The 67,345-nt window shown below is 44.5% G+C and overlaps 1 protein-coding gene across 1 annotated transcript; it reads left to right on the top strand.

Moving 5' to 3' along the window:
- Positions 1–19,734: 19,734 nt before the first annotated feature.
- On the top strand, positions 19,735–49,100 carry LOC120844580 (23 kDa integral membrane protein-like). Its single transcript, XM_040216432.3, has 8 exons — positions 19,735–19,908; positions 34,766–34,960; positions 41,477–41,557; positions 45,083–45,196; positions 45,566–45,676; positions 46,200–46,283; positions 48,867–48,913; positions 48,950–49,100. Exons 1-8 carry the CDS (start codon positions 19,735–19,737, stop codon positions 48,984–48,986), a joined length of 843 nt encoding a protein of 280 aa, XP_040072366.2. The 3' UTR covers positions 48,987–49,100.
- The last annotated feature ends 18,245 nt before the right edge of the window (positions 49,101–67,345 follow it).

Below are 67,345 nucleotides of genomic sequence, written 5' to 3'. Positions count from 1 at the left end.
TCGGGAAGGTGCTTGATCGGGTGGGTGACTCTCAGTAGCTGGTGTGTCTATGGAGATCTCGGCTTCCGGAGGCGGAAGCTGGCGGCTCCGGAGGTCCAGCGTGGGTAGCGGAGAGGTAGGGGGATGGTGTCCACCTCCACCAAAATGTTACGTTGATAATGAAAATTATTTACTATGCAGTGAAGAGAATAAGAAATACAGATATGGATGGTTAGTCCTTCAGAGCGTGCACCGCCGGCATCGTCCTCTTTTTCCACAGTCGGCGTCGTCTTGCCGCATCTTCTTCTTCGTCAAAATATTAATGGAACTCCCTTTCTGATAATACTGTAATCATCCAAGAATCCTCTGGTTTCAGAGATTCTCTTACCTCTTACTTAAACGCATAGCAACCGTAACACCTGTTTTCTTGTTTTATTTCTTTTCTGTCTGTGTTCTGAATAATGTTGCACTTGCCCCCTTTATGTAAAGCCCCATGGGCGCCTTCAGGGTATATTAAATTAAATTAAATTAAATTAAATCAAGAAGCATTATCACAGCGGTCGTTTTATTGCTTTTATTTGTTAACCTTTGCTTCCTTGCTTCCTCCCAGGCGAGCATAGACATGCCATTTTATTTCACTAGCAGTAATGTGAGGTGGTATCTTGGTAGTTCCAATTTCAACACCAGTGTGAACGTTCACGACAGCAGCTGTGACCATTTCGACAAGCACTTGCCATAATTATGCAGTAAAAACATTCATAAAATTGTTTTTGCTGCACGACAGCCTTAATTAATGTTACATAACATTTTCCAAGCCTTTATTTTAGTAAGCTCATAAGAAAAGGACGTTGGTAGAAAACTAGCTCTGCCCTTAAAGCTATATGTGTTGTCTTGTTGTCGGCACGAAATTCGTCCAGCCAGTGATCAGAGCAGCATAGGTTGTCCAGCAAAGTTGCTTCTGTTTTTGTTGCCGAAAGCTATCGTACCAACGTAACTTTTTCGTTGTCAACCATACTGTGCTTCTGTTGCCGCGATGTGACAGGGTTGTCGGACAACATGTGAAGGGAGCAACAAGTTGCACGATTGTTGGACAGCATGTTGCGTTGCTGTGTCTGTCTTGTTGCCTCATTGTGACAGGGTCCTCAAAAATTTTGTTCGCACGCATTTTGTATAATCACTCCAATTACAGAGGCTTAGTATATTGGCAGCCATCTGCTAGTGGAAGGATAGTTTTCTCTCTTTCTTCGTGTGTGTTCATTAAAAATTTAAATGTTGTATTATTCATCTAATCTCATGAATCAGGAAAACACCCGTTATGAAAATATTCCCTGGAGAAGAAAAACGGGGGGTGGGGGACAAAGCACAAACACATATCTCCAAACACAGTTGATTTCTCCTAGCTGTGTTGAGATTTGTGTTTGTCTTTTGTCCCCTTGTTCTTTTTCTACAGCGATTATTTTCATCATGCTTTTCCAGCTCGCTTGCACCTTTGCATTATTTTCATTATGATAATAACCTTGATATGCAGGCCATTTACCCTTCCGTATTGAAAAATCTCAGTTGTATGAAAAATTTCTGCGTCCTATAAACACACATGAATCATACAAGATATATAAGAACAAATAAGAACTATATAAGAAGTATAAAAAAATTGTGAAAAGTTTCTCATATGTTCTTACATGTCTTATATAGTTTTTACGGTTCTTATATGGTTCGTATATGTTCTTATATTTCTTAAATGATTCATATGTGCGAATTGGACACAAGAAATTTCTCATACCAGTGGATTTTTCACGAGGGTTGTTGGTGTTCGACCGGCGAGAGTTGCTAAAACCCGTTTGCTCTACTCACGCCTGACTCCTTTTTAGCTCAGTAGGTAGAGAGCTCCACTGGAAATAGAGAGGTCCCTGATTCGATACCAGGACCAGGCCGATGTTTTCTGTCGCGCACCGGTCACCTAGCTGTGTTTGGAGATTGGTGTTTGTCCTTTGTCCCCGTTGTTCCTCTTCTCTAGGGAATATTTTCATCACTCTAGTGCAGCTCGCTTGCACCTTTGGATTAATTGCATTAACATAAAAGCCTCCGTATTTCTCCTATTGCACACACCCAAATTTCTATATATTATTATTTTAAAACATATAATGATCGATTCGTGTTTGTTTGCAGGGCACATGGAGAGCAATGCTGGAAAACACAGCCCGACTGTGACATTTTTACCGTCACCAAGGATGTTGCGGACCGTTCGTCCACAGCGGAGAGGTTTTGTCAGCACATATACCCGAAGGAATACACTTCGGCCGTGAGCATCACTCCCCTTCCCCTTTGTATACCTTTCCTCTCCCTGAAATCCGCTCCCCAACCTCTCGGCAATGCGCGCAGCATGCTGAAGGTCTGTCCAAACAGTACACCTTTTGTGCAGCCACAGCATTTGCTGTCGCTGCAAATGAACGGTTTTCTTCCGCTCCGGTCCACCCGCAAACAATTTTTTTTTTTTTTTTTTTTTTGCTGGGGGAAATGCTATTCACGACTTGGGTTCTTGGAGAGAGGTTGTAAGGGTGCTCATTACGTGGATTCGGAGTCACACGCTCGGCTGGCCGTCGTCGAGACCCCACTGTTGTTGGCAATCGCCAATCTTCCTAAAACAAGGAAGAGGAGGGGACTATAGAGGGGAGGCGAGGAGGAAAGGCACACTGTTTGTATGATTGATGCTTTCACTGAAAACGTAGGCGCGCGCAGCAAACTTCACGCCTTTTAGAAGGCTGCACAATTCTTTTTTTTCTTTGCCGTGCACAGCATTTTTTTTTTTTCTGTTTTGGGCAACCCTTGAGTCGTGCGCTAATAAACACGTTTCTAATAAGAAAAGCTGCCTTTCAAGTAATGCTGATTATGTCTGTGCTGTTTCATGAACATACGTCACAGCTCAGGCTCCCATAGAGCTATACTCTCTTCATGGTTGGAAAAGTACAATCTCGATTTTTGTCTTTGTACGAAAGAACAAAGACTTGTTTTAAATTTCTTTATTCACGTTACCTCAAACGCCTCTTAGGTATTGCATATACAGGGTGTTTTTTTTTTAGCTGCACCAAATTTTCAAAAAAGAAGAGCTGCGTTAGGGTACTTTTAGTTATGCCATTAGCATACCCGATCTGGCGCCCAGTAGGAACAAAGTATTTAGGCAACTAGGTGGCTAATTGACAGCGATCTCTTAATTAACGTTTTAATTATTGGTTTTAGAAGGCCTATTTTATTTACGAAATTGAAGCCCAACCTTAATATGCTCCAACCCCACACCGGAATAAAGGAACAAAAAATTTCTGCGCGCGCTTCTGGCTTAGTTATTTCATTCCCGCATGCTCTTTCAAACCGAAACTGACCAGAACAAGAGCGTCAATGGCGTCGATATCTTCCCCGTCGCTTGGCATCACAGCAGTGACGTCACCTGTGATGCACGCACTGCCGTCAGAGCTATCGCAATACGTTGCTCTCTCCTTAGTGTCTTGCTTACCGTGGAAGACGTAAATCACGCTGTCGCAGCGGGCATCGTGACGCTGCCTTTCCTTTCGTTGATATGATACAAGCTGCTCTGAAGACTTGTGCCAATGGTGCTAAAAAGCAACGAACGCTGCGTAACTTGCTCTTCTGCTGTAAATGACACAGGTTTGCACCAATATCTTTGGAAGGACGAAGGCTACAAATAACACAGGCACCATGCGATTTATAGTGCTGTGCCTTTCTTTCTTTGACCGGCAGGAAAGGCATCTGAATGGCGTCGTTCGTTGCGACAAGGCTTTCGGTTGAAGAAAAAACAGACATGGTGATCGCAAATTTAACTATGCAAAAGAATGCTCGTCATGCTGGGCAACTTTATGCTGCTCAGCACCCAGGTCGCTTTGTTCCTGCACACACTTCCTTCATACGCGTTTTCAAAAAGTTTGCGTCAAGTGGCACTGTGGTGAGTGGGCGAAACAGGAAAAATATGTCCTTAGCGCGAATTCGAGACTGACGTTCTCGCGTACGTAACAGCTAAGCCTGAAGCAGGCGTGCGCGAAATTGCGAGGTCTTCTGGGACAGCGGTCTCTACAGTGTGGAAAGTGCTTGTGAAGCATCGCAAGCATCCGTTTGACGTTAGCCTGCACCAGGAGCTACATGGCAGTGACTTCCAACGACGACTGGACTTTTGCAATTGGGCCCTTATTGAAATGAACCGGGATCCTGGATTTTTGAAAAAATTGATTTGGGGTGATGGGGCTCAATTCTGCAGAAATTCAATGGTGAACCTCCACAATGCCCATTACTGGGCAAGCGTAAATCCTCGTTGGCACCATCAGCACAAACATCAAGTGAGATGGTATATTAACGTATGGTGTGGAATATTTAATGATAAGATCATTGGCCTGTATTTCTTTGACGGCACACTGAACGGAAAACTATACACGGAGAGAATCCTTGAGGGAGTCGTGGAAGAGTTTATTGCCGGCCTGCCTCTCAGCGTGCTGAAGGAGACGTGGTTTCAACAGGACGGCGCTCCAGCGCATTCTCCGTCACGTGCGGTTCGATTTCTACACCGGACTTTTCCAGAGCAATGGATTGGACGCAGTGGTCCAGTTCCGTTGCCGGCACGATCACCAGATCTGAGCCCGTTAGATTTTTTTCTTTGGGGTTCAGTGAAGAGGAAGTCTACGCTACGGAGCCCACCAGAGTGGAGAACCTGAAACAAAGAATCGTCGCCACCTGTGCCGCAGTTCAGACTCAAATGCTCGAGCGCGTGTTGCGTTCCATGCGGAGCGGCCTGATGATGTGCGTTTCTGTAGATGGACAACAATTCGGGCACTTGCTTTGAACGCAACTGTTTCCAACTTCATAAAGTGGCCAGGCGGCGGCAAACGCTGGGTGGCTTATACATGCCCAAATCACTTTGGCTGCCAAGCTTTCTTTTTTTTTTTTTATGTACCAAGATACGCTAAGCCATATTCTTCCTGATTTTCTCGGCGAACTAAAAGGTTTCCGAAGAAAATGCTGGTGCTGTGAAAAGTGCTAATTTGAGGCTCTAAGTTAGACGTCAGCGTGTTGGTAAACTATATAATACTGAAATAATAAGCAGAGGGACGGACAGTGAAATAAACAAAGAGCTGGACGGACAGAGGCACGAAAGCACGAAAGATGTGTTGTTCTGTCTGTCACTCTGTTTATTCTTTAAGTATTATTCGGGGCTCTAAGTGAGTCAGTAAAACTTGGTTCTCAAGAGTGTCCGGTTTGAGCCACACTTGGAAAAGCGCCGATGCCGTGTTCACACTGAGCCGCGCACAGCAGATGACTACCGTAACCTGAGCCAGGACGCCGGTGCAAGGCTCCTTCCTAATTTTTTAAGAGCCCATAAAACATAGAACAAAGAAATATTATTTTGTTACACGCTGCAATAGTTTAACTGCCAGAGGTGCCAACAAGTGATATTGCACGAACATGATTACTTTGTTCTTAAAAAAAAAAAAAAAACTAGCCAGTTTATTGCATCAAAAAGCAAGAACTTAGAAATAAAGCAGCGGTGGCAAATAATAGGTAGCAGAGGTCTCCAACATTGAAATAATATTTTTCCCAAATAAAACGCAGGAAACTCGTCTAACGTTGCCGGCCGTCGGTAATGCATGCAACAGCATTTATCGTACCAACGAAAGTGTCGCGTCGCCCGCAGGTCAAGAGAGGGGTATGTCACAGCACAGTTGACGCCGTCCGCAGACGCCTAAATTGCACCTGCCGGGGTAAGCAAAACACTAAGGAGAGAGCAACGTACTTCAAAAGAGCTGACGGCAGTGCCTGCATCACAGATGACGTCACTGCTGTGACGCCAAGCGAGGGCGAAGATATCGACGTCATTGACGCTCTTGTTCTGGTCAGTTTCTGGTTGAAAGAGCCTGCGGGAATGAAATAATTTAGCCAAAAACGCGCGCAGAAATTGTTTCTGCCTTTACTTCGCTGTGGGGATGGAGCATATTAAGGCTGGGCCTTAATTTTGTAAATGCAATAGGTTCTCTAAAAAGAATAATTAAAAAGTTAATTAAGAGATCTCCGTTAATTAGTCGCCTAGTCGCACAAAATACTTGGTTCCTAGTGGGCGCCAGGTCGGATATGGTAATGGCATAACTAAAAGTGCCCTAACGCAGCTCCTCTTTTTTTTGAAAATTTGGTGCAGCTAAAAAAAGCACCCTGTATAAGGACTAGACCGTCGGGTATGAAACCTAGACAGAAACGGACGTGAAATCGCTAAATATGTACCGGAAACAGAACCTACTGCACAAATACTACATGCACGACTGAAGTTTAACGTTTTCACCCTGTTAGGGACCCCACAGGCCCATAGGCATAACATATGTCAACACCTCTTTATTCGTTGACCATCTATCTAAAATGAAAAAAGCCATCGCTTTCGGAGACCCTTAGACATTTGCTGTAGTGTCTCTGGTTATGTGCACATATGTTCTACACAATTTCATATCTAAATTAATTTTGAAAACGTAATCACACTTTTGTCCCACTGCAAGTATTTGATGTTAACTACCTTTCCTGCTACAAATATTTTCAGATTATGGAGAACTGCGTCATAACGTGCCGCATAAATATATTTAATATATACACAATCACGGAGAAACACTTTGCTCCATTTGGCTACCTATGCGGGGATAATGGAGAGGTAGGATATCCCAAAATACTTTTTTTTCTTTTTTAAGTTTTTAAGCAGCTTGGGGGCATGGGTGTTTCTGATGAGTGCGGAGAAGGGAACCTGTCAGGGGAGCTAGAGCACCATCACTTTAAGAAGCGCATTAAGTGTCGGATACTGAACATCTTACTATTGCTCGGTAGCCAATACGATCTCGGCATCAGTGGATAAGAACGTCGAAAAGCCGATCAACTCTCAGAATCGAGACCATAATGGTCAACACCCTGCGATCTTTCAACTGACAGCAACACTATATGTGCGTCAAGAGCATCTTAGCAGTGTATATTCTCCTAGCTAACACTAGGTAGACAATCATTGTTATATATATTTTTAGTTGGCTTCACTCTTTAGAGGTGCAAATAATATCTGGCTCCAATCAATCTTCAGTGATACACAGCCTGTTCTTTTAGGCTTTCTAGATTTGCTTTCAAAAAGGCCGTGATTGCTACACTAATACAGTCTGCCATTTTTAATGGTGCGAAAATATATTGTCGCCCCAGCGACCCCTGTTGGGACTAGATGCCAACTACCATGCTTGAAAAAATACATTTTTTTTAAAAATAAACCCGGTTTTGCTTGATGGTGCTTCTCAAATTGTCCCACCAAGTACACCTGAGTCACCCAGGGTGGATAGGTTCGACAAAAAAAGCTGAACTTCTCTTTGTTGCGCCATAAGAGGAAGATAAGCTCCTCTACTCTGGATGATAAGAGGTTTCCTTTTCCCCACTCTTCTCTTCTCTGGAGTTCCCTCTGGCATTGTGGAAAGATGCTATCGGGATACATGTGTACCGCGACACTGCCCAGTTCTGTGTATCTCCGATTTCGGATTGAACAGAGAGGATCGCCAGCAAGAGCAGTCTTTCGAAATGCGTAGAAGATAAAAAAGACAGCAGATTGACCAAGAGCCGCTTATCCATTTCAAGCATTCTTTGTCTGATGTTAATTACCAACCACTCTATGACGTGAAGCTCAAATGAATTCGAACTGTGCTATCTGATGGCTCGCTCAAAGGAACCAAGCCCATTCGGCATCCCACATGTAGCTTGCGCACTCATTATAACCGGAAGGAAAACAAATAAGGAGAGTTCGTCACAAATTGCAATCAGCTCAAACCTACGTAAACGTGATATTGACGCAGGAGGCGCTTTTTCCATGTCAGTATATAGTCCGTATACGTGTATGTTTGTTTTGTCTTAAGTTGTTCGCACCTGTATACACAGCTGTATTACAACTATATATTTTCAGACATATCTTCTTGCTAACCTTGTGGGATTTTTGTTGAATGCTTATTTTTAACGTATATTATGCTCCAAAAACCGAAACCAGGCCAGTAGCGTAATAAAGAGATCATACGTTAAAACTTCTGAGTGGTGCTTAGAATCGCATAGCAAGCATATATTGACGGCTGGTTAATATTCCTCGTTGTCTCGCCACGACAAATTTGAGAAATCTGAGATGAAAATTGTTCCCTCTTTTTCAGCGGTGCGGGTTCGGAAAGTGCAAAAATATTGATAGTGAGGTGTCTTGAACAGTTCCAAGGTGGAAAATTTCGATCCCAAATATCCATGCCTCTGAAGAAGTATAAATAAAAGCGTTTTTTTTCTTACTTTCGCATTGAGTGTTATATGAGAGAATAATCATAATAAATGTATCTATTTACAATATATTTTTACAATAAAATACCTACTAGAACATTTTATTAACTTCATTTAGCTTTAGCTGCAAAAATAACACAAAAAAGAAAATACAGAGACTTGACCTAACGGGTCGTTTTGCTTTAATTTGATTAGAATTTAAAATACTTCGCGGCAGTCATTAGTCCAGGTTTTGATATGTGCCTTGCTACATATTGATGAAGAGCGAGAGCACTGTAGCAACCTGTATCAAATCAATTGAAGCAAATCAATTTTATTTATGAATTGCCACACAATACACAACAGCATGCACATATAAAGCCTTTGTTTCAGTTGGGCAGTATAGCTTTCTGGTTATCGCGTATCTTCTCGCACATTTCAGCATATTTCGTCGCCATTGCAACCCAACATCTTCATTACATGACATAAATATATTGTGAGCAAGAAGTAAATCAAAGGAAATGCTCTCGCATTTCAAGGAGTCGTGGGTGAATTTAAAATACAAAGTTAGTTCTAGAAAATAAACCCGGTTTTACTTTCTGCACAATAAAACTACGTATCAGAAATTTTAGAACTTTGTGAATTAAGCGAATTCAAACACATTCAAACACTGCTGTGTGTAGGAACCTTCTTTTTCGTCGTCACCGTTTATTGCCAATCGCGTTGTGAGCGCCGCTGTCACATTACGAAGATCACTGATCGTTGCGTGTCGCTGTAGCGCCCCAAGTGAGACAGAACACTGTGATAGACTGAAAGCAGAGTTCAATCAGCTTTGCTAACCCAAGACATGACACAAGTGTGGTCCTGCTCGAGGAGGCTCGGCGTAAAAGAAACGCAGTCTTGGGCTCGCGCTGGGACGTGTACCGATGTTTCAGTACACCACAGGCGGAAAAAGGTCTCGGATGAAAAGCTGGATGGATGTGCAGGAAAGATCGCGGCGTGCTAGACGAGGTCTGACGAAAGCTTTTTGACATGAACACGGAGGAGTACCGGAAACTGCAGGGCATCAGCCTAGAACCATTTCTGCAGCTCCCCTCACGCCTGGAACCAAGAATTGCACGACAAACCGGACAAAACACAATGATTCCCCAGTTTGGTTTTTCTCAGCAGAAAACAAAAACAACAAGTACACGATCTTATGTTGACACCACACTAAACACTTTTCGAGTTACACGGCTCTCGGCTCGTCACTCTTTTCTCTTTGCGCGCCCGCGAACTGAAGTAATATTTTATTTTATAGCAGCAATTTGTTTTGTCAAAAAACATAAAATTTTCGTTGCTACTAAATAAAAAAGGCACAAATTTTTTTAAAGAACTTACAACCAAAAAAGAGGAGGAGCGGACTACGGCCATTTCGGCCAATCACCGGACGAGCCTCAATTGATGTCATGGGCCACCCATAAGCTGGATTTTGTCGCAGTCTAGTCAAATTTTGGGGGTTTTACGTGTCAAACCTACGACGGGCATCTGGCACGCCCCAGCGGAGGACTGAGGATTAATTTCGACCATCTGGGGATCTTTTGACGTGCAACCGAAAGCTCGGTTACACGGCGCCTTCTCCGCAATAAGCCTCCGTCATGTTGGGGGCACCTCGGTCGGGATTCGAACCCACCACCTGGGGATCCGTAGGCCGGCGCTCTCGCCTCGGAGCCACCGTGTCGCAGTCTAGGGCGCCAATCTTATGGGTCCCGGTGTGATTGCTGCTGGTTTGGTTAAATTAATTTGTGCGACGCGCAAAAGCGACATCGTGCTAAAATTTCGTTAAGTTATACACTCTAAGAAAAAGGGGAGCGCGACTTTGGGACCAACTGTTACACCACTTCAATTGAACCCCGAGGATCATTTGTTAGGCCCTTGCACTTCGACTCCTGGGTCTAAACGTTGCGCCCTTGGATTAAGACCGCTGGGACTAAAGGTTTATTCTTTACATTCGGCCTCGAGCCACAAATCTCCGAAACGAAATTGTGCAGTTTATGTCAAACGTAGCTCTATTGCCTCTAGATACACATCGTATTCAAGGTTGTCTGAAGTCGAAGTTCTTGAGCGGTTGAATCCATGATAAGGCCCCAAATTTTGAAGTGTGCACTTGCGTCGACGATGGCTTGAACACAGGGACGTCTGTTTAAACCGGTCGTGGTCCAAGCACCGTTTATTGGGGCACCGGCAGCTTCTTGCCTGTTTGCGAGGAATTTAGAGTATTAGCAACAGGGGCAGCGTGAAATACCCGATCGCTTAGCAAAACTATGAGATATACCATACACATAGACTACGAATGTGGTACAATGGTTTACATCTAACATGCGATCTGTTGACAGCAGACCAGCGCAATATGATACTTTGAGTACACTGTTCGCTGCGAGTTACAGACCCAGCGTGTGCGTGCTCAAACTATGCTTCAAAGCGACGAAACGAGCTCACGCCATCAACGCGAAAGACTGTACAATCGAATAAATGGCTCCATTAAGGCCGGTTCTCACACGCACCGAAGCGCTGAACTAGCGCTGCTCAGGTGTCGTGAGCTGCTTTTCGTCTGCCATGAGCAAGAGTTTTGATGGTGCGATACAAAGCTGGTGAAAGCTCCCGTCAGCACGCGCTTAGCGGTAGGTCCGTGCTATGCTTGTAGCTCTCTGCTGCATGTTTGAACAGGCCTTTATATTAAAGTGATCCTTCCAGGGTTTGCAAAATGCAAAAAATAAGCCATCGGTAGTACTGGCGTTTTGCTCGATACGATTGAATATCATGTATCTCTGCTGTATAACAAAATAAGCAACCATGGTGCCAAAAAGAATAGAGCTTGGCGCGATTTGGAAGCTGGAGAACGCGCTCAAAATAAAACACTTTCTGAAGTCACAGTTAATGAATATACCATAAACAGAATTACTTTGATATACCTTAATTGAGTTTCCTTGTCTCGTAACTTCAGAACAGTTCAAGTGCAGTGTTACAGCGCTGCTAATCCAAACCGGATCCCGCAATGATCGAAGACCACCAACTTCTAAGTTCTGACGAAGGCTATACTAAAAACAGGTTCGTTTCAAAGAAAGACCCCTTCCGATTTACCCTGCGCCCGCTGGTTTGTGATATTTTTGTTGTCATTCAGCGATCCGAGTCTTTCTGAACTCCGCGTTTCACTCTAAGTACGACCGCAGGCAACGCTATGCGGAGCGCAATGTTCGTCTGCTTCTTGCACAGGGGATAGGATGACGTCAGAACACCGAGCTCTTATTTGCTGACTGAAAACAAAAATAGTGGCTAGACCTCGAGGCAACTAGCATTGATGGCAACCCAGCATTTTTTCAATCAGAGCCGATCAGAGCGTTCAGTCGTCACCGCAACACCTGCGCAAGAAACAGACGAACTTGCCCTCCACATACGAATTCGTGGAGATAATCGAGTAGCGCCTAAAAGTGCATCATCACGGCGGTCGTTTTTTTTTTTTGTGGTTTTGCAGTGAGCGGCTAACCGAATCACGCACAAAAAATAGCGCAGGATGATTGCGCCTTCACTTGCACCGTTATTAATTTAGTTGGCGACTGCAACGACAGAAAGACGAGGAGTGCCGTGACCATGCCGTTTGACACTGATTGATCGGCTGCATTGTGTCGTCGGCTGCGGTTAATATGGTATCATTGGCTGCGGAATTAAAATAAAACTTAATGTGTATTGCAAAAAAAATTGTTTTTTGTAAAAAAATAACACGATTATACTTTTAAACAGTTTTCTTTGTAGTTAAGTCTGATTACTTGGAATGTGAAAATCTCTTAATGCATATTTCTCTATTTTGATACATTCTACTTTCTCGTGCGTCCTTTTCATTTTGTCGGAAAAAAAATCTACTTGGTTTCGCCGGATTCATATTTGTGAAACACAAGTTACCATTTCAAAAGCGAATAGTCGGGTAGTGTTTTGCAACAGCCCATGCAAGAACCGCTTTCATTAACAACCAATTTAGTAGTCACCGGGACCTGCTAATCTATAAAGGCGTTTTATAGTTTTTTTTTTCAGTAGTCCGCTTTAGAATTCGTTCGACCCCGTTTGATTAACGGGAGATAAAAAAAGCGAGATATTTTTGCTTTTTAGGTATTAATGAGATCATCTAGAAATGTTAATTCTACCCATTTTGCAATCCATTGAACATCACGCTCTATGGTTATGTAGCTATGTAGTGAAGGACAGGAACATTTTTATCGCGTCAGGTATGTTTTAAAAATCGATGTTCGTTTTAAAGCTTGCTTCGTGTGATAAGCGTAATAGTTAAAATCGGAGGGTGCTATGTCTTTACGCACCCGATAATTCATACTCGCGTGGGTTGTACCAGATAAGCACTTCTTTGTAGCTAATATTTCCTATGTTAATGCTCTTCGAAAATGGTTCCCTCAGTCGTTACTGTGGCAAGAACGCGGAGCTCACGGTTTTCTCGCAAGTTACCTGTAAACGTTTTTAAGCATTGGAGCGGTTTATTCACTACTACAGAATACGCTGTGATTAAATCACTGCTACCGAAGGAGCGCATTTAGCGAATAAGGAAGCCCAGTAGGCGGATGTGCTTCAAAACGAAATTTGCGGGGACACAATAAGCATTACTTTGCTTCTCGCTTACTTTTTGCTTTGCATATCGCGTTTTTCTGTTGAACTACATTTGCCCGACTCGTCACTTGCTTGATCCGTTTTTAGTTCAGCATGAAGTGAAAGGTCTTGATATTCCTTAAGTGCACAAGAGAAATATCCTCTCGCATTGTCGGCATATAATCCCGTTGTCGTATCTAAGCTGATTACACTAACTTCAGTGAAACGAGTAAATATTTACGATGCGGTGTAATATAAACATCAGGAACTATTACCAACCTATCCAAACCTTGTCGTAAAGTAAAAAAGGAAATCGCCTATCTTTTTGTACTTAAAGCGTAGAAACCTAATTAGTGTACCTTTCTATGTGTATTAAAATTTACGGCCCAGACCGTATTTCATAGCAATAAGTATAATACAGTCGCGAAGATATGCAGGATACGCGCATTGCATTACGTTACCATTACTCCAGCCGGCACATTGTTTACTCATGTTCACATTAAGTCCGACCACGACCAGCGCTACCATGCGATGAAGCCAATTAAGCTGTGTCAAAATTGCGTCGTCACAGTACAGGTCATCTTTGTGCGGTTCCTACCCCCGCCTAAACCAAGCACGCACAAAAAAAGAAAGTAATATTTTTTGCCCGCAATGCGTGCAGAAACGTAAGCCATAGCTGTAGCACGGTCGCGCAATGCGGGTGGAATGGTGGTGTTGCGGAACTGGTAACGGAGGTGTGACGTGGTCGGTTCTCATAGCCGTTGTTGTTGGCGTCGGGGATGCCACTGACGACTGCCACCAGTGATCCTTGAAGTAAGTGGATAAGCGCGATGAAAGTTTCTAAAACCATCCGACATTACGCATAGCAACTGGATACTGCCAAAGTGGGATTTCGCGTAACGCGAGTAATTCTTGAAAACGAGTCTTTCAAGCAGACGACACGATGATTCTCCCTTCGTCGTGCAATCTATGGCGGGACGCCAGGGCTGCTCTCTCCGCTCGCTTCGCGAGGCACAGTACACGGGACAGTCCCGACTTTCCTCTCCTCGCGGCAAGAAGGAAGAAAACAAAGAGTCGGGGCTTCAATCCACGCTGTGAATTCAGCGAAGCTGTAATATCACCTGCAGCGATTACCCCCTGTACTATACCAAATGATTGACGAAAAAGAAGTAAATTCACTGTACCAAAACGTTTCATATACGGAAGGTTAGTGACGTCACTTCCCACGTCAGCTTGCGCAACAAGAATCTGTACCGTGAAAGATGTTCGGTGAGCGCTACGTGCTTCGCACTGTTAACCAAAGTGCCTCAATATTAATTATCTGGTTTGGATGTTTGTTTTGTGCTTGTTCTTTATTGAAACGAATGCTGTGATTTACGTTTCATGCGTAATATGCACTCTTCGCTTCAATCACTGAAGGTTTTTTTTTTTTTTTTTTTTTTTCCCGTGGGGACGTTGACACAGATAAATTCGACAAATGAGTAATACGCAGCTTCACTGTAAAACGAGTTAATCCATTCTTCGCGCGCATGGCGACGACAACGGACGAGCACAAGTCACTGCAAATGTTGCCGAGAATAAAAAAAAAGAGCAGAATCACGACAAATTTTCTGCTTGTGATCAGTTTAGGCGGTGTTCAAAGAGCGCACGAAGATGACAAGCTCTATAACGATACACGTTTTTGGCGCTGGTTGAATATAGCTCCATCCGATCGCATCGTTGCCTGCGCTCGGACCTAATGTGAAATAGAATCACCAACATATCTAGACAGGTCTTCATGAGACCATTTCAGTTCAGTCGTTCCGCAGCCGCGCTTCTGCTTCATCCTTGCTGACATCGATAACGCCAGCGAGGAAGGACTGCATCGTCGGCTTTATTGAGATCTTTACGATAAACACATTTTGTACGAAGACCTCATTATGTTAGATCAGCCTTCCCGCTCAACCAGCTACGCCGAGCGGGCTCGATTGACCCATATTCTTCGGTTTACTATATTGTGCACCAATTGCCGTCTCTAACTACCTGCCTTTATTACCCGTATAAAAGCCTCAGCTGCGTCGGTGTGAGATTCTCTGCAATGCACACTTTAGTGAACATTATGAGTAAAAGTAGAAACAGCATAATAACACGGAGAGAGTAAAAGATGACAAAAAAAAACCGGTGCTTTCTTCTGTTTTTTTTTTTTTTTTTTTTTTTCTTGTGCTGTTTGAACTTTTAACAATGAACCACACAGCCCAATCGTTTATGAACATCATGAAGGTATGGAATATTTCCGAACTTCATTATCTAAAAATACTTGGTAATTGGCGGGAGGGGGAATGTTTAGCGTGCAAGGAAAAATGGACATTCACCACAAACTTGTGAAACGTTATTGCCGTTGACGGTGGTGTAATGTCATTAATCTTTGAGTGTTTAGTGCGACGCAGATGGTGAGTTCAAAGCTGCGGTGCAAAACGTGAACATCTATCTCTCATGGAGCAAACAAGAAATTAGCTTTCCGTTTAGAAATCTGGTCATAGATAAGCGGAGGCCGTCAGCAAAAACAAGATCATCGTTCCCGTATATCTTAGACATAAGCATATAAATTAACAGTGCTTTTTGAAACAATTCAATACTAGACATTTCGTAAAATAAATTAAAAAAAACGAGTATATTATTGTATGAAGAAAAATGATGCAAACAGCGCTGGTTCAGAAACAAAAGCCGCAATAAATATACTAACGTGTTTCAGCCAAATAACCAAATAAAACCGGCACAAACGCAAGAAATTAGAAAACAAGCTATTTATATCTGATAATGTGCTTGCCGCTGTATCTTACGTGGCCACCAATATCAAACATTTCACGAGGCATTTGAATTGATTTTTTGTTTGATAAGTAGAGTGGCGTGTTTAAGAGTCCTCTGAAAGTGGAGTTCCCACCGACGCCATTTTCATTTTTGGTGTTTAACGTTTTATTTTTACAGCACTTAAAAAGCAGCTACCCAACTCGCGTTTCGCAGACCTTTTTCATTATTAGGGGGTACATTACAACCAAACTTTGCGGAAACAACCATTTTACATGATCAGAAAATTGGAATTTTGCAAATCTCGCACCAGATCGCAAATGCGTCTTTGGCTAATGAAGTTAGGATTATCATTTTTCAATTTATATTGTCATTGCTGTATGTCTGTTTTGCACAGAGTCATTTTCGGTGGCAATTTTAAAGTAGGTTTAAAAAGCAGTCGATTTTGTTTAAATATTGTTAAATTTTAAGCCTATCTTAAAATTAACATAAAGAAAAATGGGCTCGTAAGGGACGATATTACTGCCGCGACAAGATATAGGCTAAAGAGGTAATTCTAACACCATTAATAAAGGAAAAATCTGCAATTCGGTATGTGATCTCTAAATTTCTAATTGTCTCATTGCGGAAATTAGTTATGTCAATAAAGATTGGTTGTAATGAAACCACCAATACTAAGAAAGAACGCCTAAAAAAAGACAACTCCACAGCTGCTTGCTAAACACCGTAAAAAGCAAGAAGTAAATACCAAGATAAAGGTGGTGCCCGTAGGACCGCCGCTTAATATGTTAAGCGCGGTAGGGCTTTGCTAAGAATATCCCAACTTCAGTGGTATTATTATGATCGCTACAAACCTCGCCCTGTTTGTCTTATGATGTTAGTTACTATGGGATTCGTGCGTTCTATCGTAAAACTGAATTGCGGAAGCAGAGTTCATTCTTACATTGCTGAAATTCGGGGACTAAAGGAAATTGCGCGGCATAGTTACACAAAAAGTTATAATCCAGTGCGCTGACTATTTTTTTTCCAGACTTTTTAGCGTTCGACCCCTATAATCAATTCTCGTAAGATTATTGCGGAATTAGGCACATTGCTGCAACCAGTTATGGGTGGTTTATTACTCTCTGACCGCGAATTAAGAAAGAAACTAGCGACAATATGTGATTTCCGCCCCGGCATAAAAAAAAAATTGTATTGTTTTTAAGAATATAAAAACAGAAGGAAATATATAAGCCTTCTCAATTGACGAAATACCGCACACAAATAAGTAACAATGTAGAGAGGCGAGCAGTAATGCAGAAACACCAGGAAAAGCACCGCAAAATCGATATTTCAAAGATTCATATGGGTTTTTATTTTACCTCACTGCTCACGAAACGCTGCGGCCCATAAATGTTTCCTAGAGAACAGTAATGTGTGAAGAAAAAACGGCGCTTAAGATGATTGAAGAAATTGAACTTGAAAAAAAAAAAAAGCAATGTTTATACTTTGTTTTAGGTTGCCATATGTTTATATAATTAAAACTTCTGGCACTTGCCTACGTTCCCCTAAGTTTCTTAAATTAATTTTTGTTTACGTTAGGCCATCGGAAACACGTTGAAAAGAAATATATGCACGGAAATCTAACTCACTACATCAGGCGACCAGAATCAGCAGGCACCATATAGGTGTTGTGTACGTAAGACAGCATTGTTGACAGTTTTGTTTACATCATCTCAGCGGGTGGCTTAACACGTCTGCAGCGAATAGCTTACTTATACTAGTAAAAGAAGCCGGTTCAAAAAAAAAAAGTCGACTTCCTTTTATGGTATGCGAGACCCCTTGTGGCGAGCGCTGGCTCTTATTAGGAATGTACCAAGAGCAGGCCGCTTTAACTCAAAATATTCTGCTGAGAATTGCAGTGAAACAAGCGTTGATAAAACAAACTCGTTTACAGGCGACTTCTTGTGTGTCTTTACTAATGATACAATTAGCCCGAAAGACACCGCTTCGTTGCGTTAGGGCGGCCCTATATACACAACAAGCGATAAACTGCTATGGATGCGACACTCTAGCTGCTTAGCAGGAAATGGCCCTTTTTTATCTCGCAGTACGAGATCAAAGGAGACATTTTGCTTTTGATCCTCTGTTTATAGAAAAAGTCATTTCGTCCGCCCAGTCAGATTTCCGAACATCGAATGCGTTGGGAACGTATTCAAACTTTTGTGATGAACAAAATTAGCACTAGATTTAGAAAGCAGTTAGTAATTTGAGTAGAAGTTACTTGAAAAACGTAGTTAAATTAAGCTACTAACTACCCAAATAAATTTGTAATTGAAGGTTACCAAGTTACTCGGAAAAGTAGTTAAACCACAGTAGTTTGAGTACAGTATACTAGAACTACGTCCAAGTCTGCCTGTCCCCTATTGTCCGCTTTGTTTTTCGTAACGCAGACGATTGGGCTAGTTGGCTCAATTAAAAGTAAAAACAGCGCACGACACGAGCAGAGCAAAAGGAGACAGACAAACAGCGCTTTTTCTTGTATGTCTTGTTTTGGTCTGTCCGTGTTGTTGCGATGTTTGTGCGTTTTTTCATAGTGACGCTTCAAAACTCAACACCCCAGCCTCACGTTTTCGTTTCCGTTTTGTCCATTTACCCGTTCCCACAGCGCGCACCGCAATAGCGGATCGAAAAGTGCAGATTGCAAAGCCAAACATCTACAGCTTACGATAAATATAGCAAGCTGCAGCTCGGAACAGTTATCTGACCTTAGGGAGATAGTGGGGATCATTGAGGTGACGCTTTCGGCCGGTGGTGCAAATGTTGCCTGGTTTTTGATTGCAAGAGACATCTTCTAAACTAAGGATTCCGGTTATTTCAAATTTCTACCAGCCGTATCCGAGAAAATTTGGGAATGGGATAAAACACGCCACGCGCAACTACATGCTATACTAGGCTCCTGGAAATGGTTGAACGTGCAAATACAACCGACATCAAATCATAAAATATATCCTGATGCAGCAGACGAAATAGCAAAATATCTCAAAATGGCATAACCTAGTATAATCATCGTATACAGAAGCGTCAAAAGAACAGTAAAAGCTTCAGCAAAGCCTCCACTGCCATTATTAGCTGTTTCCGGGCATTCTGGTTATGTCAATACCTCCTCTTCGTTTCATATTATTCAATATACCTCGTCGTAGTATCGTTCGTAACCGCCAAACAAACGTAGACAGTTTAAATTTATTTAATCATTTATTCATTTATTTACTCTCAGTCCTTCTAGGACACCACAGGAAGAATCGTTATAAAAAGTTATCACATTACATAGTTTGAAATCTTCATAAGCAGTACATTTTCGATCCGACAGCAGTAAACTAAAATTCAAAACGTGCGCACAGAAAAAAAAAAGTTTCCTTAAATTACGATTTTGAACACTTAGAATACCACACAACGGCGCCAAACTAAGGCTTCTGTTTTACTGGAAGTTTAAAAAGAATCTTCAGAACGAACCCCCTTTAAAGAATCGGCGAACCAGGGCAAGCCCAATGGGCACGCAGGCACAGAACCGAGATTGCGAGCTGGAACGTTAATGCTTCGAAGGGTTTCGTTTCATTCTCACGACAAACATAAAGCGGGGGTCACACGGCTAATGCATCACACAAAAGAGCAGCCTGCAGAAACTGTCCGAGGCGTGTCCGCAGACATGATATCTGCTGCGGACACCATGCCTGTTGTGACAAAAAACCAAAGACGCCTTTCAAACCCATGCGTCCAGAGTTTGTTCTCCGACCATCAGTCAACCAGCGTTCAGAGTCAATACAGTACGTGTTTCCGCGTCGCCCGCACAACAAAGCCGAAGGCCAGAGGACGATCCCCTACGTGGGGTTCGTGTACAAAAAACTGCTTGTTTGATAGGGCAGACGATAGGCCCAGAACGTTTCTTTGCGCACCTATAGCACTCGCGGGCAAATTCCAGCCCCAACAGACGCCTACGATAAGTGAGTGCCGCGATAAGCAGATGCCTCCCTCCGCTGCGAAACACCCGGGCACACCTGGAGAGCAGGTAGTCCAGAGGAAATGTCCGCAGCCAAGGAGGGACAGACCGGCGGCTGTGACAACCCGCCCTCGGCCCTCGGGTCCACAGCCTTGTCTTACTCTGTGTGTCCCAGCCCGAAATATGAAATCAAAGGAATTTCGTGCGGCGAGACATGTCTCATGTACGTTTTCATCATCGCCAACGTCATCGTCTGGGTGAGCGTCGGTCGCGTTTTCTTGTCGATGCCTTTACCTAGAGATCCCGTGGGGTCGATCCCCACCCCTGCCCGTTTCGATCTAGATGAGCATTGCACCGGCCTGCGGTTGCGTATCACTATGTAATGCGTGATGGCGTGATGCATCCAAGGCTTGAGCAGTCGTATTGCACCGGCAAATTTCTTATCAACACTGGGTAACATTGCCGTAATGCTCTGGCAAGCGAATCGCCCGCTGTCTAAACAACTAACGACTAATTTGTTACTTGTTTTCGTCGATGCCTTGCGTTTGTTAAAAGGCGCTGCCTGTAGGTAGCGAGCCTCTGCTCCTCTAGTCACTGACAAGTTAAGAGGGCGTGACTTGTTGTGTTGAGGCTTCCTGCCTTGGGATTGGTTCTTCGGCGTTCTTATCTACTGATGCTGCTCTCTCATTCGCTGCGGAGCAACATGCTCGAGGCTCGCCGCACCCTGCGTTGCTGTCTGTTACTCTAGGCAGTCCACCACGGGCCTCTGTGGCCTTGCCGGTTTCAATTTGAGCCCGTGAGACCCACGCCGTAGTCCCAACAGCCGAGAACGAAAACTCTCAGAAGCTTCAACAATTTAGACCACAGAATTCCATCTGTGCCAAAAGCGAGTCAAGCAAGGCTCGAGTTTAATGAAGCAGCTCAGTCAGTGGACGTGCTGTACTGACCAAAATGTCCTCGTGTACTGGTGTAATAATGCGACAAATTTGAAGATGAATGACGTTGTTTTCGGCCATAAACGTTCGACCGCGACGCATATTATTACGGTGCGGATAGCATAGATAAAGAAAGGTGTAATTGCATGCATGGTCGAAATGAAAATGGAAACGCCCAGAGCGTGTTAAGCTTCCGGCTACTGCGGCCAACCTGAGACAGCGACCCGTTATCTTGTTGCCTGTGTGGGGAAGTAACACTTGGAATCCTCTTGGTGTGCACGGTAGCATATCAGTAGGCCCCTACCGAGAACGTTTAAGCACTGTCTACGCATGTCTGCGAGGAGACGACCGACATCTGACTGCTGTCAAATTTTCCGGTGATGCCACACTGATATTGGTATTCGGTCAATTTGGCGGAAGACGGATGTCTCTTTTCGCTTGACGAGCCTGGTTGTATACATCAACACGATGTGTACAAACGAGGCAGCGTAGGCGTGCACCCAGTGTGTGGGCACTGCTCGTGCTCACAGAAATCAGTTCTGCCTTAGGTGAAGCGTCTGCGCATGCGCAGTGCCCACAGCAGCGCCTCCGCACCAACTTTACGTCAGAGGGTGGAGTATACAAAGCTTTGCTGCCTTACGGCTGGCTAGCAGGTCGTCCAATCAGCCAAAACAAGTCGAGTTCAAATTTCTTTAGTAAATTTGACAAAATCTTTAGCCACTCAAGATTCTTGCTTCGTGGTTTGTTCTTCGACGTCCTTCAATATCGATATGATTCTCTGTGGGGCGGTAAGAAGTTCCCCGTCATGTCCTGCCCTTCGTAGGCTGTCAGTGCTTCTAAAAAATCTTTTCTGGACGTTAAACAAAAAGCCAGTGTATTTACTTTGTCCCTGTGTTCCTGGGACAGCCAATCGCTGCAGTCTGCAGAGGTAACATGGTTTAGGCCTGAAACAAAAAGTCTGCGGTGTGACAGTGAGTATACCGGAATCGCTTGATGCGTCATGCCCAGAGTCATACCGCAAACTGCATCGCAATCCCCCACCCAGGTGTCCTACGGGAAATTTGTAGGCCTACTAAATATCTTGGAGTAAATGCGTCGTATTGATGTTGACGCACAACGCTGCAACCTTGCGGTCTATGTCGAGTTGCACTTCTAGGGTCTGTATTTTGCTCGACTCTTCACATTTTGAAACCTACTCGAAGGATGGAGGTAGGAAACTTCTTGAGGCGACATGACGCCACCAGAGGCAAAGCCAGGACTGTAGAGGGACACGGCCTCAACGATGACCAAAACCACAGTTTTTTGATCACCCCCGGTCAGGTGGCGTCACAAAGCCTACAGAAGCTTCCTACCTCCATGCTTTGAAGTTATCTCTAAACAAATACTACGGTGCCTGGAGCGAGCGTCTCCCTCTGTTGTGGGTTTAGCATCCCATACCAACCATACATTGAAAGGGGTCCCGAAGGGGCAACAAATGGCGTCACAGAAGACGGAGCGTCATGCCGTCGGATGTCGCGATCCTGGTGGTTGGTCGTAAGGATTTCGGCAAAATGCACGGCCAAACGTGAATGTGGCTGTTGTCACAGCGTCCCAACTTCTGGCTGTCGGAGCTTCCGTGGACTGCCACACTGGAGAACGAACTGCAGCGGAACAGGCGTCTGCCACGTTCACTACAGCTGTTGGGACGCCAACAGGATCGCGAGCGTGACACTTCTACGCAGACTTGTACGTAACGAGTTACAAGTAACTGATTACTTGTAAACGAATACATTTTATTGTAACTTTTTTGACGCTTGAGTTACTTTTTTCTGCGGTAATGTTCTCGTTAGTTCAATTACTATTATTCTTTAATCAATTACAAGTAATCAGTTATATGTTTCCGAAAGTACAAAAATTATTTGGTTTAGTTGTTTTACGTAAAAAAGCGCTCTGCCATACGTCACACGTCCACGTTGCACCAATGTTGGAAACTTTTTTTTACCCTTAAACAACTAAAATATACCAAGATACCAGAAGGATTAGAGTGCGCTCAGCGACGTCTTGTGTGTCGAGCTCTCGAGAGTGCCTCGTTTCCTGTGTAGGGGATGTTAGGATCCCGGTTTGCCACGGCCTAGACGGTCGTGTTCTGCACTGATCTCATCTCGGCATGACAAAGAACCCTCCTCCCCCTCACCTGCGCCCCCCCCCCCTCCCCCTCCTCCCGATTTTCCATCTTGCAGAATTAAGAAGCGCGTGCGTGTATAGACGTGCTAAGAACAGAAGGTTATCTTATCTATGATTTCTACTAGTCTAGCGGGGGATTCGTCGTTTGGTTTTTGAAGCGAACGAACGTATCGATATGAGCTCGGTCGGAGCGTTAACAACGGCTACTGATAGCCGCGGATCTGCTGTATCATTGAACGAAGGCTAAAGGATCGTTCTGCCTCCCCTGCCAACGGGTGTTCACGCCTTCAATTCAGTCTTCCTACACGCGGACATAACAGCTCGGCCTTAACGCATCCAGGATTTTAAAAAAGGACTCGAGAAAGTCGGGGTGCTAGGTGAAATCGCCGCGTATGGTTCACACCAAATGAACCACGTGTGGATGGTGACCCTAAAGACGTCGTTGACCAAGCAAAAGCTGTTGAGCGCCGCAACCTATGAAATCGAAGGAAAGCGCTGCGTCGTCATCGACCCGGAGATATCTGAGGTGAGGCTGAAGCTGCACTGGTTGCCCTTCCACCTGCCTGACGACGCTGTGAAAAAGAACCTGGAACCGTACGGAAAGGGGGAGGACGTCGGCAGAGAAGCCTGGCGCATCGAGGGTTTCGAGGGCGTCTAGTCGACAGAAAGAGTCGTTAGGCTAACCCTAAAGGCAGGCGTCACGTTCGAGAAGCTGCCGCACCAACTCCGGCTCCCAGGATGTACGGCTCTGGTGCTGGCCCCGGATAGAGCCCCGCTCTGCCTTAGGTGCCGTCGAACTGGCCATATCCGTAGAGTGCCCTGTGCCACGATGCGACAGCTGCCGGCGCCTCGACCACCTACGGGACGACTGCAGCAAGAAATACGCAGACGTGACCGACAACGGCACTGCAGACGACACCTCAGAGCTCATCATGGAACAAGATGAAGCTGAGGAGGCGGCAGGGGGAAAATGGAGGGCGGTCAACCTCAGGGGCGGGCTGAGACCCTCGCAGACGCCCCACCAACCGAGGTCTCGGCCACGGTGGGGCTCCAGGAGGCGACACAGACGTCCCCAAGCCAGGGGACAACGACGTCGCACGCGGCCCGGCCCTTCAGGAAAATGACTGTGAGCACGACTACGCCCTCCGCAAGCCGACCCTGGCTGCCAGCCAAGGGCAAGACGACCCGGAGGACGGCGAGATGGACGCTATGAGTGGTTCTGCCAAGCGTCCCCTGGAACCAACACCAACCCAGGACCCGGGTCCACCTGGAAACCTGCAGGAGTCGGCGCTCCACAGGTGGCAGACGGGGACATTCAAGAAAGGCCGGCGCTATGCCGCCACTCAGGGACCACAGGAGGGCCACGCGTCAAAGATCCCACAGTAAAGAAACTGTAGCCACTGAACCTGAGCCATACTGTTTAGGTGGATTTCAAGTAAGAGTTGTATTTTCGTCATCATATAGCGATTTGACTTGGCGGTTTTTTGTGTTGTAGCGTTGCCGTCTGTCTGTAGTGTCACCGCAATGGCTCTTAGATTCGCCACTTTAAACGTCCGAGGGTTATCCTCGTCGGAAAGCAATACCAGCTAAACGACTAGTAGAGGACGAGCAACCGGACGTTTTTGCGGCACAAGAAACCAAAATGCAGACAGACGATAACATCGAGAGAGCGCTCAATCTTTATCTTAGGAGATGCGAAATAGCTGTAAGTCATGCTGTGGGGCGGTCAGGGGGGTGTTTTCTCTTTTTAAAGAAGGCCGTGAATTTTGAAAGTGTGCGAATCAAATTTGGGAGTTTTACGTGCCAAACCAACGACGGGCATCTGGCACACCCCACCGGAGGACTGGGGATTAATTTTGACCACTAGGGGATCTTTTGACGTGCAACCGAAAGCTCGGTTACACGGCGCCTTCATCACAATAAGCCTCCGTCAGATTGCGGGCACCTCGGCCGGGATTCGAACCCGCCACATGGGGATCCGTACGCTGGCGCTCTCGCCTCAGAGCCGCCGATGCGGCTTGAAAGTGTGCAGGTAGTTATAGAGGCATGTGGTCGTTTCATTTCTTGTGATTTTGTGCTGTCAGGAGTGCAGTGACGAGTCATTTCCGTCTATGTACCCAACAACGCGAGAGATAGGGAATTTTTTTTTTCAGTTTTTGCGCAAGTACGTGGAATGTGACGGGATTGTTGTTTTGATGGGGAACTTCTTATCTGAAGAGACCGACAGGTCTTCGCTGACACCGTTCAGTGACAGCAGTGCAAGCTTTTCAAAAAGAATTGTTGGTGAGTGTGCGCTCGAGGATTTGGGAGCCGTATACGCTGGAAGGGAGGGAGTCACTTTTCCTCAATTTCAAAATACTTCGCACGCCCGGCTAGACCGCATCTACGTTTCACCAGACGCACTTAAACAAGCGCATAGGTACCATGTGCGGCCAATCTTCTTTACCGATCATTGCCTTGTAAGTGTTCAAATTGAAAGGAAAGAAAGTAAAAATCAATTTAACTGGAAGCTTTGCACATTAAACCGGTCGCTTTTAAATGAAGAACCTTTCGTTGCTGCAGTTAGCGAACTCTTGCGGGCTATCACCGAAAAAAATATATTTTATAAGCGCAGCTCGGGAAGAGCTTAAGCGAGACGTAAAGTTAGCTGCGATTCAAAGAGCAAGCAATATCAGATCTCAGAGTCGAGCCCGTGAAGGACAGTTCAGATAAGACCAGGAGGCACTCTGTCAAGGGGAGTGTGAACGACCCGGCTCAAGTAGCGAGGACATCCCAAATCCTAGAGCTGGAAAAAATGTACCTCGAGAGATATAAAGGGGCTGTCGTCCGCGCTCGGGTGGAGAAGTTTTTGCTGGGGGAGATGCCAACGAAGCGAGCTCTGGCTGAGGAAAAGAAGTACGCCTTGACACGAGAGATTAAGGAAATATAGTATAAAGGGAAAGTCAGTAAGGACAAAAATACAATCGGAGATGCTTTTGTTGACCACTTCGAGCAACTTTTTGGGGAAAAACCGACCCCGGTAGGATATTCTAAATTTAATGAGTTCTTGTCAGTTATGAAGAAGTTGGACGAGGAAGTACAAATTTGGCTCGAGGGGGAGATCACCTCAAGAGTTACTCGGCGAGCCATAGATTCGTTAGCGAGAAAAAAAACTCCCGGACCTGATGGGCTTTGTGCGGAATTTCATCAGACCTTTAAAGAAGCCATTAGCCCAGTGCTGTTAAGCGTATTTAACGAATCATATGAAAACCACTGTTTACCACTTTCATTTGCGGAAGCCCATACCGTCTTGATTCCGCAGTCAGAGGAGAAAGTTAAAAGAACTTAGTGTCACGGGGTACAGGCCCATTACGCTATGTAATATAGATTATAACATCTTCACGAGAATCATAACGTGCAGGCTTCAGAGTGTTATTGGAACGCTCATCGGGGATCATCAAACATGGGGGATAAGAGGAATGTCTATTCAAACTAATATTCATGTAGCGAGAAGTATTTTTGAAACTGTGGGTAGGGGTAGAGTAGCAATGGTTGAATTAGATATCGAAAAACCTTTTGACAAAGTCAGGCACGATGTCGTAAAGAGTATTTTATCGTTTGTTAACGTAGGTGAACTGATTCAAAAGGGAGTGGAATTGGCGTACAAGGGCTGCACCACCAGGCTTGTTATAAATAATAATGTTTCTAAGAAAATCCCGGCACTTTCGTCCGTCAGACAGGGCTGTGTACTTCCACCTTTATTGTTTGCCTTGCACCTGGAGCCTTTTAGAGCGCACCTCTTAGGGGCCTGTTCCCGGCTTGAGCGGCGTCGGCGTCGGCGTAACCAAGGTCACCCTAAGGCCACGCGACCCCCAATGTCATCCCAAGGTCACCCCAAGGTCACGTGACCCCTCCCCCAGGATCACGTGACCCCCAAGGTCACGTGACACCCAAAGTCACGTGACCCCCTCCCCCCGAAGTCATGTCACATTCCCCGAGGTCACGTGACCACCCCCCAGAGTCACGTGACCCCCCCGCCGAGGTCACGTGACCTCCCCGATGACGTCATCGTCACTGATGACGTCACCGGAATCCGCATCGTCATCGTCATCATCACTGATGAGGTCACCAGTGACGTCACTGATGACCTCACCGGCATCCGCATCGTCATCGTCATCATCACTGATGACGTCATCAGTGACGTTACTGATGACGCCACCGGCATCCGTATCGTCATCGTCATCATCACGGATGACGTCATCAGTGATGTTACTGATGACCTCACCGGCATCCGCATCGTCATCGTCATCATCACTGATGACGTCATCAGTGACGTCACTGATGACATCATCGGCATCGTCACGTGACCCCCCAAGATCACGTGACCCCCCAGGTCACTTCAACCCCCCCCCCCCTCGTACCCTTCCCTCCTCCTCCTCAAGAGCTGTGCTCTAATTCGGTGTTACAGGGAGTTGTAAACGGCTTTCACTTTTTGTCTGAGTGTAATCGCTAACAGGAATATCCGAGGGTTTGTTTTAAATAACGTCGAGGTTAAAGTGTCTGCGTACGCTGATGATGTTGCCGTTTTTTGTAGTGACGAAGAGAGCGTCATGAAAATTGTTATGCTCACCAAAGAATTTTGTAACGCTACGGGAGCCGCGGTGAACTGGGGGAAATGTTGCGGAGTGTGGCATGGCAGGTGGGACTTTAAGCTTCGATATTTTGCAGGCATTAATTGGGAAGAAGCAGCATGCAAGTACCTTGGGGTTGCCATTGGAGAACTACACGGGTACCACGGGGTACTGGGCGGGATTCGTTTAAAGGTGAAAGCGGACACCCGGGTTAATCGAAACCTGTCCATATTTGCGCGTGCCACAGTCTGCGATATTTTTTTGATCGCCAAGCTATGGTATATTATGCAGGTTTTAACATGTTCTAGGATGAACATCCAGAAATTTCACAGGGGGTTCGCCACTTTCATCTGGAAGTCCGGGTGGGAGAGGATGAAGAGGGATAAGCTTTTCCGAACCATAATCCAGATGAGACTGGCGAACTCCTTCACCACAGTGTAGGTTACAAGCAAATGCACCGAAACCGCTGTCCTTTCAGGGTTTTTAAGAGTGGTCCAAGATGCGGTGTTATTTTTACAAGCCCGGTCTTCCATGGAATACCTTGGTAAAGTCACGAAAGAGAAACTAAGGCAGGATCTGATTGACATACTTTATCCTGCTCCATTCTACCGCTCACTGTATAGCCAGTGTCCCGAGCAAGACGTGCTCCGTCGTGTGAAACGGATGTGCGTCCCACCGGCAGTCAAGTCCCTTTTCTTTAAGTTACATAGCGAGAAATTGCCGGTCAAACCCTGGCTCAGAGACAGAGGTATTTTCGTCCCGGGGTCCGTGGATTTCCTCTTGTGTAAGACACCGTAAAGTATCGACCATTTCTTTATTTACTGTTGGGACGCCGTGCTTTTTGGAGGCATCCTACAAAGGACCTTGAAAAAATATTGTTTGTTGTCCTCGTCCACTATTCGATACTTGCCGGTTGAAGAGAGTGAGTCGTCGCCTTACGTCCTTTTCATTGTCCTTGGCTTGTTTTGTATATGTAAAACCAGAATGGAATTCCGACATGCTGACCCCGGAATTAAATCGGCGCATAAACATTTCATCGAGGTTGTCAGCGAGGTCCAGACGGTGTACTGTAGGACCCCAGAGTCTTCGCCAGAGTGGGCTCACTTGTTTAATGAGATCAAAAATATGAAGGAACTATAGTTCGCCCACAAGTGGTTGGGCAAAAAGTGTATTTTATGACATAGCACCTTGTGCTGCAATCTGAGTACAATAACGAAAGAAAAAAAAACTAGTCTAGCGTGTGGCTGTTTATTTATCCCTTCCTCTCTCTCTCTCTCTCTCTATCTCCCTCTCTCTTTCTTGCAATGTCTATCTCTATTAATAAAGGAAGTGTGAAATTTCATTAGCAATGGACGAAACGGAACTATATGTAACCCCCTTGAACATGTGTATGCATTTTTGATTTGTTAACAAAAAGTTAAAGTAGCAACGTGAAAAGTAATCTATTAATTTCTGGTAATTTCCAACTACTTTTGTGATGCAGTAATTAATTACTGTAATCAATTACATTTTTTAATAAAGTAATTGTAATCGGTTAACTTTTTGAGTAACACGTACAAGACTGCTTCTACGTCGTCGTGCGGATATAGAGGGACCGCTTTTTTGAACGCGGTAAAGTCACCGGTCGGAGTCGCGTTCCAGGTACCACCACGTTAGTGCGTATTAAGGCGGTGTCATTTTATGGTGTGCCTATAAGAGAGCCCCGGAGACTAAAACAGATTGATCGATGTCAACGGCTTTCGACTCAGCTCGTTGACATAGATTACTTCGAAAAAAAACCAAGTTCACCTTTTCTGCAGAAAACGCAATCAGCTAATCACTGCGCACTATAGAAAGGTCGGAGCGAATGACGGAGCTCTGAATACGATTAGACCATATCAGTGCGATGTGCGCGGGAAGATGTTTCACTTGCTCGGTTCTCGCTGCGAACATCATATCTCGGACCTAATCGTATTCTGAGCTTCATCGATCGCCGCCATGCTTGAACGGTTCGCCGTGATTATCTGTCCCCGTTTTCTGCGGAAACTGAACTCCCTGGCTGGTCCACCTGAACAGCGGTCGAGTCACAACAATCGGTGTGATGCACGTCCTTTCGAAACAGGAACAAAAGCACGTTCCTCGTTCCCTCTTGATTTTGGAACGAGTTCCCGTTACAAGTTCCAGGGATTCGAAAGGAAACGCGTTCCCGCTACTTCTCTAGGACTGGAACATGTTTTTGCATAAGCTATGCATTGCGTATTTTAGTTGAATATTGCACTAGTAGATAAAATAAAGCGAGAAAGTTGGAATATCTACATCAATGGGACTAAATAAATGAACTAAATTGAATTTAATTGAACTATGCGTGTCGTGTCGCCATGATCACATTTGTTCCGATTCTTTGTTTTTTGACAATCTCTTTGACACTTTCATATTCCTCAAAGTCGAAGGTTGAAATAGTCAATAATAAAAAGCCCAAACGTCTACTAAATTGCGATGAAAATTCAAATATATAAACAGAAAGAAAAGAACGCCGCTCTTCCTCCTCCCGTTTCCTCAACAACTTAACGAGTTTCCGTTCGAGTTCCACCGATGTAAAAAGGAATGGTGGCGTTCCTTCGTTCCTTCAGGAAGGAAAGGGTTTCATTCAACACAAAGTAACATATACTGTTGATAACTTACAGGTTGCGTATTCCCCTTACTACTGGTGAAGGCTGTCAGTATAGTAACAGCGATATGGTTCTTAACAAACATTTGAAAATAAGAAAACTAAAAAAAACTGCAGCAATGCGGAAAACATTGTTTACATAATGCGATATCAATATCAGGCAGAAACACCACGTTAAAGAAAAAAAAAACAGTAAATAAATTGTTCGTCCCTACTTTATCAACATGCTCGTTGCATTTTTTTTTCTTTTTGCGTTGTACATGAATTAGTCGTTTCCATGTTGTCACCTCCGTCTCACGTTGCCGCTACGATTTCGTTGTGTGACACCGTACAACACGGCAGGGTTGTTGCGCACAAGCTGGCGTAAGATTTAGGTGTAACATCTTCAAAACGTAAAGTAAAAAAAAAGCTGTCTGCTTTTTTTACCTTTTGGTTCGTCTTTTTTTTTTTATTTTACTAAATCCATACGTAGGTATATCTCCTTATAAAAGAAAAAACACGGTCGAAAAACCAGATGTATAGATTTGAAATCTTGTAAAGGCGTGACCTTGATGTCACGCAACCGCGGTGGGATTGTTTTTTGTACGGCACGGGTATGCAGACGCTCCAGCTCACGTGAACATGGTTTGTGGGCACGCGCAGCGCGTGACACATTGCATCGGATCCATGCGTGTGCAGGAACGGCGTCACGTGATATGCTGAAACTACACCGTCCATTCGAGAATCCCCCTCTGGAGCTAAGATCGCTCCGGAGCTCCGTTGTTCGGAGTCGTTCTCCAGGCACCACGAAGCGAGCGAAAACAGTCCGAGATAAGAATTGCGGGCGCGGTTGGCGACCAACTCCGAGCCGGAGCACGGTGTGTTCGTCGCGGTATCCGTGTGCGTAGCTCCGCCCATACAAAAATGGTCTATGGTCGGCTATAGAAAATCCTTCGTATAGCCGGCTATAGCAAATTGACCCAATTACCTATAGCCGCCTCTATGTCTGTCTATAGCTTCTCCTATGGTCTTCCCTAAGGTTGACTATAGCTTTTTCAATGGAAATTTCGCTATCGAACTTTGTATGGTTTAGTCTTTGGGTCTCTTTAGAATGGATGCTATAGCCGCCTATGGAATTTCTTTTGGCTCCCTTTGCCGTCTATAGCCTCTTGTAAGGTCTTCGATAGGGATCTCTATGGTTTACATTATGGATCTTTTTAGACACCGTGCTATAGCTGCCTATGGAATTTCCTAAGGTTCCTTTAGCCGCCTATAGCTTATTGTATCGTCTGCTATAGAGATCTTTATGGCTTACTCCATGGATCTTTTTAGGCACCGTGTTATAGCTTCCTATGACTTTTCGTATGGCTTTTTAGCCGCCTATGACTCTGCATGGTCTGCTACAGCTCATTTATAGCTCATCCTATGGTTCTCTGTACCCTTCGTGCTACAGTTGCCCATAGCATTTCCTATGGTTCCTTTAGCCGCCTATAGCACCTTGTATGGTCTGCTATAGAAATCTCTATGGCTTACTCTATGGATCTTTTTAGACACCGTGTTATAGCTTCCTATGGCTTTTCGTATGGCTTTTTAGCCGCGTATGACTCTGCATGGTCTGCTACAGCTCATTCTATAGCTCATCCTATGGTTCTCTGTACCCTTCGTGCTACAGTTGCCCATAGCATTTCCTATGGTTCCTTTAGCCGCCTATAGCACCTTGTATGGTCTGCTATAGAAATCCCTATGGCTTACTCTATGGATCTTTTTAGACACCGTGCTATAGCTGCCTATGGATTTTTCTATGGTTCCTTTAGCCGCCTATTGCTTATTGTATGGTCCGCTACAGCTCATTCTATAGTTCTTCCTATGGTTCTCTATACCTATCGCGCTTCAGCTGCCTATAGCATTTCCTATGGTTCCTTCAGCCGCCTATAGCTTCTTGTATGGTGTGCTATAGAAATCTCCATGCCTTAGTTTACGGATCTTTTTAGACACCGTGCTATAGCTTCCTATGGCTCTTCCTATGGCTTCCTTAGCCGCCTACTGCTCTATGCATGGTCCGCTATAGCTCATTTTAAAGTTCGTCCTATGGTTCTCAATACTTATCGTGCTACAGCTTCCTATAGCATTTCGTATGGTTCCTTTAGCCACCTATAGCATCTTGTATGGTGCGCTATAGAAATCTCTATGCCTTGCTCTATGGATCTTTTTAGACACCGTGCTATAGCTGCCTATGGCTTTTCCTGCGTTTTCTTTAGCCGCCTATTGCTTTTCGTATCTTCCGCTATAGCTCATTCTATAGTTCGTCCTATGGGGGAGAATGGGGAAGACTCGATGAGTTCCCGAAAGGTACGGGGACGAACGACTTGACCTTGACAGTGCCGTCTTGCGCTCGGAGAAATTAAGCTCATGCAAGGACCACGCGCTCGCGTCCATGGCTTTCCCAGTCCTATAAACAGCTTCTATATCCTGAAATAGAAGTTCACCAATTTAAAAAAAATAAAAATGTATATATACATATATACATACACATATATATATATATATATGTATATATACATACGAGTATAATATATACATATATATATATAGATTATATGAACGAATATGTGCAGATGAATGGACCGTACTTAATCCAATGAATCAAAGAATCAAAGTTTCCAGGAACCCGCCGAAAGCCAAAAATTGGCGGAGCCAGGATTTGAACTCTGGGCCTCCCAATGTCCGGTCGGGTGTGCTAACCACTACACCACTCGACCTTGGCTTTCTGGCGTTTCCTACCTGTATTATTAATGCACAAGCAACGAAATGTATCCAATCGGAGGTGTTCTGGAAACACACGCCGCCGCGTGGAACGCGGTACGACGCTTAGTGTCACGTGGTACGTGCTCGTTTGTGCTCCAGAAATCCTCCCAGTGTTTGTCTCGCCCCGTGTACATGTAGTATTCTTTGTTTATGAACTTTAGAGACACGGTATGATCATCATCTGCAAGAATCAAGAGCCACGTTTTTGAGTATACAACACGGGCACTTCACACCATCGTACGTGGTCTCCGAGGAGGATATGAACGAATATGTGCAGATGAATGGACCGTACTTAATCCAATGAATCAAAGAATCAAAGTTTCCAGGAACCCGCCGAAAGCCAAAAATTGGCGGATCCAGGATTTGAACTCTGGGCCTCCCAATGTCCGGTCGGGTGTGCTAACCACTACACCACTCCACCTTGGCTTTCTGGCGTTTCCTACCTGTCTTCATAATGCACAAGAAACGAAATGTATCCAATCGGAGGTGTTCTGGAAACACACGCCGCCGCGTGGAACGCGGTACGACGCTTAGTGTCACGTGGTACGTGCTCGTTTGTGCTCCAATAATCCTCCCACTGTTTGTCTCGCCCCGTGTACATGTAGTATTCTTCGTTTATGAGCTTTAGAGACACGGTATGATCATCATCTGCGAGAATCAAGAGCCTCGTTATTGAGTATACAACACGGGCACTTCACACCATCGTACGTGGTCTCCGAGGAGGATATGAACGAATATGTGCACATGAATGCAGAAAGCCAAGGTGGAGTGGTGTAGTGGTTAGCACACCCGACCGGACATTGGGAGGCCCAGATGTCCGGTCCGCCAATTTTTGGCTTTCGGCGGGTTCCTGGAAACTTTGATTCTTTGATTCATTGGATTAAGTACGGTCCATTCATCTACACATATTCGTTCATATCCTCCTCGGAGACCACGTATGATGGTGTGAAGTGCCCGTGTTGTATATAGATTATATATATATATATATATATATATATATGTAAATATATATATATATATATATATATATATATATATATATATATATATATATATATATATATATATATATATATATATATATATATATATATATATATATATATATATATATATATATATATATATATAGCGAACCGTCATCTGAAAAGGCGCTATTGTCTTACGAGTCATTATCTGGTCATTTTTACGAGTGAATTAATGGAGGCCGTAAGACCGATACAAACAAGTGCCTTTTAAGTCGATTATGTAGATAGTTCGTCAGCGAGAGTAAAAACATTACTTTGTGGCCACTTGACTTTATCCCAATACTAGCCACCATCTCCTAAAATAACTGATGCACCCCGATTACCCCTAAAACAATGCACACCACTAAAAAAATTTAAAAAAATTTTTATAAGGTGTGTGAAAGGGCACCATGCAAGATTGTGTTCAAAAGTACTTGTACTTTACTTTAAGAGTACATTATGTTTATAGTATTTTACTTCAAATACATTGTGCCCGGTGTACCTTCTACTTTACTTGAAGTACATAACCTCTCATTTGCTTTCTACTTTATTTCAAGTACTTTTTAGACGTACTATACCCAACACTGGGATTTAGCAGATGGTGGCGATAACTCCGATAACCATATCCAACTCTCCGCCGACACCTTTGCGCGTACATCATATCGGTACCGTTATCGGAAGTATCGAACCGATTTACCACAATTCCATATCTGCGTTATCGGAAAGATCTAACGAAGGGTTTCCCCCTGAATTGAAATTAAAGGCTCGTTCACATACTTGTAACCGAGTGCGACCGAGAGAGACAAGACCGGTTTTTAAGTTTCTTACTACGCCTTGGGACCAGCTCAGCAGCAGCGCGCCCGGTCCTAAGACGTCGCAAGAGGCTTAAAAACCGGTCTGGTCTCTCTCGGTCGTACTCAATCCTAGTTAAACTTGAAAGTGAACAATCTGTGCTCTTCTTTTCTCAGCTCCTGGGGCTGGTGGTCATTGTCGTGGCCGGAGTCACACTGGCCAGCGGCAAGACGAACGACGCCTCCCTCCTGGGCGTTCAGAGCGTGCGGCAAGCGGCCGGCACGGGCATGTTTCTCGGATGTCTGCTCCTGATCGTCGGTTTCCTAGGCCTTTGCGGAGCCATTAAAGAGTCCTACCGTATGCTCATGGCAGTGAGTCAGCATTTCAGAAATGGGGACGACCGATCCCGTCAAAATTCATTCGTACAAAACTTTAATTACTCTTTTAAGGAAAATGATCGCCTTCTCCGCTCCATGATCTTTGTCTACTGGGTTGTACGAGGCCTAGTAAGCGTGCGCAGTCTTTTGCAGTATAGCAAACGATGCGCACAATCTACTGCAAACCAGTGGTTTGCCATTTTTCGCCCTGTGTAATAAGATAGGGCTTCGTGTTTTACGTATATACCAATAGACACCGACAATTAACCCCAAGGCGCCTTTCTCTGAGCCGGTAAAAACCGAAAAACCGTACATTTTACCTCTCCTTAAAGAAAAAAACAAACACGCACGCTCTTGAAAAAAAAAAAAAAAAGATATATATATATTTATATTAATATATATTCTGCTATTATTTTTTTTATATCATTGGCTCGGAACACAACTGCATTGAATTGACCTTGGGGTTGTTCCTTTCTATCGGAACCACCTTCCTTGTTCCGTTCCCTTCTCTTATCTTTACCAGTATTACTAGAGAAAATATTAGAATTTATGAAGTTATAATTTATCATATTTTGTCCAGCCTTATACATACAACACAGTTCGATAAACACCAATTTCTCTCCGGCATTGAAATTAGACACAAAAAAGCACCGATTCAAAGGGGGAAAAAAAACACCGACTAATAACTTCCGAATTGAAAGAAACATAAATACCGAAAACACAGATCCCTAGTGAGAAGCGATGGAACGGCCTGATGCTCTTTTCCAGCGCTTGTTACCCAGGCGAAATACTAGTGGTGGATCACTGGGCCCTTGACGCATGCGCGGCATTAGATGTCACCACATTTCGCAGAAGAACTCCGCATGCTCGGAGGGCTTCCCACAGCCCAGTAGACAAACATGGCGGCGCCCAGAAGTCAATCATTGGAGTGGTGCGTCTCAGGAACGTACTTCGTGCAAATGTCGTTGCAAAAAAGGTCACTAACAAAGTGAGACGATTCACCTGCGGTGGTGTTTCTCCAAATAAAGCGACCGCCCGCAAGAGTCATCCATTGCACTTTCCTATTTGCGTCGCCAAATTAATATAACAGTTCTTCGATTTCAAAACTGATTCGTCGATGAGGTTCTAAACGGCGCGTATTTAAATGTATGATTTTTATTTATCTTCGTATTAAAATGCCGATGTTTTGTATATAATAACCTGAACGTGATTCCTACATCGTTTAAAAATATATCAAGAGATTTCTTCTTCTGTGATGGTGGTTCGGTATTCTGGGTCCGGCAGCAATCTTCTATACGTTCCCTTAGCAGTCACTTGACAGAGGGTGAAAACTACTGCCCCTTGAGCAAATTAGAGCGATGACGCGGTATCTCTCCATGCAAATGTATGAGGCACGTGACAACGCATACCGTATATATGTGTGAAGTATAATAAAACGTCATATATCGTCCTTATTTCAACGTCAAACTAACGTGAGCGAAGTCCCATGGGACGTCGCGGACGTCCGGCACTTTTTATCGACGTCGCCTGAGCGTTTTGCGCTACCTGGGTCTCTCCGACGCCCGAGTGGCTCGCCGGGACCGCATATTTCGTCCTTTGCCAAGGTGCTGTTCACCGTTCTAATGTATACAGAATCACGGTTCAGCATGCGATGATCAGAATCCGGCATGCGCGCGTTCGTCGCTTCGGAAACGAGCAAAGCACGTTCCGTATGCACAAAGATGGCAGCACGGAGAAAACCCTTTTCTAAATGGCATCTAGCGAGCAGACACGGTTGCTATATAAAAGTAACTTGGTTTCGCTGCACTTTGGGATATTTCTCGAGCCCCCTGAGCTTATAATCGTGACGCATCGCGGATCGCGCTTTCTTGGGCCCGACGCTCCTCGTCGTCTCAGAGTGTCGGTCACCTGCGGCAGCCGGAGGTCGTTCCTCCCTATTTCTGGTGTGAGACAAAAGCTATCTTGAGACCCACGGAGGGGTCGTCGCTTCTCGCGGCTGCCTTTCGGCGATCACTCAATTTATTTTGGGTTCGAATGGAACTTTCCCGTGTTGGGGAAGTGGGGTTCTACATCGCGTCGTCCTTTTTGAGACATTTAGAACCAGGAGCAAACTTGTAAGTCAGACTGACTAATGACCACGAAACGAAGCCGCATATAACGGCTTCCAGTCAAACAACACCCGAATCTGCATACTCAGGAAGAGGTCTGCGTGTCACATGGGCAATGGTCAAGGACGGTTTAAGAAACCTACGCGAAGTGCGAGTTCGTCTGCTTCTTTTGAAGGGCTTGTGGTGACGTCAAATCACCGAGCTCCGATTGGTTCTTATTGAAGGATAGTGGGTAAACCTTAAGGAAGCTTACTTAGAGGTCTATACCCACTGTCCTTCAATCAGAGTCTATCAGAGCTCGGCGTTCTGACGTCACCACAACCCCTGCAAAAGAAGCAGACGAACTTGCGCTCCGCATAGGGCGCGACTTATTAAGCTCACGCTTCTTGCGTCGTGATTGGTTCCACGGCTTCTTTGTCGGCTAATGCCGCAATCTAATTGGTTGCGGAGCGATAATGTCATACACGGGACTCGCAATTCAAGTCTCTGATGTCACGTCACTGCGGTGCCGCTGCTGTCGACAGTGCGCATGCGCAGATGCTTCGCCTCGGGTGAATCTGGTTTCTGCGCATGAACAGTGTACGCACCCGGTGTGGGCAAACCCGGGCTTTTTTGTAAACACTGTGCTGGTCTATAGACTTGACTGCGTGGAAATGACTCTCGAAGTCCGCAGGTCAGAAGAACTGGTATTTGTTGGCCTGGATTTCTACAACTAACTGTGTGGACATGAACCTATTACACGTCTACTCTGTAAAATGGGGCCAGGGGTCGAGTGTCCGTGCTCACAAATTCGCAGAATTAACCAATCCGACCCTCGACGTATACCAAGCAGACAACTCATAAAGTGTGAGTTCTTATCGGTTTTATAAAGAAGTTGTATCGTGCTCCTGTAAGCAGTATGGCAATGCCTTCAGGGCCACACGACGATGTCAGAGCTGTCATCGTAGCTCTACTGATCATGTGAGTTAAACTCCAAAGACTATACACAGGGTGTCTAAAGTACCTAGGCTCTGTCTAAAAGGGGCCGCGGAATTCGGCGCCTGTACGTAGCAATCAAAACTTTTCGTCGAACGTGTATTTTATAGGTCGGTTTTACAATTCAGAAATTACAAAGCGTAGCTCCCTCTCTGTAAAAAATAGGGCCAAAAAACTTTCCAGTTCCAACGGCGGATGGTGACGCAGACGACCGAGTCGAATGGCGGGGCGCTTTCGGCGGACGTATTGATAGATCATAGATGGCATCAGGAGCAGAAACACCCTAGAGTTCCTGTATTAGCCCCGAGAGCGAACACAAGCGTCGCTGCGGTCGCCGCGCCCGGATCGGGTGAGGTGTACCGTGACGTCAGGGGGAGTACTCCGCTCCGCGATCTCGCATCGGCTCGCCTCCCAGCACCGGTTTCCTGGTTTGGCGTTGAGTGCCGCAAGCTCTTCGAGGAGCTGGACTTCGTTTACCCGGGGTACAGGACGTTGAGTTATGCCGATATTGACGTGCTCCCGTACATTTTATAAGCCTGCTTGTCCCTTTTAACTTTGAAATTGGGTTAAAAATCCCGAAAGCTATCGGCGGAGGAACCTCCCCGTCCGTCCACATGACACAAGGCAATCTTACGAGGGGTCGGTGAAGCGGTGGCGCGAGTGTTTCAGACGCTGGGATTCTGTTCCTTGCACGTTTATGATTTAAGACGATATTACATCCCGCTTTCAAGGCATTTGAAGTGGCATTTATATCATGGGCCTTTGGGTGGTCGGCAAATTAGCTCGCGACCCTGACTCTGCGCTTCCTCTCTGCATGCGCTGGTTCGCAGATGTTTTAAAGGCCCTGCGTCTGATGATCTTGAAAGTGCTCGTGGAACAGGGTTGTTTTCAATAAATGTAGCTTCTTCGTGAATTAATTATATAGTTTACACACGCATGCAGGCATATTTCTTAGAAGCTGCACAATTACTGGAAATTAGTTTGTATGGTAGCAGCAAAAACGGCCGAATTGCCCCCAGTTGTCTGTATGATATGTATTGAACTGCCAAATATGCACGGCAATAGTGCCGTGATCTGGAATGTTTATACTTTTTTCTGACATTTTTTATTCCACCCTTGGGTATTCCGAAAATACACCGTTTAGTCTGAATTGTCATTTCCAATTAAAAGGGACACTGCTGCAGGTCCCCGAAAGCTTCCTCAGCCTCCAAACTCCCTACAGCTGGACTCTCTGACATCAGAAGCAAACAGGAGTAAAAGCAAGCATTCGAACGTCTGTCCAGTGGTAGATGCAGCTCTAGCAGCAAAAAAATGTGGAACCTGTGAAGGGCGACAGTCTGCGTGAGAAACGCTTCTGGTATTTTAACTTCAGGACAATTCGATTTAAGTAAAATTTCAATTTTAGGGCTTAAGGGGCTAATAACGAGCTAGACACCTTCGCTTACGTTTGTTATATATTACTTGAGGGTTGATATAAACAAGTCCACAGATACCACCCATGTAGTCCATTGAAATACTATCCGAATCCAGCAAAGGTCAAATGCGAGCAAATTATATAATAAATGTTCCTTGTTTTTTTTTTTGTTTGTTTTTTTTTTTGCCCCTGCACTTGGGCTGTCTTACTTGTAATTCTCTCTTCATGGCCCAGACTGTATTTAACATGTCGCTCGAGCAGCATGCAGCTTTTCTGCTTCGGCGATCTTGTTTAAAAACAGAGATACAAAAAAAAATAATATACATAACCTGCCAATTCATTCAGACCATCAGCAGCATTTATTGTGCAAAATGTAAATCTATAGTGATGCTCCTGCAATTGTGGCCATATTTCTTTCTTTTCATATACCAGCTGTGATTCATGCGTTGCCTGCCCTGTCAACCAAGGTTAAAATGTTGGTTGAAGTTTCGCCTGTAGCTACAGGTCATATCTCAATAAAGACTCATATAAAAATTTACACTTCCTACGAAAAACACGCCAAAAAAAAGTTAAATAGAAACGAGCGCGCCGTCAGCTAGCGTCGTCACAGCCTCCACAGGGCGAGCGGGCCGAGTCGGGGAAAAATTCTCTCCTCGCCGTCACGTCACCCCGGTTCGCCGTAAGGGGGCGCCACGCGAACTTCTCGGGGCTAATAGGATCCCTACGGGAGCCAGAGTTGCGCATTTGTTTTCCCCGCGCCGCCACGCCGCTATTCGCCGAGATCCATCACGTGAGGAGCAAAGCATTCGGTTGCGTGCAAGAAAGCCACCTTTGCGGTCGCTCCGCCGACGTTTCTCGCGCCCCGGTGTATGTTCCCTGCTTTCTGCCTCCTTTTCCTCCTCTCTTGTCTTCCTCGCGCGGCGGCGCGGGTGGCGCCGCTATTCGCCAAATTTAGTCACGTGAGGAGCAAAGCATCCAGGGCGTGCGGGGACGCCGGCGTTACGGCCACTCGCCGAGGCTGACTGCACAACTCTGCTACCGTGGGTAGCTATACAGGAACTCTAAAACACCCTACGTCGGAAGGTGTAGCCGATCAGCGAAAGAAAGCAGACGACACGCAGACTAAATCCGTTGGCGCCATCGTTATGTAACCGCGTTTTCTTTTATTTTTGTTACTTCAAGTTTAGCTATCATTGTCAGCGTTCATTTTTAAACCAAAGGTATATTACAAAAAGATTACGTTCGTTTTAACAGACCACGGTCGTCGCGAGCAGTCTCGATGAAGAGGTAGCGCCATCTATCAACACGTGCGCCAATCGTGCTCTACCACACGACTCGGTCGTCTGCGTCGCCGTCCGCCGTTGACCCTGGCAATTTTTTTGGCCCTATTTTTTACAGAAAAGGATCTACGCTTTGTAATTTTACAAGATAAAACCGACCTATGAAATACACCTTTCACGAAAAGTTTAGACAGCTACGTGCCGGCACCAATTTTTACGGCTCATTTTAGATCTAGCCTGGTTATTTCAAACACCCTATATATATATACCACTTGGACACTTACACTGCATGCAGTGCCAGTTGGTTGTTCGAAATATACAATTAGTTTGTAGAATTAGAAGTGTTCAGATAATTTTCTCGCCCGCTCTGTTCATAAATCAGAAGAGCGATCTTTAAAATTCTATCGCATCACACTCGGAGGGGAGATTGGTGTAACATTGCGATCTAATGACTTGAGAGTAAAACTGCAAAGTGGTGTAAAAAGTGTTCAGGAGATGAAAGAGGGGGGGCGGGTTAAATTGTTTATTAGAAACGTTTAAAACGTCCCCCTCTGACGCTGTTGGCAGTTACCGTTGTACTTCTACGTAAATGCTCCGTTTAAGAGCCTGTGTTTATGTATCAAAACGTCGGACTCCTTTTGTGCGATCTACAGATGCGGCGTTTTCTTGCATAGAAAAGCGTGATTTATTTTGCCCAGCTAAACAAACACCGCCAATGCCTGTTTTTACTCAGTACTTCGGGGTCCTGCTGGTGATCCTCGTCTTCGAGATTGTCGCCATTGCCGTTGTCTTCTCCTCCGTGAACAGTTCGTCGGTAAGAGATGCCGGACAGCGCAATTGTGGAAAGCGCACAAGGCCAACACTGCTTAGATAGAATACCGTAGTGCTGATTTTTTTACATCACCTACTCATCGATGACAAGCGCGATCGTACTGAACACGAACAGTTTTCAGCTGGTGCTCCTATGCTGACTTATTGAGCTTGAGCTCCAGCCGAGCTCTGACGCAGTACTCGAGTTCAGCGCTGGCCCTCAATTGGTGACGTAGAAAATTCAGCACTACGACTGTGTGTCTGGAAGATGTTGGCAACGTCCAGTTACACACGGAGAAGGAAAGGTCTCCTCTTCTATCTTTTTCTTTCTCTCTCTCTGAACAGAAGATTCTGTTGAAATGTTGTTGCTACTCTGGAACAGCCTCCAGATGTTGAAAATGGATCCACGAAACTTGTTTACTTTAACGAATTATTCACTTTAATAAAGTAGGGAATTGATATCGTTACTTCTTTGCAGTTGCTAATTCATTTTCTTCTCTCTTGTCTTTTTTTTTTTTTTTTTCAAGAAAATAAGTTAAATTAAGGAGGGTAAAATGTGACTCGTTCTCTCCCGAACAACAGTCAAGTGTGCGTGACAATGGCACAGAGTCATTAAAGATACATCGGTATCTAAAAAAAATAATAATGTATTAGCTTTTGTCAGTGAAGAATCCCTTTAGTAGAGCACTCTGAAGGTAGACAAGCTAATCTAGAACGAGGCTCTAGAATCTTCAAAAGCTGAAGAATAGAAAAAAGAAAACACAAGGCTGTGTTTTTGCGGTACTTCGCTGCAGATTACGTCGAACTGCGATAGCATTGCTTGTCTTCAGTAAGACGTTTTGCTTCCCTATCGCTTGCCAAACTTCTCTCTCTTCACCGTTGTCTTTGTGGCACGTCAAGCACGGTCATACTCAGAATGCTGCCTAGGGTGACCACCTTCCTGCTAGCGAAATGCGGGACACATAAGGCAGGGGAAGAGTGGAGGTTGTAAAGGAAATTTATGAACAAGCACACCAGGAACCGAGGCTCTGTTAACACACTTAAAGGGGCTCACCGGAGCTTTCTGCAATCGTCCGTTTATGTTGTTATATTGCGTAGTAGGTGCAAGTTAATATGTATACAAAGTTTTAGATTACAAAAACGTTTATTAAGCAGATGGCGGAAGAAATATATCGGGACTATTTTCTCTTGGAAGACAGTCCCCCATTCCCTGCCCATGACTAAAACTTGACCAATGGAAATGCTGCATCTCGCGGTGAATGCGAACGTTATTATTGTAACACTTTTTAAGCTTGTTGTAAATTAGAGTTCGAGAAAAATTTAAACTGATTATGGTGCGGGAAACATAGTCCGCAATTTTCGCTCCAAAACCAGCGAACTATGTTTTCTCCCCGCAAGCTTGTTGCTAGGAGGTGATGCGTCGGCGCGTCGGCTCGTCTGCTTCCCGGGGCGTCTGCAGGCGTGCGTTTGCGGGACACGTGTTCCTTCTTCCCATGGATCCCGACTCCGAAGCCAGCTTTGCGATCCTTCCACATCAACGAGTCAAACTTTTCCTTGTCATCTGTGGAATGCGACTGCGTATTGCAGTAGCAGCGCGACGGTGCGGTGCGACGAACGATGGCTGCCGAGCACGAAGTCCGGGCCCCTTGACGACGGTCCGCGCGTGTTCGAGAGATTCCTCCGCGGGTCGGCGGTCGGCCGCGTTGGTGACGCACAGTGACGCCGGAATCCTTCACTTCCTATTGGCTGACGCGTAAAGAGATGCCCCTCCCGTTTTCCGGGGTCATCTCAGAAAGGGGGGCGTGCCGGGGACTTTGATAGCAATTTTAATAGGGAAATCCGCCGCGCATGACCGTAATTTTATGATTTTTAGGATCCTTAGGGCCTGTAGATTTTGTTACCGCCATAAATATACCATCGCAGAACGCTCCGGAGGGCCCCTTTAATATTATGTGCTTTTTATACACCTGCAAATTATATTGCAGCAATTAAGCTAAAATAAGTTGCACTCTCAAAGATATATTGTTTATGACAAATATGTTATTAAATGGGTCGAAGTTGAAAGCATAAAAATGAACTGCAGCAGAACTGAATGCATCAAGTGAAGTTAAGAAACAGTAAATATTTTTCCGGTTATTATTTTTTGTCAACGTTTAGTGTTATCAACATGGTCCTACACACATTTTTAAGATTATTTTTTTTGGACCGTTGTGAGTTGTAGGCCTTTTGCCTTGTGTAGCTGTCTTAACTAAAAAAAAACCACAGCAAGTTTTTTGCACTGACACAACGATATGAAAATAATTACAATAATTTATATTTAAACTTTTGGCAAGCAATTTTCTCTTAAGATATTTTGCCACCAAAGGGAGAGTCACAGCGGCGCATGCGCGTCAAGCTCCTGCAAGAACGACTGTCGCTTCCTGCAATGTTTGGATAGAAAATGGCGTACCATTGCGATTCACAGGATTACCAGCGACCTCCGCGTTTCACCGTGCCCCGTTGTTCGGCGGCACCATGAATTCCAGAGCAAATTTTACGCCAGTGTGAAAAATGGGACATTTTGAAGATTGGGGAATTTCTCGCGGGACGCGGGACAGGAGCCTTTAAATACGGGACAGTCCCGCGAGTCGCGGGAGGGTGGTCACCCTAATGTCGCCGCTTCTGTTTAGTACGCTCCTTCCTCTTGTGAGGCAATGTGAAGAGGACTGCGACACATCCAGTGAGTGCCTCGTTTCGCAGACACACGTATGCGCAAAATAAGGATATGAGAACAGCACATGTACTTCACACCCCGCCACCCGCACATGTGCGCGATTAGGAGAAGAGAACAGCACATATACCTCACTCCCGTGCTCATCTGTATTGGTTTAAATGTGACGACCGGAATTTTCCAGGAAGGGGTAAACAGAACAACAAACATCGCTGACATAGCAACCCAAATATTAGGCCATAATTGTTTTTCCAGAAGTTATTGAATTTACAGTTTTAGTCCTCACCGCGTTTTTGAGTGTGAAAGTCTCTACTGGCAACAATGAAAAAGTGACGACAGCGGCATGCAGGGGTTCACTCTTTGGACTGTAGAATTTTTGCCCAACTTATTACAAGCACGCAGCGCAGTAGTACGAAACAAATGCTTGGCATAGCCCATTTTTAAGACTGCCCGCTCGGCCTGCAAGCCTGGTTTCCCCTGACGTAACGGCGCTGAAAAGCGCGGGTATAAGTGAATGATGGTTTAGGGATGATTTTTTTGTCGATTTAAAAATAACTTAATTGAATTTCGCGATATTAAATGGCACGCCGGAAAAATGAAAGACCGTGGATTAGGACAGTATAGTTGGCGTAGCTCACAAAGTGACCGCAGTAACCCCTCCCTTTTAAAGAAATGCTAGTAGATTTAAAATAGTAAAAAGAAACCTGCAACCAATAGAAAGGTCCGGTTCTATTGAGGCCACAGAAAATTCGCGACGAGTATGAGATTATCAAGTTTTTAACCTGCTTTCCATTTGCTACACCGCTCTCCTCCACGCAGATGGAACAATCGCTGAACGACCACTTCGTAGACGTCATTTCCGGAGGACCCAGGGAAAAGGAGCCATGGAACCAGGAAGAGGACTTGAGAGTCATCTACTTCGTGCAAGGCCAGGTATAGGTCCCGCCTTTCCACATATTTGCAAGAGATGCTCCCCGTGCACATATTAATTCCTTCATGGGTTCTAACCAGGTACTAGGAGCCTAAGACCCCATCAAAAGACAATATTGTCTTCTTTTGATCGAACTCCTCAGATGTGGTTTTTAATGTTGTTGTTTTGTTGTTGTTGTTGTTGTTGCTTTTTTCCTAAAATAAACATTGCGATACGATACATCAGTTTCAGCATTATTGGGAACAAGCTGCAGGGTTCATTTCTGCGTAGCGATTCCTCCGGCAGTGCAGGGCATTTCACAAAAAGTGGTGGCACACAACCCGCCGATGCTTCAGGCCCCCTCTAACCGCCCCTCCCTGGTGCCCCCACAGCTGCACTGCTGCGGAGGCAAGGGACCCGAGGACTATGCTGAGCGTCACCTGCCCATACCACCAAGTTGCTACGACAACTACGACACGCCAAGAACGTACATTTACCAGCGGGTACATAAACCTCTGTATTTGAGTGTTCACTTCTGCGTAATCCCATACATGGCTTGCACCTGACGCCATTGAATCATGTTTGTGGCGTGCTTTTTCTTGCCGAGAAAAAGATCGCATGGCTTAGACATTGCGTCACTGCAATGAAGATGCGATAGCACTAATACGCAGTTACTACCCTGCTACACAGTGTTAGAGCACCACTTACCCCCCTCCCCAACCCCGCGTGGAACAACACCATTGGTCGCGCGCGCTATGACGTTACACCAACAGTTACCAACAGTTGCCTACCATCTATCTCCCTTATGGTTTAAAGGCCACAGCAGCCTCCATTAGGGCGTGGTCTTGCTGCTGCGCGCGTACCTTCTATCCGCAGCAAACATTTCGCACCACATTTTTTTCTCCTCCATAAAGCAGGTCGGAATGACCACCAGTGTGGTGCAATGACGTCATGGGTGCAAGCCATGCATGCACAGCACTCAGACGGCGCTTTAGCTGATTGTAATTATTGTTGACGACAACGCAGGGCTGCGTCGCAGCACTCAAGGAGTACGTTCAGAAGCACGGACTCATCATTGGCCTCGTCAGCATGTTCGGCGTTTTCGCTGAGGTGCGTTACAACACTGTTCCCGTTGGCCGACATGTTGCCCCAGAATGACTAGAATATAAAGTCGATGACAACTCAAGAAGGATAGGGCGAGGGAAAGGAAGACGGAAGAGGTGGAAATGGACGGAACGCGTACGAGGGGAGGAAGAAACCCCCTCCCCTCGCCAGCTTTGCGTGCGCTTCCTCCTCTCCCACCTTCCTTTTCCTCGCGCTACCTTCTTAACCTGCAACATCGCTGGGCGCCGGCATCTTGCTGCTGGTGTAGATCGTTTGGTAGCGAAGCCTTGTCAAGGTGTGCCCACGGTTGTCAAATGGATATCCAGAAAAAAAAATTATTCACGGTGACAAGATTAGTTTTTGAAACGCTACTGCTTGCCAACGTGTGCACCAGTCTAAGTGAACCCCTTACAAACAGAGAAGTTACAGTTATGCTTGTATGCTAAGCACGGTGGAAGAAACACATTTCTGTTTCTTCCACCGTGATGCTAAGTAAGAGAACTTGCAATTATACTTGTGTACTAAGTAAGAGAACGTGCAAATACTTTTGTACACTAAGTAAGAGAACCTGCAATTATGCGTATCTGCATGAGACTTGCAATTAATCTTGTTTACTAATTTAACTTGGCATTAAGAAGTAAGAAAACTTGTAATTATGTAAGAGAACTTGTAATTATGTAAGAAAACTTGTAATTATGCTTCTGCACTAAGAAAAATTGCAATTATTTTTATGCATGTGTATTAGCCTATTAGGTAAGGGAACTTGCAATTATCTGTGTGTACTAAGAAAAGCTTGAAATTATTCTTGTGTACCTAGTAAGAGAACTTGCACTTATGTTCGTGCACACGATAACCCGCAGTTACACTTGTGTAAGTAAAAAAACACGCAATTCTGCTTGTACACTAAATAAAAGAGCTTGCAACTGTGTTTCTGTACTAAGTAAGCGAACTTGCAATCATGCTCATGTACTAATTAAGATAACTTTCTATTATATGTGTGTACTATGTAAGAGAAGTTGGAATTATACATGTAGTGACTAATATACCTGTATTTTTACGCGTATGCCACTCAGAACAGGATAGGACTACGATAATTAGGTTTTCCACATCCTAGCTCTTGCAGAACGACGCGGAGGCAAAGATAAATAATTCCATCCTGGTAAAGTGGCAAAGTTGTTTTATAACAAACAAGCCAGGTTCCGAAGTTGTGAAGCCTTTCAGTTGAGACTTTTTAAACCTCTCTTTAAAACAAGGCAATGCTGTTATTGCTGAAAAAATCACCAGCGTCCTTTTATTTTTCATTTTTCATTTCTTCTCTCTGGAAACGCTTTTTACTTCGGTCAAAGCAGGAAGCGAGACAAAAACGACGGACGTGTTAACTTTACGAGCCGAAGTACGATAGTAACATGCAGTGATTTCCCTAGACACCTCCTAAAGAGTGGGGAGGGCTGTACACCCCCTTCTCAATTCTAAATGCCCCCCTAACCCCCCCCCCCCCCCCCCCCAAAAAAAAAATGTATAGACACCCCCCTAATTTATATTCCTGGGGAAACCCATGGTAATTTCGTGTGCAGGGATGTGCGGAACGAGGGTGCAGAGTCGAGGCTGTGCATTGATTTCATTTTGGGCGATGGAGTGGACGCTTTTCGACACCCCATCAAGTAACATCGGCGGTCGCCATTTTTTTGGCCACGCGCAGCGCGTGATTGAATCCGGGTCTTCGCCGGACGCTGACGCAGTGGTCGTGGCCAAGACACGCTCAGGGCGCATGATCAAACTGTGGCTGACTCCGGTAATTGGCGCAGCGGCCGCCAGATGGCGCTCACTTTTGAAATGGACGTATTGTGCAAACAAAATGACTTTAGTGAAGAGAGCCGGAAAGTATTCCTTTTCATGTAAATAAGCAACATTTCCATCATCGTCATTGTGCAAAGCAAGCATTCGCCTGTGCCTTTGACGGGTCGGTAAACGGATTGTGAAATGCATGACAGTTGCGATTTTCGTCAAAGCGTGGCAAACTTTATTCTTCGGTTCTTCGCGAATAGGGCACTGATGTGCATATAGTTTAATTTCCACCTCTATGCACCTTTCCCACAAGGGCGGAGCCATCTTGAATGTCGTCTCTTCTTGCATGCTGTAAAATATCGTGTTGATCTCTCCATGCCGTTAGAAATTGTTTATAAAAAATACGTTATCGTCCCACATTCTTGTTTTGCCACGCCTATATTTTCGGAAATATTCCAGGTGGAAATTTTCGAACATTTTTTTGTCCCGCACACTAGATACGAAACTCACGTGGAAACTGAAAACGTCTTAGGCGGTATTCACTGGCGACCCTAGTTGAACCTAGAGCCTAGTTGAACCCACTGTCGCACAGCGCGCGAGCTCACGATGAGCTTCCGCAACGTGCAGTCCACACGTCCACACCACCAAGATTGTAAGTCCCTTTGGAAGATAAGTGGGGTATCGTTCGGAGCATGCGCTGTGAACGCTGCACTCAAGTATGGCGCCCAGTGAATACCACCTATAGTTTCATTCCCAGCCGCTGTTCCATCGTGTAAACTATGTTTGCCTAAACTTCCGTTTCAGATCGTTGCTATGGTCGGCGCCTGTATGCTCATTATTGCTTGGGCGGGGTACGTAATGAGTTGCCTGTATGATTGCTGCGTAAGGAGAAGGAAGGCTGGCAAGAACACCACCCAAGCCTAGCCATGATATCCGGCGTTGCGGTATACACTGCCATTACGTTTTCTCTTTCTTTTCTGCGCGCATTTCATAAATAAGTTCATCGCATTTCAAAATATAATTGTAATAAATTGTTGCTCCATTCTGTTTCGGCGTCATCGTTCGTCTCCAGAATTTTAGGTAGAAGGGCACTGCTGATTTGTTTCTTGGGAAAGTGACTTGCTGTCGTGTGAGCGGACTCTTTTGAGGTAAGAGGGCAACTGTACGCACTGCGATGTACCGTACTCCATAAACGTAGTATACAAAGTAGGCTGTCCTCGCGTTAGGGCGGAAAGAGCCGTATGTATACTTGCCGACATCTGAATTTTTTGGTGTTTCTAAAAAAAAAGAAAAAAAATCGATAGCAACTATCTACTTTCGGTAAGCTTATAAAAAGGATGATTGTTCGACTCTAAATTTTAACATAAAACATACCATGCCATACGCAACCTTCACCCACTCTAATATCCGCATTTGTCTTGTGGAGATACGTGAGGAACTACTCAGAACAGTTCAGTATTATGATTGAGCAACTATTATTATCGCTGCTTTCAGGCAGGACGTTCCTACGTAAAATTCACCCGTCATTGAGCTATAAAGTACAACCAGTGTTCATCAAAAAGAGAGAGGATGAAGAGACACACGACCACACTTGCACGTAAGGACTTGCAAGTAACTGATTACTTGTAATCAATTACATTTCATTGCAAATTTTAGCGCATGAATTAATTTTTTTCTGGGGTAACGTACGCTGGAATTTAATTCCTATCTTCCTGTAATCAATTACAAGAAAGTAAGAAATTATGTTTCCGAAAGGGCTGGAATTATTTAGAGGTTGTTTTACGTAAAAAATCGTTCTGTCTGCCCGTACGTCCCTCGTCTATGTTGCACCAACTTTCAAGACTTATTTGTATGCCTAACAATAAAAAAAATACCAAGATTCCAGACAGATCAGAATGTCAACGCGCTCAGCGCCGTTTTGACTATCCAGCTGTCGAGTGGAGTGTGCGTCGTTTCCTGTAACATGAAAGTAACGTAAAAGTAATCAATTACTTTCTGGAAAATTTTAATTACTTTTTGATGCATTAATTTATTAGTGTAGTCATTGATTTTTCAATAAATTAATTGTAATTGGAATCGGTTACTTTTCTTTTAGTAACACGTACAAAACTGCATACGACGCGCCAGTTCATGTAAGAATCATAATTAAAAAAAAAGGGAGACGTGAAGCTTTCGTCGAAGATGCATATGACCATTTTTTTAGACCACCTGAGACTGGGTGGAAGAAACACGACGACGTCTCAAACACAGCTAACCACTTTATTCAGTTTTCCCTCCTTTTATACATCCTGATCCAAAAATCGTCACCATAAAAAAAAAAAAAAAAAAAAAAAAAAAAACGCTCCAAACAAAGGCACCAAGGGGACACATCCTGACTTCGCAGCCACAACAATGCTAAAAAAAAAAAAAAAAAAAAAAAAAAAAACATTTAACGAATTATTTTGAACTAACAAAAGCTACACACACATCAAAACGTCGGCCGAAGGTAACATTCCCTGACCTCGCAGCCACTCTTACAAAAGACAAAGAAAACGACCCACACGGAACCGACTGCAGTTCGAACCCATCAACCTAATACACCTTTTTGTAGAGTACAGTATACAAACGGAACAAGAACATGACAAAGGAGGCACCTCTGGTGAAAACACACAAAACCTGTTCACTTCATACTCGCAGAAAAGCTTTCGCCCTATCACTAAGAAGCATAGACGCCTGGCTTATGCAATTGCCGATCGACCTAATTTTTACTGTCTCTCTTACAACCCTTTTAACGTCATTTATCTCTTTGCATACTACCGTTGTACCGGACCACTCGGCTGAGCAGTTTCTGCATTCTTGTACATGTGTCGCAATTTCGGAATTAGTCGATTTTATCTTTACGTTTCTCTTGTGCTCTGTCAGACGATCGTTCAAGCATCTTGAGGTCTGCCCTATATACTTAAAACCGCACGTCATCGGTATGTCGTAAACAACGCCAGTCTCACAAGGCACAGACTTTTCCCTGTGGCCCTTTTGGCACCCTTTTTGCTCTCTTTGGAACGGAGTGAGGTTGCCCAACTTAAAGTCCGAGCTGAAAACTACATTAACGCCAAATTTTTTTGCACACGCTTTTATATTGTGTGACACGGTATGAAAATACGGCATCACTGCGATCCTGTTTCTCGATTTTTCCTCCGCCTTTTCCTTTTCCCGGTTCATTAATGTCATTTGCCTCCCGATGAAATCTTCCTCGTAGCCTGCGTTCATCAATCGTTGCCACTGCCCCCTCACTGCCCTAGCCACGAAATGAACACATGACCTGTTCAAAGCATTGGTGAACAGCGACCTAACGACACTCGCCTTTACCGTCTTCGAGTGGCAGCTCTTCTTCGGGAGTACTGGTTTCGGGGCATCTTTTCCATACTCCCAGCATAGGGTTTCACCCACATGAAGTCTTAGATCCAAAAACTGTAACCTATTGTTTGTTGGTTTTTCCACTGTGAACTTCAGTTCAGGAGCTGATGACACTATTAGTGACTCTAGCTTCTCCGCAATTCCACTCTGAAAGGTGCATACCACAATGTCGTCGACATATCTCCTGACTATACAGCTACCCGACGGCATTTTTCCTAGTCCTTCTACAACTGCAGAATCAAGTGAGTTCAAATATATCTCCGCCAAAGCTGGTGCTACCGATGAGCCTATGCACACTCCATCTTTCTGCACAAATTTTTTCCCATCGTATTCTACCACCGTTGAACGAAGATACAAATCCAACACCGTCAGGAAACAGTCTACTGAAATGCCCGAACCTGACTGAAATTTTACGAGATTACGCTCCAGGGCCTCTTTTACACGCTTCAACAGTCTGCTCTTCTCCAACGAATAATAAAGGTCTTTTATGTCCATAGAAAATATCGAACACTTCCTGCCATGATGGACCTCCAGGATGTCAATTAATTCGTTTGAGTTTCTCAGCGAGAGCGAATCTTCAAGCCTTACATACTCTAATCCTTGTTGCAGGAATTTAGACACCACCTTCTGCCAAGTCCCGTTCTCATTTATCACTGTGCGGAAAGGTGTGCCCCATGCGTCCATTGTAAATCCATGTAGAGAAGCGGTATCCCGGAAGACTGAGGAATTTTTAAGTAGAGGGCCAAAGTTTTGTTTAAATGTAAAACCGTCGAGAATGGACGTGTTCTCGTCAATACAGACAGTCGCAAAAGTTGTCACTCAGGATGAGAAGGCAGCTTTTGTTGATCAAGCAATTGGCCGAATGGAAAATGTGATGGGCAGAGATTACCCGACGGAAAGAAGGAACTTCAGTGAGGTAAAAGCGGTAAAAAACGAGCTAGATTGTAAATCGCTAGAGATGTTGCAGACGGACAAAACTGGGAAGTTTGCAGTCTTACCCAAGCCGGTTTTCCGGAAGAAGGCAAAGGAGGCGTTGGATTCCCTGTTTGTGGAATGGACCGGAAATATTGGAAAGTTGAGAAAAGAGATTTGTGGGGTTTTTAAGGGAGAGGAGTTTGAAGGGACGGCGAAAGGGGTATTGAGCTCAAGACACTCAACATTGAGCCTGAAGTTTTTTCTAAAAGACCATAAACCTGAGCTTCCTTTCCGCACAGTGATAAATGAGAACGGGACTTGGCAGAAGGTGGTGTCTAAATTCCTGCAACAAGGATTAGAGTATGTAAGGCTTGAAGATTCGCTCTCGCTGAGAAACTCAAACGAATTAATTGACATCCTGGAGGTCCATCATGGCAGGAAGTGTTCGATATTTTCTATGGACATAAAAGACCTTTATTATTCGTTGGAGAAGAGCAGACTGTTGAAGCGTGTAAAAGAGGCCCTGGAGCGTAATCTCGTAAAATTTCAGTCAGGTTCGGGCATTTCAGTAGACTGTTTCCTGACGGTGTTGGATTTGTATCTTCGTTCAACGGTGGTAGAATACGATGGGAAAAAATTTGTGCAGAAAGATGGAGTGTGCATAGGCTCATCGGTAGCACCAGCTTTGGCGGAGATATATTTGAACTCACTTGATTCTGCAGTTGTAGAAGGACTAGGAAAAATGCCGTCGGGTAGCTGTATAGTCAGGAGATATGTCGACGACATTGTGGTATGCACCTTTCAGAGTGGAATTGCGGAGAAGCTAGAGTCACTAATAGTGTCATCAGCTCCTGAACTGAAGTTCACAGTGGAAAAACCAACGAACAATAGGTTACAGTTTTTGGATCTAAGACTTCATGTGGGTGAAACCCTATGCTGGGAGTATGGAAAAGATGCCCCGAAACCAGTACTCCCGAAGAAGAGCTGCCACTCGAAGACGGTAAAGGCGAGTGTCGTTAGGTCGCTGTTCACCAATGCTTTGAACAGGTCATGTGTTCATTTCGTGGCTAGGGCAGTGAGGGGGCAGTGGCAACGATTGATGAACGCAGGCTACGAGGAAGATTTCATCGGGAGGCAAATGACATTAATGAACCGGGAAAAGGAAAAGGCGGAGGAAAAATCGAGAAACAGGATCGCAGTGATGCCGTATTTTCATACCGTGTCACACAATATAAAAGCGTGTGCAAAAAAATTTGGCGTTAATGTAGTTTTCAGCTCGGACTTTAAGTTGGGCAACCTCACTCCGTTCCAAAGAGAGCAAAAAGGGTGCCAAAAGGGCCACAGGGAAAAGTCTGTGCCTTGTGAGACTGGCGTTGTTTACGACATACCGATGACGTGCGGTTTTAAGTATATAGGGCAGACCTCAAGATGCTTGAACGATCGTCTGACAGAGCACAAGAGAAACGTAAAGATAAAATCGACTAATTCCGAAATTGCGACACATGTACAAGAATGCAGAAACTGCTCAGCCGAGTGGTCCGGTACAACGGTAGTATGCAAAGAGATAAATGACGTTAAAAGGGTTGTAAGAGAGACAGTAAAAATTAGGTCGATCGGCAATTGCATAAGCCAGGCGTCTATGCTTCTTAGTGATAGGGCGAAAGCTTTTCTGCGAGTATGAAGTGAACAGGTTTTGTGTGTTTTCACCAGAGGTGCCTCCTTTGTCATGTTCTTGTTCCGTTTGTATACTGTACTCTACAAAAAGGTGTATTAGGTTGATGGGTTCGAACTGCAGTCGGTTCCGTGTGGGTCGTTTTCTTTGTCTTTTGTAAGAGTGGCTGCGAGGTCAGGGAATGTTACCTTCGGCCGACGTTTTGATGTGTGTGTAGCTTTTGTTAGTTCAAAATAATTCGTTAAATGTTTTTTTTTTTTTTTTTTTTTTTTTTTTTAGCATTGTTGTGGCTGCGAAGTCAAGATGTGTCCCCTTGGTGCCTTTGTTTGGAGCGTTTTTTTTTTTTTTTTTTTTTTTTTTTATGGTGACGATTTTTGGATCAGGATGTATAAAAGGAGGGAAAACTGAATAAAGTGGTTAGCTGTGTTTGAGACGTCGTCGTGTTTCTTCCACCCAGTCTCAGGTGGTCTAAAAAAATGGTAAACTTACACCAGCTCGCCTGCGCCCTAACTGTTTTTTCATTATGCATATGACCTTTTATTGGTACGCGCAACCCTTTATGTTTGATATTAAAATCAAAATTTTATAATGTATTCTTAAAAAAACTAACGTTGTTATGATGGCGATTTTTTCTGGAATGCCTAGCGGCCCTACCAACAAGGTCCTGTTAGTACAGGAGGCGACGAACTGCTCCTAAATAAGGACAAATGATCCTACGTACTGCTGCTACAGGATGGTCAGAAAAATGCACCCATCATTCAGCTACCAAGCTCCAAGTTTCGAGAATAAACGATATTTACAGTGGCGTAGTTAGGCCATCCGGCACATGGGGCCCCTATATCTTTCGTAGCCCAGCACCAGCCCCCCCCCCCCCTCCCCCCGCCCCCCCCCCCCCCCCCCCACACACACACACCTTTTTTTTTATTCCCCGAGTTCGCAACCAACCAGAAAAGCAATAGGAAGGCACACCCTACGTTTCAGTTTAAAGTTTCCGCCTCGGTTCGTCAACTGAACGTTCGCTACCTTCGTAAAGTCTCTTGCGAAACTTCCTGGCCAAGGTTTCTTAGTGCTATTATTCTATATCTTAATATATAACCAAATAAAAATAAAACACTCTGTGGAGTATCGAAGAAGCCAAATAAATTAATGTAACCTGTGAAGGCTGCTGCGACCGCTGAGACCCTGCGCGAATCTTGTTTCCTTCACGGAAACTCTATCGTGGCGATGCCAGCTTCCGCTTAGCAACTCAAGAAAGCAGCAAAAACTTCGTAAAGTTCCCTTTTCGCTTCGCCCGTAGTTTGCTCCCAATCTTTTGAAGGCCCCGAGAAAAGTGCCGATAAAGTCCACGAAGCTATCGGACGTTGCACCCAGGTTCGAGCGCTTGCGACCGTCAACAACGCTCTCGCGTAGAAAGTTTGCCGAGCACTTTCGCTATTTACTTCGAGACGAAGAAGGCAAACTAATAGAAAAAAAAAAAAGAAATAGAGATTCTTTTAATCTGCACTATGGAATTTTTCGGAAATCAATGAGAGATCTACTCATATTCTTCCCGGAGCGGAAAAAAAAAAATGTCGACATTATGGCGTCCACGAATTGGAGGTTACATGTAAAAATGTTCATATAATGACAGTCTAACGGGTTTTGTAAAAAAAAATATATATTAAACATTGCTTTTTGTGTTTTCAGGAAAAATACGCAGCACTGAACCGGAAAGATTACGATGCTTAATAATGAGCATGCATAAATAGGTTCTAGAAATACTATTCTCACCGTTCGCGATACTCCCTGAATAGTGAGGAGCATCGATTCAGGGCATGCCTACACGGTGTTAGGACATCAACCAAACAACGTTACGAGGAAAGGTTTCCAGCGAGCATGTTCAGATATGTGATTGGTACTTAACACGTTTTACTTAGAAAAAAACAGGATACACACTTTGGGGAGAGGAAGGAAAAGCCAAAGCGTGGCAATTTGTGCGATAAATGATGATTGTTTGGAAGCAGACGGGAAACACAGAATGTGTATGTCAGGAAATCTGTTACGGAAACGAGTGAAAACAAAACCAACAAATTAAACGGTGCATTTCAAAGTAGCCGCGTTCTGTGCTTCACGCCCCAATCCACAGTTGGACGATAATATATTGTGATTCTTCATTTTATTTTACAGTAAAACGTTTAATTATCGCTCTTACGGTATATTTTCGGGAAAAATCTCCGAAAACATCGCTTCTTAAATTGCTTGGAGAGTTATGCGCTCACCCTTACATGTTGTGTACTCAAAGACAAGCGAAATAAAACTCCACTATCTTCCATAAGTAGCGTTTGGTAAGCTCATAAAAAGTAGAAAAAAGTCAGATCAAGTGCAAGTGAGTAAATTTTTTGTTCGGCGATTTTGTTAAAAATATACTTACATGACTAACAAAAAAATCAGACAATATAAAAAAAAATTGATAGTAAAAATGAGAGGAAAAAAAGATTGGATCTGTTGTCACTGGCAGCTTAAAAAAAGCAGGGCAAAGCACATGTTCTTGACGCTTATTTTCTTAACATAATTCGAGCAATGGCTGAACTCCCGGTGGCCCGCAGCGTCCGTTGTGGTCTGAAGTGAAGCGAAACGGAAAAGAGGGGAATCTATAATTTAAGCACTGACACAGCGTTATTTTGCTCTCTCGTCCATGTCGACTCACCTCTGTTTTGTCTTTTTTCAGTATACCGCACCGGCCTGCACCAATTATAAAGGCTAATCATGCACCGGGAGCTAATCATGTGACCCCGATATTAGCATGTCGCTGACGTAGATTACAATTTCCTATGGCGCTGTCATCGCACATGTCTGGTTCGTAAAACCCATCGCTTTTGGGCAAATACTGTGCGAGAACATTTGCCTCATGTACAAGCTTGGCTATTTTTTTTTTTTTTTTCACATTACGAAATAAACCAGCGATTAAATAAATATTTCCGAAGTGCTCCAAGCTGATAACACTTGCATACATTATAGGTGCCTGTCTCGGAGCTAGCTCTCGACGAAAACTAAGTGGAAATCAGTGTTTCCGGAATCAAAATTCTCGCCTCATTGTTTCGAAGCTCTTTACTCGAAAAATCACTTCGACTGACGGGGCTCAGAATCTTGAACCGGAACTCTTTAATGAGCTGTCGGTATATTCCAGTATCTTCGAAATTTTTCCGCCTCTTAATAATAAAAAAAGAAACGCACTAAAACAACGAAGAAAAAAAATCGGGGTGACTTTTGGAATTAGGTTCGCAGAGCTCGATCCTCAATCCTCATCGTAAAAGGTGATGGAACTTTGGATTTTTATATCGTCGTCCTAGGAGGCGCAGAGAAATAAAGTTCCTCGTTTATAATGAAAACGCCCGAGCTTATTTTCTTGACACGGAACCTGCAAAAATGCAAAACGGCTTTTTCAGCCTTGCGATGATGATGTTTAATGAAAAATCTGTTATAATTTTACGTTTGAGTAGGACAAAATCCCGACGAGCACAGTCAATGTACAGACCTCATGACCGGATACTGTAATATAAACCTCCGAAAAATAAGTCATCTATTTGGTTCTTCTTTGTTGGAATTGGCTCGCTTTTCAGAACAAACGCCAATACAATTCGATCTAATGTTAGCGCAATATGCAGAACGATGCTCTGCGCCTGCTAGATGACTTGAATGGCGGCGTACGTTAATTTTACCAAGGAATTAAAAAAACAATCAGCTTTAGTGTTGCGCTTTGGGGAATTCTCCGGAAACCCCGTGGCATAACTGCTTACCTTGAAGCGGTTCTCTTTTAGCTACCACAATTACGATCAATCATTTAATCACTCAATCAATAGATCATTAAATTAATTGGGGTGCCAAAACTGCTTTGTAGCATCCCAATAGCAATTGAGGTATTATATGCAAAGATATGATAGAGGACATCTCGCTTTTACGTTCTAGCTCTCACTCCCGACGAGAGCTAGAAGAGAAAGTTTAGATCCCAAACTGCATACTCTTTGACAGGTCGAGGTTTAGCGAAAGTTTGGGAAGCCGTGAAACCGGAAAAAAGAAAAATGAACTGTTTCCCTTCATTTTGTTTCAAATAGTGCTAGTGGCATATTTTGTGACTTCATGCTAGAGAAAAAAACGCAGAAAGGACATGCGTTATAAAACGTATTTGTCCAGCTCAAGGCGCCTGAGTTTATTTAATGTATGTTATACTAGTGATACTAGTAAAAATAGCCGAGCTTCTCGTGTAGCGTTTTCTAGTGTTCCCCGTATGTTGGGAAAGAAGATCCATGTATAAGTGTAGACACTTCGAAAGCGTAAAAAAAATCACCTTGGTTGTAGCTACCACATCGTTTGGGATTAACGCAGCGTATACACTTTATGCAAAGTGTTTTTGTTTTGCCATTAAATTTCAGGGTGTATAACCTCTTCGATTAAATATACAAAAACAAACTATTGTTTGTGTTATTATTTTAATTACTTTAATTAATTGGGTTTAATTGGCACTTAGATATTCCTCGTAAATAAAGCAAGGTGCAGTTGATCACATTCAACTGGAGGACCTGATCACTAAAACATCGGCATTTAGATTTCCTTGTAACATGAGCAAAAGCGACTTGATTTTCACAACCATGGCAACATAACCATCAGATTATATATATCTTATTTTACCACGAAGGTGCCTTAACGTTTTTTTTTTTAAATTCAATTCCGTCTTCCTAATGACGAACTAATGTTCGTTTACACCTTTCCAGTTGGATGAATGCAACAGTCGTCCCCACCCATGAAGGGAGACCTCAAGCTCCCTCTATCTTTGCGCAGTGCTCGAAACCTCTGCCTGGGGCAAAGTGGCCGCAGGTGCTTCTTTTGAGTAGCGTGATCGCTGCACATGAACGAGCCCTCGCTGCTTAAAGTCGCCCGAGGGGGCAGACTAGAGCACGTCAATGCAACCACTCGAAGTTAAAAAAAGCAGGGAAAGGTCAAACTTATAATCGTAAACCGTAACCTATGTTTAGGCTGCTCTTGCTATATTTATTAGCACTGAAATAAAAAAAAATGTATTTCCTTTAACATTTTAGCAGTAAACTTATGTTTTAAAGAGTGCTAGAATGTTTTAGTGTAGACTTAGTGAATCACCTCTGTCTAAGCAAAACGGTAACAAAAAAACACAAAAAACATCGATCCTTTTTTTTATTTTGTGATGAAAGCGGCTCACTGTGAAGCTTGCAAGAGTTCCTTAAACCTTTAATGTCTTGCAGGTAATTAATGACTCCTCAGCAAATCATCATCTTACTTCCAGAAACTACAAACAAATCATCGTAAGATGTATCGGTTGAAATACGAAAGACGTTATGAACGAACGCAATATTGCGCACTTATTAGCATCTTCATCCGGAATGGCACCGTGCTTGAAAAACTTTCAATGCAAAAAGCTTTTGTTTTAAAGGTTGTGTTATACATTTATAGCCGTTAACTAAACTTTTTTCGACCAAATGCAGTTCCTTCATACGTGCTTGAATAGTCGATGCGTTCATTGCTTCTTATAATGCTTCGAAGAAAACGCGTTACTCTCTTATCATTCAAGTTGAAATTATTTCTTGTTTTTTTATACTGATGCCATTTCTTTTTCGTCCTCTGCAGGAATATTGTTGAGTCCACAATAGCAAATTAAAAAAGAAAGGAACTAAATTTTTTATAGACATACGATTAAGAATGAAACGATAAAAGCATTTATCGTACATTGCAAGAACAGGCCAAATGAACGCAGAAATCACTGGATGGAGTGTCTCGCACCGCGCAGAGGATCGATGAATAGACAAGGCCACCTGAGCCAACAATCTGGAGGGTTGAACAGCCATTCGTTCTTTCTCGGAAGGTGAACAAACACCGTCCCTCTGTCGAGTAGGGTGACCACCTTCCTGCTAGCGAAATGCGGGACACGAGGGGCAAAGGGGTGAGGGGGGCTTTACGGGAAGTTTATTAACACGCACACAACAAACCGAGGTTCTGTTAACACGTTTGTTATCCTGTACTGTTTATGCACCCGCAGTAATTAATCTAAAATATTTTCCACTCCGAGTAATATAGTTTTTAATGCCAAACATGTTGTTACATGTGTCGAAGTTGAAAACAAAAATGGACGGTATCAGACCTCAAGGCATCTCATGCAAATAAAAAAAAAACAGTAAATCTTTTTCGGGTTATTGTTTCCTGTCGACGCTTATTTTTATCAACATGGTCCTGCACAATTTTTTTTACATTACTGAACAAACGGTCAGGGCGCAAACGAGCTGGTGGTTATCAAACGTTTGGCTGAAAACCCCCCGTCTGGGACAAAGGCCGAACAAACACAAAGTCACAAACACAGTTGAAATTTATTCGACAACGAAAAAGCTTATTATAGGCATCAAATCCTACACAAAACACCAGAGAGAGAGAGGGAAGGAGAGAGAGAAATGGAGAATCCTATGCCACCAGCAGTACAACAAAGCAACCTTTACAATAGAACTGAGAAGCAGTGACCTTATTTAAACAATAAAAACAAAATATATTTTTCCAACATTGTCTACACCGGCAGTCCGTCCCTTCTCGTTCCAGTCTCGGAGTTTTCAGTCAAATTTTTTAACGTTATGTTCTCTTTCGACCATTGCAACTGTAACTGTCTTCATTAAAAAAAAAAAGAAAAAAATTCACAGCCACCTTTTCGCATTGACACAGCAATTTGAAAGTAATTAGCACAATATTTTATATTTAAACATTTGGCGAACTATTTTTCTCGCAATATTTAGCCACCAGGAGGGAGGCACAAGAGCGCATGCACCTCAGGTCTCCTGCAAGAACGACGACCGCTTCCCGCAATGCTTAGATAGAAAATGGCGTATTATGGGATTTACACGATTGCTAGCGTTCTCCGCGCTTCCCCATGCCCCGTTTGTTCGGCAACACCATGAGTTGCGGAGTGAATTTTACACCAGTGTGAAATGCGGGACATTTTGAAGATTTTGGAATTTCTCGCGGGACGCGGGACACGAGCCCTCAATGCGGGACAGCCCGCGAGACGCGGGACGGATGGTCCCCCTGCTGTCGAGGCCTAAGCTAAAATATGGGCTTCCAGGGTCTACCTCCGGGTTCTGTAGTTGATCCCATTTCTAACAATATGCATGAAATAAGATGTGTAAACACAAGAATCGACATAGTTAAATGCCTAGAGGAAGAGGCCGAGCACTCAACCGTAGCAATCTATTTTACGGATGCCAGTTTTAAAGCAGAGCATTGCACGCTAGAAATTTAAAGTCAGAAAGAAATTCTGAAACAGGAGTGCCAGGGAGTTCATACTTCCCTGCACGCTGAGCTACTAGCCATAGGCACTGCCATAACCGAATTCATTAAACACGAGGTGGAAGAATCCATTGTGAAAAAGGATAATCTACATGTCTGTCGAGCTTTTCTCACCGATAAACTACGCACATACATCTACAGCATTCTGCAAAACCAGATGCACAGATACCCGCCGCTTAAAATTAGGATCAAATTGGTACCAGGACAGCGGGGACTTCGAGGGAGTAACCAAGTTCACGAGCTCGGCTACGTGCTACCACCGTGAAAATTCTTTTTTAATTAAAAAAAGTAGGATTCCCAAGAAGGAGCACGTTTATATGAATTCTAAACATACCTGGTTTCTTTGCACATTCAAACGTTCAATTGCCCAAAATGAAGAGAGCGGTTGAAGACGGTCGATGAAGCAATTACTTTACGAGAAGAATACCGGACACTTTTCTGGTTTGCGGAAAACGGAACTATTAGAGCGCCGCCAAAGCAAGAGATGGCGCTTACTTCGGCGACAAAACATCCTGACGCGTAAGAATTCCTTCTGTTCGGTTGTGTGTCCGGCATTGCCAGTAACATCTTCTGTTTCCCATCGCAGTACATAAAATATTCTGAGAGCTCGTTACTTTTTCAAAGTACAAAAAACCCTAAGTCTCCAGGTTATCCACACGTCCGCTAGCTCCATCTCTTGGCTTGGTGTCTGGATAGAAAACATGTCGCCTCGAGAGCATTTGCATTGGTGCGGGTTGTCTAGTATTCAGTCCTATTAAAGTACGACTTGCCTAAGAATTGGTTTGATAGACGGATCTGAACTAGTAGCTAAATTACCACACGTATTATTTTTTCCCCTCATCTAGAACTCCAGATTGTAGTATTAAATTGGGCTGACACGCTGAGAAGTAGTATTGGCAGCACCAGGAACGAGACGTCAGATGTTGTCACATGAGACAGTAGGTCTTGCTCGCGACGGGTTACAAGTAGTTTGATTGTCAAATGAATGTTGATAAAACTCCCGCCAGGTGAAAAAAATAAAATACTCGAAATATTGTGTTTCTAGGACTGCCTGCTCTATTCGCGAGTCATATAACCTGCGACGTCACCCCACGGTAGAGCGCGGGATTATTTTAATGGCGAATTTGGCATAACCTTCATCTGCCATCATCTTGAAATTTATATTGAATCAAGAGATAGCACATTCCAAGCCAGGAAGAATAAATCTTCTGCATACCTAAGGGAAATGAAGTTTTGTTTTGGTAAGTTACGTCCTCTCATGCGGGGTTTTAGTAGCTCTGAGACGGGCCGTGGCCGCAATGATCAGACACGATGTGGAGTTCAAATCTCCGAGTGCCCCGTCGATCTCCTACCCGGCGTTCATGTCCACACTCTCAAGAAAAGGGGTGTATCGTTACACCCTTTGTCCCATATAATACACCCCAAAACTTCCTTTCAACGTACGGAGCCCTACAGTCGAACAGACGGCCACAAATTTTACGAGGGGCTTGATAACGATGCGATATAACTTTTTAAATAGCTAAAGTGCGTATCAAAGACCACATAAAGAAAACACCGAGGTTTTACAGTAGGGACAAGAAAACCCCGATTTTTTTTTGTAGTCAGTAACACATACATTAGCTATTTTAATAAGCTTTACTACACGGCTATCAAGCCCCTCGTAAAATTTCAGGCCGTCTGTTCAACTGTAGGGCGCTGAAACTCGAACTGAAGTTTTGGGGTGTATTATATGGGACAAAGGGTGTAACGATACACCCTTTTCCCCCCTTTTGTCTTGAGAGTGCAGTCGTTCGGTGGCTAGGCCTTAGGAAAGGTGCCTATTTTCGGCCAGCAGCCGCGCCAACTAGCAGCCGACCGAGGCGCCTCCTGTTCACTGCCCTGGGTATATTCCAAAAATCTGCTGAGTTTGGTAACTCACGAAACCACCTTTAAAGACCGACCAACAAGCAGAAAGGAGGAAACTCTCCCTCAATTCTCTTTTTTCCATTCGAGAAAGAGGCAGAGCCTCCTCCTTTCTCAGAGACGCGCTCCTGTTGGCAGAGGAGGAGAGAAAAGTGCAAGAGGAAATGTAGAGAAGAAAACTAGGAACCGGGTTTCTGCCCGGCAGGAGACGATTTTGTAGATCGGCCTTTAATTTGGTATAGGATGTTCATTCCGAACGTTGGCCTCTAGATTGAGCGCTAGACAAATTGTCTCAGGGATTAGCGTAAGCTCTTTTGGGCTAGAAAGCCGTTTCCCCCACCGCGGAGTCCAGGTGTCTAAACGGTCTGGGCAAATTAGGGCGGGGATTATTCTGGCCCGATTAGTCGCACTGCGTTGCACCGAGTAATGAACGGCAGTGAACAGGGAGCCTTATTAATACCCAATTCACACGGCAGCGTAAACGTACCTTTAGCTTAGGTCCCTTAGCTGAAGGTACCTGTAGTAAACGGTGTTCTTGATCACACGATAAATAAACGGAGCACTTTAAGTTGATGTCGATTGCATTCCAGCTTAACCGCGGGGGAGCACGTGATAAACAATTATTATTCAAAATCGGTTTGACGCGCAGTTTTTTTTTTTTTTATTGTGTGTGAAAGATCACTTTTAAAACCTAAATATTATTTCTGTCTGCTTTTGCGGCACTTTACTTTTTTCTCTAAGTCTCGGGGCGCACCTAAATGAGTCCTGCTTTAAAACGTCCGATTCATCTGTCCACACTGGCCCTAAATCATCTGCGTTTACGAGTTCGCATTGCGAGGTGGGCGGCCTTTTTGTGTTTAGCAGCTTCATTTTCTTGCAAAGTTCTCACTAAAGTAGATAAATAGTGCCCTTCAGAAACAAACCGCGACAGAGTCTCACGATCACGCCAGTCACGCGATCGAAAAGGATGGACGACAACGAAGATAAAGGGTCCTGGGCGGGATAGTCGGGCGACTTGTCTACAACCTCGAAAAGAACTCACAGTGGTCCATCGCGTTCGGGTTCGTAGCAGACATTGAATTTCCACGTGCCGCCGCTGCTACCTGCTAGCTAGAGTATGTGTTCATCGTTAATGTATTATTCCATCACATTTGTGTTCATCACATTCCATCACATTTGTGGGTTTGGCAGTGCGAACTGGGGCATGTCGACTCATCCGTTTCTGATCATTCCGCAGCTTTTGCTGTCGGTCACCGGCTACCAGATCAACGTGCCTGCCCCGGACCCAGCTTATCTCTTCAGTCCTCCGGTCCTACATGCCTGTGCTGACGTGGCAGCGGTTTCCTTTTTGGCTCCGACGTCATCAACCACTGCTCATGCGCCGCCCACAGCGCCGTCGCCTATAAGAGCAGCGACCCAGCCGAATCTCTTCAGTGGGTTTGGCAGTGCGAACTGGGGCATGTCGACTCATCCGTTTCTGATCATTCCGCAGCTTTTTCTGTCGGTCACCGGCTACCAGATCAACGTGCCTGCCCCGGACCCAGCTTATCTCTTCAGTCCTCCGGTCCTACATGCCTGTGCTGACGTGGCAGCGGTTTCCTTTTTGGCTCCGACGTCATCAACCACTGCTCATGCGCCGCCCACAGCGCCGTCGCCTATAAGAGCAGCGACCCAGCCGAATCTCTTCAGTGGGTTTGGCAGTGCGAACTGGGGCATGTCGACTCATCCGTTTCTGATCATTCCGCAGGTTAGTAGACCTCATGTAAGGTGTTTCAGAAGCAATGACGTGTGTATTATCGTACTGCCAAACCCAGGCACCCTGTATTCTATTTTTGTCGAGTGCTGTAGAAATGTTAGTACGTTGCTTATGTTGGCAGGAGATGTGGAATCCAATCCAGGGCCAGATGAAGTTCCTACTAGGGTATTACTGGAGCAACTGCTCGCAACTCAAAAAGAAATATCCCAAAACACTGCCGACATAAAGAGTGAGCAGCAGTCTACTAAGTCTTGGTGTGCTAGTGTGAATAGTCGCCTTGGTCTTATAGAGACATCTATTGACGAACTTAGGTCAACCACAAAAAGGGTTGAAGGCTGCGAGTATGGGTTAGCGGATGTTGCTAGCACGATCGGGGATCTTAAACGAAAGATCGACGACCTTGAAAACAGGAGCAGACGAAACAACCTAATCATTCATGGAATTAAATGTGATGTCAATGAAACGGCAGATCAGCTTAAAGAAAAAGTTTGCACGAATATATTTTCTACCAAGCTTCAGGTTGACGTTTCTACTGTCGAGAGGATCCATAGACTAGGACGCAATCAAGGAACTAGACGAAGACCCGTGATAATGAGCTTCAGAGATTACAACGAGAAAATGAGCATTCTCACTAATGCTAAAAAACTAAAGGAGACGGGCGTTTTCTTCAATGAAGACTACTCCTACGAATTGCGTCAAATACGCAAAAAGCTATGGGACAGCTCGCAGGCTGATAGAGATAGGGGTGATAAAGTAACCCTTTCATACAACAAGTTAAAGATAAATAATGTAACGTATCAATGGGACAACAACTTGCAAAGTCGCGTGCGTCTCAATCGGCCTCCGAGCCCCCAAGCGGTACAACCTGCATCGGATTGACTTCAACCATCGAAAAATTCTACTATAAGGCTTCTGAACATAAACGCTCGCAGTGTTGTTAACAAGGTCGACGCTCTGGAAGCAACTTTGTATGCACACGACCCGGACTTTGTTGCAATCACCGAAACATGGCTGAATGATAGAATAAATGACTCTGAAATTGTACCTCCTGGCTTTGCGATCATTAGGAAGGACAGGCTGACTCGGGGTGGTGGTGTCGCCCGAATCGTTAAAGGGGCACTGACACCCCAAAGGTCGTATTTATTTTTATTGTCTAAAACGATGCAAGTTGCAGCCATAGACACGCAAAAAAAACCGCATCGCGAAAAAAAGTTTTCCCGCGCGCACGCGCGCCTTTTTATTTTTGGCGTTTGATTTTCCCGCCTCTCGCCTCCTCGCTTCTTTTGATCGGTGACGTCAAAAATTAGGAAATTTAGAAGCTTTGTAGGCGGCATCTTTATAACATTAAATGACGGCAATCCTAAAACATGTTTTTTAACGCAATTGCGAACAAACTACGGCCCTTCTTTTTGAAATACCAAAAATCGGGAGTTCGTTGTGGTGCCGTCTCCTGGATTTGTATCCTCCAACGGAAAACAGGCGACACCGCTCAAAACCGGTCCGCCGCAACGCCGGCGCTAGCCGGCGCTCGCTCCTTTCCTCCTCGCTTTGGGTCGCCATGGCAACAGCAGGGAGTGGTGACAGGAAAGGGGACTCTCAGGTCTCCGCAATTTTTGACGTCAAGGCACCGGCGCCGATCGCGCGGGAACTTCGAATTCGGCATTTGGAAATTGTTTTTTTACTTCACGAATACTGAATTCCCAAATTTCAAATTTTGAGGGTAATGTCCCGGCATCGTTTTCGACCGTTTCGGATAATAAAAAAAAATATGATTTTGATGTGTCAGTGCCCCTTTAAGGAGTTTTTGAAATTTGAGCTCCTGGATGACGTTCCAGGCACTGAGTCACTCTGGATCAGGGTCACATCGTACTCTCCAGCACTTATTGTAGGTGTCATATACCGCCCCCCTAACAGTAGTGACGCTGTCCTTACAGCTTTAAGTGACTACGTGTGCACCCTCAAGGATAAACACAGCCACCTAATAATTGCTGGAGACTTCAATTTGCCTCTGATTGACTGGTCTTGGCTTTTATCTCAAGACACCAATTGTCCTAGTTCTGATATACTTGTTGATATGGCGTTTAGTTGCAACCTACAGCAAGTTGTTACAGAGTTTACACGTGTACAGGAAACTGCATCATCCCTGCTTGACCTTATTTTTGTTTCCGAGCCGATTGCATCCTGCGAATATGACGTCCGTGTACTCAAGGGTATCTCGGACCACCTAATCGTTATCTTTGAGTGTATCTGGCCTAACAAGATAGCCGCAACTGTGCCTCCAAGGGTGCAGCATTATGTTTACAACTTTTCGAA

This window comes from Ixodes scapularis, unplaced genomic scaffold, assembly GCF_016920785.2.
Source record: "Ixodes scapularis isolate PalLabHiFi unplaced genomic scaffold, ASM1692078v2 PGA_scaffold6__148_contigs__length_123643588, whole genome shotgun sequence".
In the NCBI taxonomy this organism is placed as follows: domain Eukaryota; kingdom Metazoa; phylum Arthropoda; class Arachnida; order Ixodida; family Ixodidae; genus Ixodes; species Ixodes scapularis.
This window is presented reverse-complemented; position numbering and strand designations above follow the sequence as displayed.

Bases quoted from the DNA above. Each gene is read 5' to 3' on its own strand.
- LOC120844580 (XM_040216432.3), top strand. From the start codon at position 19,735: ATGTCCGCAGCCAAGGAGGGACAGACCGGCGGCTGTGACAACCCGCCC. The intron at 45,197-45,565 runs GTATAGGTCCCG...GTGCCCCCACAG, and splicing joins TCTACTTCGTGCAAGGCCAG to CTGCACTGCTGCGGAGGCAA. The intron at 45,677-46,199 runs GTACATAAACCT...ACGACAACGCAG, and splicing joins GAACGTACATTTACCAGCGG to GGCTGCGTCGCAGCACTCAA.